Below are 72,089 nucleotides of genomic sequence, written 5' to 3'. Positions count from 1 at the left end.
GGTGAAGTTCTCTCAAGCACTCACATGTATGGCTTCATATTACCTTCAGAAACATACTATGACCTTAGATATCACATTTCTCATCATAGAGGCTCAGAGACACTAAATATTTTTCCAGGCTATACAACTAATATGTTGTGAGTTAGGATTCAAACAATATTTAATTTCATACTTATTTTTACTATTTTATACTATTCTTTCCTCCAGTGCCATTCAGTTTGCCCTACAATTAAGTCCTAGGAATTCTATATCTTTCTCACTGTTAAAATTGAAATCTGATAATGTTAAGGATAGTTGGGAAAATGTACTTCCTTAGGACTTAAAAACTGGTCAGTTCTTATAGGTTGTGAATTTTAAATCTCAGTTCTTTTGGGATTTCAGTTCATTTAAAGCTGACTTTCTATTTTTGAAGAAAAAATATATAATGATAACATGCACACATGTGGTTTTTTCACAAAATATATTTTTAAAGGAGTTTATGTTAAAATTGAAAGAGCTTGTTGGGCAATAAATAAATTTTTGCAAGGTAATATTTGGAAGCATTAAAAATCAGAAATTAAGGACATAGGTGCTGGAAAAAGTTTCAATATATTCTGCAAACCTTAAATCACATCTGGATTTGCCCAGCATTGTCAGCAGAATTTTTATTTAAGCCTGGTTTATCCAACAGATTTTGTCAAATTAAAGGGCTAAATCACAGGCCTTAGAATTAACATTAGAGAAACTACTTCTAAACTGGGGAAGGCAAGCAGAGTTCATGTGAGGCACTATTTGATTTGAATATGGATTAATCAGCAATTTATATTAGTGAACACAAAGCTAACATTTATTATTTAAACACATAGGAATAATTGTGTGAATACAACTACGTAGCATGATGGGCAATTGGGCTATTGCATGAATAATATATTAGTTAGTGAGCATTTAGTTTTATTTATCATTCAAGCTTAGGAGTCCTGGTCTGCTTCTCTGGGCCTAGCCTGCAGCTGGCACCCATCCATAACTGTCCCCGTGTCAAAAAGAAGCGTGTCCAGGCTGCAGGATGGAGCCTGTGTTTGTTTAAGAAAGAGCCTGATGATATCACGTCCGCCTTGCCAACTCCAGGAGGCTCAGGAACCCGTGAAAGAGCGCAGCCTCCCAGCCGAGTTAATGCAGACCTACTGCAAGGATTTCCGTTCAGGTCTAATTTCAAGGTGAACCAGGTTGGAGAATTCAAGGAGAGACTATAGATTTTTCGTTTCCCACATTGGTTGATTAGCTCTGTACCTGGTATTTGATTAATGTCTGAGAGCTCTAATTAGTTATGGCTAATCAGGTTCACATACACCAGCATATTGATTCCTGTCTCCAGAAAACTAATCTAATTGCGCTCCTTAGGAAATGACTGGCATATTGAGATGATGGCCCATCTGTATGTCAGAAAGTCTGCTCCATTATGGCAGCTTTGGAATGGTGTTGGGGGTGGGGGGTTGGGGGTGGAAGGAATGGAGGCCAGTCTAGAAACTGCCATCCAGTGGTGTTAGGAAAAAACCTCCTATTTTATCTCTTCGATACTGCTTTGATCCCCAAAGCAGAAGAGCCACAAATACTCAGGATGAAAATTTCTTTTTAACTTCTTCCTCAGAGAAGGAAAATGAGTGTAAGAATCAAATGCGTCATTTAGACGACAGAAGGGAGGAAGAAGAGCAGGGACTTTGCTAACAGCTCCTGGTTTTTGAAACAGTTAACTGTTGATCCGTGCCTGCCTTTCTGCCCTTCTCAAAGTAACGGCACTTATTCTACAGTAACTAAGGCCCCTCCTCTCCTCCCTTTGGTGGCTCCCTAGTTTTCAGGAATTGTAATGAAACATATATCCCCCAAATAATATTAACAGTATTGTTACAGCACCTAAAATGCACACAAACAAGATAGTTGATCTTACTAGGTTTTATTTTCTTTTATAAAATTTGCAAACAGATTTTCAACGGCACGTTAAATAAAGAATAACATCTAGTAAAGATGGTTTGCTTTGTTGCTCTAAACATGGCCCGATTTTCCTCCCCCAAATATCAAAATCTAAAATCTAATCATTTGAAATTTTTCTGTGGGAAAGCCCAAAGGGGCCGTAATCCAGCCGCAGCAGCATAATTCTCTGATAGCCGTGTCTGCCTAGTGCCACCCTGGAGCGAGTATTACCCGCTGCTACCCTGGCGCCATCGTTCAGACTAACATCTATTCCTCTGAGAACACTTATCACACTGTTTGCAATTATTTGTTTATCTATCTGTCTCCCCTCCTAGGTTGAAAAGACCTGGAGGGCAGAGGCTCTATCTGATTCACTGGTGAAAAGACTGACTGTCTTCGATGCTTGTTGCCAAGTGGTAAGGTCACCTTTTTATTAACACTATGGATTGCATAAGTAGTTAAGAGCCCTGTCTCATTGGCAGCAGCCTTCCCCCACTTCCTGATGTCCCCTGGCCTCTGCAGTGCTCTCAGAGCATCTCAAGGTGTCCCATGTTCATGGTGCTCAGTTCAGGTGAGTCTGTGATGCTCCCTCTGGCTCACCTTCATCAGGGTCTTCCCTGAGTTCCCACTGTTGTCTTCCAGCAGGTTCAGAACCACCCACTGTTACAGCCTGGGGGTTACAGTGGTAATGCTTTCCTCCACTAAACAGAGGACATTATGGCATAAGTGAGGGGGAAAATCGTACAAAATGGAAATAAAATTCAAGAGTCAGTTGGGAGCTAGGCCTGCAGACATAGCAAGTAGTTTGATTTTTAGTCCAAATGCAGCAGGAAATATTACTCAAACAGAGTCACCATTTGATAAAATTTGTGTAAAAGATTACTCTGCTGAAAAACTAGTGGAGTAGTTCAGCAATATGTTAAGCAGAGACACCGGAAGGAGATTACCACGATAGCCTCTGAGGCTGGTGGAAAACAGTGGGTGTGCCTTGGAGATAACACTGATGCAACTTCATGAGCAGTTATGAACATGGAAGAATAGGGAAGAATTCTATGTGAATCCCACCTTTCAGTTGAACAAATGAGTGGGCGAAGGCGCTGATTCCTTAGAAAGGGAAAATTGGTGAAGAAATAGGTTTGGAGCCAAATCAAGTCTTCTTTTTAGATGTCAAATTTGAGATGTCTATTGGGTATCCAAGTGGCCATGTCAAGAAGGTAGTGGCTATGCAAGTTTTAAGTTTAATGAAAAGGTCTAGAGATATAAATTTAGGAGCCAGCAAAATACAGATAGAGGTAGAGGAGATAGAGACAGAGATAGAGATAGAGATGATAGAGATAGAGATTGGGATAGAAATAGAGATAAAGATAGAAATAGAGATAGAGAAAGAGATAGAAATAGACAGAGATAGAGAGAGATAGAGAGATAGAAATAAAGATAGAAATAGAGATTGAGATAGACTACAGAAGAGAGAAGGCCGCAACCAAGCTCTGAAATAATTGAACTTGAATGGACAATAAGGACTGGAAAAGAAATCTGGACAGGAGCATGTACTTATGGAGAAGGTGACCCAAACGGAGTGGTATTTTAGAACTTGGGAGAGAATTTCAAGAGGGAAGACATAGTCGAGTGGAATGTGAGAAACTTGCATGAGAAAACAGAGAAATGTTCCTTGTTTTCCTCTTCAACCCAGCTTGAGGCTACTTCCAAGGCTCTGATTTCATATTCTAAGGTAGTGGATTGGCCCTAACAGGGTTAGCACATTGGAAATTCATCCCCCATTGATGAATTTCCCAAGGTGTTTTTTCTTTGGTTTTAAATAACATAGTGTGCAGGACGCCCACATCCTAGTACAGCCTGAACTACAAAGAGACCTTCCCTCTTTTATCCTAATGTTAGGATCATGCCTGAATGTCCTCTGTTCTCAAGAGAAACAAAGATTTTCTGGCACAGGGTATGCTAGAACCATAGAGAGAAAAAGCATATTCCAGCTGTTCAATCTCTAAAAAAAAATAAAAAGAACAACAACAAAAGAAGAAAGTCAACAAAAGCTTTGGCTCAACGATAGGTAAAAATTTACAATTACAGAAGGCTTTTGTTCTCATTCTGAAACATGGTATTATTCTCATTTCCCAGCTTTCGCTCTGAATAATGAGTGTGTGTTTGCTTTGATTTTGGTAATTAAAGAGTCCACCCAGGTTGTTTATTCCAAACATGGGAACAATCAGACCCAAAGGTGACTGGATCCCTGTCTCTAGCTCTTTTGCTGAGTTCGAAATGACAGTTTTTGCAGCTTCAAGCCATGTTGTTTCCTAGGATAGTGCCTGGAGTCTAGTATGTAATCAGTTGCTATTTGTTGAATGAATGGGTGAACAAGGAGGCCAAGTGATGAAGTGGGAAAAAACACTTGATTTAATTAGAAGATCTGGATTCTTGGGAAGGTCATTTATACTCTCTGCACCTGAACGTTCTCAACGTGCCTCCTTAAAACCCAGAAGTTTTAAAGTGATGTGTCGAAAGGCACAGTTCAACAGTCAGAAATAATTAAACCAAATCCTATTAATTTCTCACATCTCTCAAATGATTTTTAAGGGCGATGTAAATACACTGTCCATAAAATACATTAAAACCCTCTTCCGTCCCACGCTGCAGCGGCTCCAGTGTCTGTCTCCTTCACCGCCTCCTCTCGCAAGAACGTCTCTTCCCCCCTAACTGTAGCTGCCGGAACTTTCTTTCATTCCATCTAGTCCATCCTCAGCACTTCAGGTTGTGCCTTTTTCTGGAAAGAATGCTACATCATTAGAAGAGGAAAGAAAGACTGATATTTATTGGACTTGCACATAGCGGGTTAGTCTTGGCAGTCTGGAAGAGAAGGTTAGTCCTGGACCACTCCCAAGTTAATCGTTTTTGCACCATCACATGTGCAAAATGCCTACTCCCTGGGATTGTTGGGAGCATTAAATGAGACCCATATGTGCCACTGTAAACCTCCCACACTACCCGGTGTCATTGACCTATGCTCCACAAGTGTTATTTAGTACCCTAAATACAAATTCTTTGATTTCATTCTCTCAAAAGAGATTTTATTTTTATAATAAATGTGCACCTGCTTTCTTTTTTAAAAAACAACTTTCTTTTTAAAAAAGTAATACTCCATTATTTTATCCTTTTTAAAAAAGATTTTATTTATTTATTTTTTTAGAGAGGAAACATCAGTGCGTGAGATGCATTGATCAATTGCCTCTCTCATACTTCCAACCTGGGATCCAGCCTGCAACTCAGGCGTGTTCCCTGACTGGGAATCAAACTGGTGAACTTTCAGTTTGCAGGATGGCACTCAATCAACTGAGCCACACCAGCCAGGGCTGAAAATAAATTTCTTAACAAGGTAAAAGCAAATTGACATCTTCTTAGCAAAAGAGCCAATGCAAGAGTCTAGGAAAAGTTTTAGATGCATTATTAAGAAGTTTTTCGGTGTCAGCCATGTGCATAGCACAGTTTAGAGTAATGAAAAATCTGTGCTTTTACCACACATTTAAAAATAATTTTAGCTACCATGTGAATTTATTGAGTATACATAGTACCTTTAACAAGCAATTGATTTAAAGGGGCCAGAGTCAGAATTGTTTCTTAAGTAAAATTCAATGATAAAAATCTGAGAATGCTATTCTTTACATTAAAAAAGGTATTTTAAAAAATAAAATCACTGATTTCTTAAGTATTGTTGATTCTCATAATAGACAGAGCAGAAAATCTGTTCAATTCTGTATTAGTTCTCTATTTTGGCACAACAAATTAGTCTAAAATCTGGTTAAAACAACAGACATTGGTTTAGTCATAGTTTGTGTGGGTCAGGTATATAGGAGCAGTTAAGCTGGATAGTCCTGGCTTAAATTCTCCTATTGCAATCAGACTACCAACTGGGGTTTCTATCATCTGAAGGCTTGACTGGGGCCAGGAGTCTGCATTCAGGACAGCTCATTCTCATATGGCTGCTATCAGGAGGCCTCAGTTGCTTACGGTGTGGACCCCTCAGGGCTGCTTGAGGGTCTTCATGACATGGCAGCTGGCTTCTCCCAGATGGAGTGATCTGAGAGAGAGTGAGGGAGAAGCCATGCTGCCTTTTATGTTCTAACCTTGGAGGTCATGCCCTGTCACTTCTACACATTCTATTTGCTAGAAGTAAGTTGCTAAGCGCAGCTCACAATGAAGGGAAGGACAATTAGACTCCACTTTTTTTGATAACATGAGTATCAAAGAAATTTGTGGAAACATGGTATAATGAGTACAAGTTATCTAGCATAAATTGCATTTTTAGTATTTATGTTCCAAGCAAAATATATTTTTCACAATAGGGATCTCTATTTATATTATTGGGTTCTCAGAACACAGTACATAAATCTTTTTATTGATTAGGAAGAAATTGAGTTCAGAAGCATAAGTAGCTTCTTTCAGGTATAAACAAGTTAGTGTCCAAATTTAGACTTGGATCTAGATTTTCTGATACATGAGGTCTGTCTGGAAAAAATCCAACCATTGTTAATGTAATGAAAATGGCTTGCGTGACATTGATGTAACCCCACAGCCAAGGAGAGTGAACTGGAATGCATATGCACAAACTATGACAACTTTATCATACTAGCCATTGAGTGAGCATGTGTACTGTGTGGCCATCATATTCAAAATGACTGAGCCAGTAGAGCAATGAATCTACATCAAATTTTGCATTAAGCATCAACATCTCTCTGTGGAAACTACCCAGATGACTCAGAAGGCCACAGCTATGGGCAACTGGTGATTGACAGCTTCATTATGACAGTGTGCCCACTCATGCATCATGTCTCTCATGCAGAATTTCTTGGCAAAACATCAAATCACCCAGGCGATTCAGCCCCTCTATAGCCCAGATTTGGCGCTCTATGACTTCTGGCTTTTTCTAAAACTAAAGTCACCCTTGGAAGGGGGGAGATTTGAAACCATCAATGAGATTCAGGATAATATGATGGGGCAGCTGATGGTGATTGGGAGAACCCTGTGAGATCCCAAGGTGACTACTTTGAAGGGGACTTAGGCATGATTGTCCTGTGTACAATATTTCTTGTATCTTGTATCTTCTTCAATAAATGTTTCTATTTTTCATAGTACATGACTGAATACCTTCTGGACAGACCTGGTATAATTCTGTATGCAGTCATCTCACATCTAAATAATGATAGTAAAAACAGGACTCCTTTGCTATACTGTAACTGGCTTTTCCAAATTTTGTCTACTTACATGATCTCAAACATCTGGGTTTAAATTGGAAACATCTCGTTAAAAATCCAAATGTTTCCAAATATAGTTTTTAAAAAGCTACTCAAACTCTTTGGTAAATAAGTAATTCTACATACTGAATGGTTATTTTGTTAAAGACTTAACTCTCCAATGTGTGTTATTTTATGTGGAAAGTTTCTAATGTAATCAAATGTTAAATTGGAAGTTTGGACTGAGGCAGCAAGACATCACAGATAGCACCTAGCAAGGTGAGGTGTGAGACAAGGCACTGAGATGCAAAGAATGAAAGAAAATGTCTAGAAACGATTTTCACAACTTCTGTGCCCCTCTCCCAGGGTCCCCTCACCCATATCAGTCTGTGGGGAAATAAGGAGGGCTTTTGATTAAAGTAATCAAGCAGAGAGGAGTTTCGGTGGGTTCACTTAAGGTCGTTAAATGTCCTCTCAGGCAGAAGAAACAAGGAATGGTCCCTGGCTCCTGACTGTAAGACATGACCTAAGAAAACTAGAAAAATCATGGAGGGGTTGAACAAAAAAGAAAAAAATAAGAGAAAAAATTGTGGACACAGATAACAGTGTGGTGATTGCCAGGGACAAAGCGGGTGGGAGGAGGAGAAAGAGGGTAAAAGGGAGGTAAATGGTCATGGAAGGAGACTTGACTTAGGGTGGGGAACGCACGGTGCAGTGTACAGATGATGTGCTGTGAAACTGACCTGAAATCTGTATAATTTTGTTCACCAGTGTCACCCCTATAAATTCAATAACAAGGAAAAAAAAATCATGGATATTTTCTAAAGTTTTCTCCAGGAAGAGTAAAATAGTAATCCCAGAGAACAGGTTCAAAGGGGTAGTGAAAAGTAAAAATAAAGAAGCTTTTATGATTGATTAGCCTGTTTAAAATATATCATAGGCATTTCCTACCTTTTAAACAGTGCATGGTGAGTCATTTAAAAAGGGTTAATTTACCTTTAATATTATCATGGGCAATGCAATAATGAAAAAACTTGAGCTCATATACAATGCTATTTTAAAAAATAATCAATATAGTGATATCCCCAAGGTTCATGGTGATATATGAGGTAGTCGCTTTAAAGTCACCATTCTTATAAATTTATTTCCAATTTTCCTGCCACTTTATTTGGTTTCTGTATTTTTAGTTGTTACTTCTCACTTTTTCTGCACGCCTTTCTATTTTATTTTCTTTCTCCTTTTAATTGATAGTTAGTTGTTGGGGAGATAAACTTGTTGGAATTGTGAATTAAATAAAATTAAATAAGACCATGATCTTGTCTCTGCTTGTTCACCAAAGTTCTACAGAGAAGGTTGATGGGAAACTGGCTATGGATACAGAGTTTTTATTTAACTTATTAGGTACACCACAGAGACAAGTACACATTAGGTAGTCACTGGTATTAAGTATTTGTTGAAGAAATTTGTCTTTATTTTTAACAGGATTTTTCTCTACATGGTTTTTATTAGTTAATTGATACATCAAGTGCATGTTGCATGCCTACAATGTGTTGGATGCTGAACGTGCACCACTTAATGCTAACATGCATCGAGCTATTTATTCAACTGCTTTTATTCAATTTCCTGTGCTTAATCATAAACATTGTTTCTTGTAATTCAGACCCCAGATAGATTTTCCATGATATTTATTTATTTATTTGAGAGAGATTGATTTATTTTTCCACTTATTTATGCATTCATTGGTTGCTTCTTTGGCATATTGGCATATCAAATCCTCAATCTTGGCATATTGGGACGGTGCTCTAACCAACTGAGCTACTCGAGCAGGGCTGGATTTTTCACGTCTTTTAAGAAAGGCCAATCTCTTATGCCATTTAAACAGATGAAGAAGCAATGGATTAAGTACCAGATAGAGAAGGCATTCTAATCCCACAAATGGCAGAGAATTTGCCGGGTGGCCTATTAGTAATAAAACTGAACATTTTAATGTAAAGTTTTAATTGTCCCCATTGTTTTAATAACTATCTTCATATTGCACTGTCACAACAAATTTCTGAATGAGGTAAAACAACAACTCTGAACTCTAATGTTACAAGTGAGGCTAGGGATCCTACTGGCTGAAAGCTAGTGGCCCAGTTGGGGCTAGAGCTCATCTTTATTCTCTGAAATCCAGTCTTTTCTCTTAAATCAGTCCTTTCAACATCACTCCTTAGTGCCTTAATTTCTGCTTATGTAGTATTGGGTTGATGTTGATGCAGTGAAATTAAGTATTTGGAGATGTGACTGGACATCCTTACAGCCAATGGTTTCCCTCAGAACTTGAAATGTATCATCAGTGCCTCTGTTTTGCAGTCAATGCATTTCTGACTTTCTGTTCTGCTTAATAAAAGAGTTGAGATACCAGGAGTGGAACTGGAGTTCAAGACTGACTTCTGTGCATTGAGTCCTTGGCAGCAAACCTCTGCCCTTCACATGCCAGGAAGCTGAGGAAAAGCCCTCAGCGGCCAAAGACTCCATGCTTTGGGAGGAGTTAATCCTCACCTCTGGGTCCTTATAGGTATCTCTGCTGAGGCAACAGGGAAGGACAGATGCTGGCTCCTAACTCCCCTGGCTTCCGAAGTCCTGGCTTCCACAGCAGAGTAAAGCCACAGGGAAAAGAGAATTTGCCAAATAAACGGTGGTCTATCCAGACAAACATTATTCAGGGCTAAAAAGAAAGAAGCTATCAAGCTACGAAAAGACATGGAGGAAACTTCACTGCATATTACTAAAGCAAAAGAAACCTATCTGAAAAGGCTACGTACTATAGAATTCCAACTTTCTGACATTCTGGAGAAGGCAGAACGATGGAGCCAGTGAAAAGACGAGTAGTTGCCAGGAGCTGGGGGTAGAGGGATGGATATGTGAAGCTCAGAGGAGTTTTAGGGCAGCAAAAACACTCTGTATGACACCACAGTGGTGGTTGCATGCCATCATACTTTGTCTAAACCCATGGAATGTACAACACCAAGAATAAACTGCCATGTAAACTATAGACATGCAGACTATGGTGACACCGATGTGTCAGTGCCAGTCCGTCAGTTTTAACAAATGCATCATTCAGGGGGATGTTGTTAATGGGGAAGGCTGTATAGGTGTGGGAGCAAGGGATAGATGGCAAGTCTCTGTACTTTCCTCTTAATTTTCCTGTGAACCTAAAATTGCTATAAAAATGCAAAGTCTTTACAAAGAAAAAAAGAGTCTGCCTGCTGTAGTGGTGTCTCATTTTCAGAAGCTCAGATTCCACCTAGGGAGCTGTCGGGCTCCCCTTTCTGGTCAGCACAGGAAGTCAATGATGAGCAAGCCATCGAGGCTGGAACGCATTTTGGGTTGGCAGCCAACTCCTGCATTTTCCTCATTGCACATATTGTGTTGGGACAATGGTCTGATCAAATGTTTCCTAATTTTATTGTGGACTTTCTCTCTAATGAATTCTTTTCTCCAAGCGCTAAATAAAGAAGCTGCTAAAAACGTGACACGCCACAGATGGGTCACCCACATCTGGGCTTTTCATTTTAGAGGCTGGTAGGGGTGGGGAGGATAGTAAAGCAAGGCGTAGCTGGCTTTTCTTATCAAAGGGGTGGGGGGCAGGGTAAAGAGATGAGGGAGTAAGACTGAATCATCCACCATTGTTATTGAATGACAGACATATCCATTGGGACTAATTATGATAATGATACTAGTCCATAACTGACTCAGAGATTGAGTGCCCCTCTCTTTGCCAAGTTCTGAAATTTGGGCACCTGTATTGCACCTATGAAGTTTGTATTTACCAAAGAAACCATGTACAGATGGATATTTGCATGTGAAAACTGGGTAATTGTGTGTGTGTGTGTGTGATCACGAGCTTCTGTGCACAATTATCAGCCTCTCCTTGACATGTTGGGAGCAGTTTCTGGTCTTTGGAAAATAAGCCTGCAAATTGCTGGTGCAGATTTGAGGTCTGTGCATGTATGAGATATAGATCCACATTTCAGAGAGTAGCTCTGATGTGTTGTTATGCATGTGTTGGCCAGGACTGTGACTTAGAAAGAGTTTGGACTGGACCATCGAATGGAACTGGATTCAAATGCCAGCTTCACTGCAGCATTAACCAAGGTGAGTTAGTGGGAAAGAGCGGAGTTTGTTTGAGAAGTTGCAAATAACTGAGTATGCTTGAGTATTGGGTCTGAGTGGTATTGTAGCAGATTCATGTAAGTCCTTAAGGAAACTAATAGTTGGAGGAGTGAAGTTAAATTTGTGTGAAGTAGAATTTGAACTAGGACTGTCCCTTTGAACTGTCCTGTGCGCTGCTTTCTCCCAGGAGTGCTCAGTGGGCACTTGGTGCAGATAGATGGGGTCCAAAGGACAAAGATGTCAATCTGTCCAGTGTTCTTCCCCTCAAGATTTTCCCTCTTTTGCATATGATCCACAATGGGTCCCAAGGAGAAGAAATCTTTAAGCCCAGCATTAGACACATGTGCACAATTTTCACAGCTACTAATTCTTGTGGTCAGTATTGAGGATCATAAGGCCACAAGAGCCAGATGGAGTATATCAATCTCCTACCTCGTATTTGACTGTGCCTTTGTCTGACAACATTGCCTGAAGTGCTCCCGTGTTTCTCTTCTGTGTTATGTGTTATACACTTTTTTCAAATGCAGATCAAAGTGTACCTTTTCCTGAAAAAAACTACCCCATAAGAGAGGTACTATTCCTATCCACATTATATGGATGAGGAACTGGGCCACACAGAGGTTTAAGACTGATCAAAGATTGTAGAACCAGCAAGTGACAGAGCAGCAATGTGAATACTGGCAGCCTGCCTCCAAAAACCAGTGCTTCTAACCATCCCACCATGCACCTGCTCAATTAGAATAGTCTCCCTTTTCTATTTATAAAACAAGCTCTAAGGCCCCTTGGTAGTTTTAGACCACTCGGCCATCCTGACAAGCTCAACCCCTTGGTAGTTTTAAAGCCTGTGGTGGAGCTAGACACTCAATGCACTAGTGAATTTTTCACAAAGAAGATGAAGAGTTTGTTCTGGCCCTGGATGGATCACTACCAGCCTTACATTGAAGGTGCATTTCGACAGTTGTATAACCTTACTAGAGAAATTCGGTCAACAACTGGAAGGGATGGGGGAATGTGGGCCTTGCGGATTGTTATCAGCTGGATGCAGACAATGTACCAGGCCAAAGCAGTTCTGGGTGGAGGAGCAGTAAAGCCCAAGGAAAAAGTGACATTATTCATGCTGTGTTGTAAGAGATGTTGCAGACCCACATATTCTTCTGCTAATTTTGCTGCAACTCCAAGACGTATTTTCTATTGTAGCTCTGGGGTTTTTCCTAAAATCCTACTTGGTTTCCCATGGTCTCTTTTCTTGCTCTGCAGCACACTCCAGGAAGTCAATCCATTTCTCTCACCTTTGGAAGCTGCCACCATCCTTTAGAGTTTGTTTCCTTAATACCTTCCAAAGACAGACATAAAGGGCCTTTTTATTTTTAAGGTTTCAACTGATGATGACAAAGGGAAAATAGGATATCAGAGAAATAACAAAGATGGAGAAGCAGTATATAGTTCAGCACCTTACAAAGTCTTTATTGTCTCGATCCCTTGGATATACCTTTAAGCTCCACCTGGGATCATGAATGGGAGCCTCCAAGGTACCTGGTCTTTTCTGAAGGTTGAGCTCACCGAATCTTCTCATAGTCTTTGGATTTCTCCCTTAGTGACCTTATAGGGACCATTTTCTTCATGTGATTCATTCCCAGCCCGAATATGCAGCCTATCTCTTGGTGTCCAGTAGGTATTTGACTTTTCTGAAGACCTCTAGAGGAAGTTACACTGACTGGGTTAATTGACTGTTGTCTCCCTGGGTCTTTCCCTGTACTCACATGAGGCCCCTATGGGCAGGAGCCATTTTTCTGCTCTCTTGACTCCCTGTTGGCTGATGGGTTCATTGCCCAGAGCCTGTGCTTATTGTCTACATAAACAATGTCTGCATAGTTTATGGCTTGACTTGGGGCTTTACTATCGAAAGGCACCTAATTCTCTGATAACAAATTTACACGTTTATCTTTATCATGAGACCTTTAAGGAGTTGTATTTTCTTTTAATTTAAAAGCCATATGGTAGTTCTATGCTAGCAAAATACAGGAGTAGACAAATAGGTTAAGCCTGCCTGGTCAGAGTGAATGTCTGCTTAGAAGTGGCTTATTAGGATTTGCTGTCTTGAGTAAGGAAATAAGGAATTCCTGGGGTCAAAGGAAAACCCAAAGGTCAAAGGGGAGGAGCCACAGGAAGAGAACATAGTAATGTTACTATTTTTACATAATTCTATGTACTTGATGATTTGGTGTCAGAAAAGCAGTGAGACACAGCTGGGAAGAGGCAAGGAAGAAGAAAGTAGGGTCAGAAGATTGAGGGAAGGAGTAGCTAGGTTGGAGGGGCAAGGTTAGGGACCAAGCCCTAACCCCACAGGAATGACAGCATTTCATGAGGCAAGAAAAAGGGGGAAGTGATTAAAATATGACCACATACCAAAAGGGTGTCAAGTGAAAGCCAAGAGCCGTGTGAAGAAAATAAGGAATATCAGTCCCAAGATTTGCTCTTCTTTCAGTATGGGTGGCCTTTCCTGTTTTCTTGTCTGCACTTCCTCAAGCAGTTGTGAATGATGAGGCCACCCAATAAAGACAATAAGTCCCCGAAACCTCATTATTGTTACAACCCTTTCCAGCTAAGAGATTTCTTGACAACATGGGGCAGAGGGCTGTAGAAATCATTCCCAGCAGACCACCACGAGCTTCTCCTGGAAGAAGCTGCATTGGAAAGATACAAGACTTAGAGCAGATTATGATAATAATCATCATCATTTGGCAATCATGGAGGATTGCACATATAACACTAAAACTCTTATGGTGCTGATGATTTATTTTATGGGAAATTGGCATTGATTCAGAAGACAGTGATTCTGAGCATTCTGCAGTCAATTCTAAAACTGTAATTTCAACAATTTAACATACATGCCCACTAAAAATTATGTCAAGACTATAGTAAATGAAATAATAATAACAATAATAATAATATTATAATTTGAATGTGAATTTATTATCTGCTCAGCACAGGGTCTTTAGTCCATAAAGTACATTGACATTGTCTATTGTACAGATGATTACATGGTAATGCAATACAATGAGCCACTTTGTAGGTTTCTCATTAGTATCATGAGATGTCCATTAAGTATATGTAAGACCAGTTAAGTGTTTGTCCAGTGTGGTTTTGCTTAAAAAGGTCTATATTTTGAGTTGGTCTGTTTCTGCCTCATTAGGACCAACATCTTCCCCAGGGTCCTTCCTTGAGGAATTCTGATATGTCGTCTCCTGGTCCTCTCCTTAGTCAGTCTCCTTCATTTTAACATGGAGGCCCTATCCCTTACTTCAAGCTCTAAATTGGTCTTCATGTTGCTTTGGGTGCCTTGTACCTCATAACCTGTTTTGGATGTGTGCTCCAGCTCTGAATGGCTGCCAGATTCTTTTTCCTGAGTAGCACCACCTAGAATCCCTGGACCTTCAACTCAGAATGCTGCCTCTCAGTTCTCTTCTTATCCAATCAAAAAGCTGGGTGCTTACTTCTCTCTGAGCAAGATGATCTCTAACATTGGATCCTGCGGGGAGGTCCATAGAAGTTGCTTTTTAGAAATTTTACTTTATAATATTGTGATATGTATATAGTTTAAAATTCAACAAAACTCTTACTAGCATTAATAGGATTCAACCCCACCCTCCATTTCCAATTCTTGATACCTCGAAGCAAACATTTTCCAATCTTTCAGATGTTTCTTCTTTTATACTTTGTTATATGTTTATGTCTCTATAATCTGATTTTCAGCTTCTATACAACTTATTGACTTTCTTCTATGAAAAAATAATTATCTCTTTGCACTTACAACAAACATCCACACTCACAAACAATACAATCTCTCTCTGTTCTCTAGTTTTCCTAATTTCATTATGTATCAGTTATCTACTGTTGCATAACAAATTACTGTAGAAGTTACTGCCACCCTATAATAAGCATTTATTATCCCACAGGCTTTATGGGTCAGGAATTTGGGGATCTGGAGCCAAATTTGGGGATCTGATTTCAAGGCCATTCATATGGATAATCCCTCTGTGTTGGTTGGTAGCCAGATACCTCATTCTTCTCTACTTGGGCCTTTCTATGGGTTGCTTGAGCATCCTCATGACATGACAAGCAGCTTTCCCAAAAATGAGTGCTCCAGAGAAGTGTAAGCCAAAGGTCTAATGTCTTTTGTGAGCTAGCTCCAGAAGCCATGTGCCATCACCTCTAATTCCTTCTATTCGTTAAAAGTGAACCACTAAGGGAAGACAATTATAAAGAGAAGGAAGGTCAAATAATTTGTGGATATATTTTAAGATCACGTCAAATTCTTCAAAAATTTTGAATAAATAATACAGGGGTAGGCAAAAGTAGGTTTACAGTTGTGAGTATGTGAAACAGAGTTTATTCTTTAAAGAGGTTTTTTTTTAAAATATTTATTTATTTATCTTTAGAGGGGAAGGGAAGGAGAGAGGAAGAGAAACATCAATATATGGTTGCTTTTGGTGCATCCCCTGCTGGGAACTGGCCCCTGCCGGGAACTGGCCTGCAACCGGCCTGCAACCCAGGCATGTGCCCTGACTGGGAATCGAACCGCGATCGTCTGGTTCGCAGCCCGAGCTCAATCCACTGAGCTACACCAGTCAGGGCCACAGAGTTTATTCTTGTATTGTTCTTTATTAATTGTTCAATTATTTTCCATATGAACTACTGTAAATCTACTTATGCTGAACCCATGTATTCTTTGATTATATTATTGTGACTTTTGTATTAGTCTCATATTTTTGCTGTAATGAAGTACCACAAACTTAGTGGTTTCAAACAATACAGATTTATTTTCTTACCGTTCTAGAAGTCAGAAGTCTGAAAAGTCTGAAATCGGACCTTCTGAGCTGCAGTCAAGGTGTTGTCAGAATTGTGTTTCTTCTGGAGGCCCTAAAGAAGATGTCCCTGCCTTTTTCAGCTTTTAGATGCACCTGTAGTCCTCAGCTTGTAGGCTCTTTTCATTTAGAAAGCCTGCAGTGACGGGTGGAATCTTTTCTCATGTTTTATCACTTTGACTTCCACTTCCCTCACATCTCCTCTGATTCGGTCCTTCTGCCCTGCTCTCTCACTTGTGATTACACTGGACCCAGCCAAATCCTCCAAGATAATCTCCCCATTTCAGGATTAATTTAATCTCATCTGCAAGTCCCTTTAGTCATGCAGATAACGTTCACAGGTTCCAAAGGCTAGGACATAAACATCTTTGGTGGCCCATTATTCTCCCTAATCCAACTATGTCAATAGTGCTCTCTGTATTATACTATAATGTGTGTTATAATAAATCACAATTGTAGTTCCTTTCTGTACGATTTTAATTTTCTTTGGAGAAAATAACCACCACTTTTCTCCCATCTGCTTATTAAAAATATATTATCATTAATTTACCCCTAAGCTGTTTGATGGACAGCTGATAATCTTCTCTTAATTCCTAATCACTCCAATTCTTTTAGCTTTATCTTTCTTTTCTTGTCACCGTTCTTGAAGAGCACTCTGTCTTCTCCAATTTGAAATTTTGCTCATTTTAGACACAGCACAGCTGTTTTCTAGGGCATTCGCTTCACTGTCATCCTAAGATTTTCTTCTGTTTTGTTCCCAGAATCTTGTGTTCCTTTCCTTATTTGGTTTTTTCCCCCCATTTTACTGAACCATCTCTCTCAGTGGCCTCCTGAGCAAGAGTACACATGGGGGTGCTAAAAGCTCTCCAATGATCATTCCAGGATACTGTGTCCTGGAGACTGGCATTTATGGAGAATTCATCAGTAGGCTCCTGGTCTTCTGTCTTCCAGTTGACTTTGGTCCATGGAAATTATGAAAGTTGAGTGGGAGGAAAAGGAAGTAGTATTTACTCCCTAGTCTATTCTTGTTGATCTGTGAGCTGGTTGTGACCACGGCTGCTGTCAGGTGGTTGACTCCTATAGCTGCAGCTGTCTCTGCAGGTTCAGGAGTAATTCCTCCCTTTGTGCCTTCAGCACTTAGCTTGGTAACAGCTCCTTGCTCTTGCCAGCTTCTGTAGTTACAGTACCATTCCCGGTAGGATTCCCTTAACCCCAAGCATACATTTGTAAATAGCTACACTACCTTCAGTCTCAGTGAGCCTTCTGCACACTGACTGAAACAAGTACATTTTTGGTCCGTTTTTGAAAATGTCTTTGTTCTACCCACACTTTTGGGTAGAGAATTTTTTGGTTGAAGTTCATTTTTCCTTAGCACTTTAGGGACGTTCTGCCTTTCAGCGTTCAGTGTCACTTTGGATGACACAAGTGTGATCTTGATTTCTGACCCTTTGCATATGACTTGGTTTTGCTCTCAGGAACACCTGAGGGCCTTCTCTTTATCCCTGGTACTCAAAACTGTTGTGATGAAGTGCCTCGATGCACGTTTTATTTTGTCTTATTTATAGTGCTGTCCATTCAGCGCCCCTTTCAATCTGGAGAGTTCTTGACAGTCTCATTATGTTGCTTCTCTGATCATTTTCTCCCTGCCTTTTGGTTTTCTCTCTCTCTTTTGAACTTTTTCCGTTGAAAGACAAATCTCATGGACAGATCATTAATTCTCTTAAGTTTCCTCTTCTATTTTCAACTCTTTTTTGTTTGGTGTTTCAAGCGACTTTACCATCTAATCCATTTCATTTTTTATTTGCTTATCATAGTTTTACACTCTCAGTTTCTTTTCATGAAGGCAACATATGTAATAGTGCCTGCTTTTGCCTTTTCATGGTTGGGAATTTCCTCATTCAGAATTGCCATTTTATCTTTAAGGATAAGACACCAAATTTGTGACTGCACGCTCTGTTTGCATGAGTGGGGCTTATTTGACTGTTGGATTTCCTCTGGGTGATTTCTCTGCCAGTCTCTGCAGGTCTTTCCTCTCCACATGGTCAGTCTCCTCAGTGCAGCATGCTTTAGTTCACTACTGTTCAATAGACCCTGTGGTGATGGAAGCGTCCAAAATGGTAGCCACTAGTCACATGTGGCTATCGGGTACTAACAATATGGCTACTGCGACTGAAAAAAGTAAAGTTTTAATTTTACTTAATTTAAACTTAAATAGCTATCATAGCAAACAGCTCCACTCTAATTTTTTACCTTGCTGCCAATCTTCTCCCATTCAAGGTGGAGGAAAACGGGGGCCTCTCATGTTCAGAGTGTAGTCTTTCACCTGAATTTCCTTTTTGCAATAAAGCTCTCATTGTGCCTTTACCTATTTGGAGTCCAAAATCTATCCTGTTTAACCTCTCTAAACTTCCAGTTTTTTGAGGCAGCAGGAAAGGATAATCACCTGAAGTTGGGTTCAGAGTTTGGGAATGTAGGTGCTCCTTACAAAGAAATACCTAAGTCTTTCCAGGATTCTTTAGGGAGAATTGGGTATTTTTTGTGGCCTGCTCTGCGGAAGGCTTAAGTGTTAGCTTTCCATGGGTCTGCAGAGTCCTCTGCAATCTACCTTCCAGCTCGCAGCTTTTGTTGACATCCATTATGTGCTGTCATCTTCTCTCTAAGTCTCTTTGTTCATGTGGGTTGGAGCCACATTTTATTTCTTGCCTGCATTTTAGTGAGGTTTCAACAGGGAGAGAAGAATGGGTGTGTCAACACCTCCATACTGGCAGCTGATTACTTGGTCCAGCGTTTCTGCCAAAGGCATGGGGTTGTTTATTTTTGCTACAGATTTTTTTTTGATGTTGTAAAATGGAGCTATTGTACTAGTTGCCATTACATTATTTGCTTTAGCAAGTTGTGTGCTATCTGGTGAGATAGCCAGAGTGTGTTGTTTTATTTTTATGGCACTATCCTCAGACTTCATCTAGTGGCTCTAACAAGACAGTCTAGGGTGTTTGTTTAACAGAAACATCTCAGTCTCACTTGTCTGCTCATACAAGTGAAACCATGCTTATAAAAAGACTCTTTCTAACTGCAGAAAACTGAATTGCTTCCAAGATTCTTTTCTCAATTATTTTTTTCCCCTGAGAATCCCTAGGGATGTTCACAGGTGTCCAGAAATCAGTTCTGGTCATTTATGAACTTATTGCTGGCCAAGCCAAGACTACACAATAGCTCCAGACAGGAAATTTTCACTAGGGTGTCATTCTGCAGTTAGAACCTTTCTACCATGGCAGGTGCAGAGGGTGGTGACATTGTTGGTGAAAACGAGCTCACCTTCATTCTCTCCTAAAGGCAGAGAAACTGGAGCATCTCTCTTAGCCCCCAAATTAGTCACCCTCGAGAGGTGAGAGACAAGTTCCAAGTGAAAGCACTTGTGACTGGAAGTTCTCGGATCTTTCTGTGTTAGGACTTACCTGGCACCCTGGTGTAGCTGAGCTTTGACTTTCCAGGTGAAGCCCTGACAGACCTGTAGGGATGGGGCTCCGACCAGGCAGTGGCCCCTACATGCTCTCCGTAGATGTTTATCAACCTGTTTAGATAATATCTCCACAGTAAGATAGAATACTTCCTTCCCAAATTCTACATTATGTCATCAGGAATTGTGCAGCAAAACTGCCTAGACTGGCTATAGTCTGGCTCTATCAACTCATACAATACTTAGGCCTCCATCCCAGCACTTACCTTCCTCTCACTTTTCACTGAGTTCCCTCTCTGAGACCCTGTACTCTCTAACCAGCTTCAAACTGGGACTGCTACTGATGATCAGACATGCTTCTATATTCTAGAAACTCAAGTGATATGAGAGTCCCACCGACATTGTCCACCATGGAGCTCCTTAATAGTTCCTACATGGATATCTAAGTATGAATAGACTCAGGGAAGACTCCCTCACTCCCAGTCCCTCTGTCGCAATGCCACCAGCCAGCCATGTCCACTGGTGAGTTCCACTGAGTAAGTGGAGGGTAATTTTATCTAAGTCAATGGTCTCCAAAGTGAGCTTCATGAGATGATATGATAATTAAAAAATAAAATTTATATTTATTATTTTTTAATATTTTATTTATTTATCTTTAGAGGGGAAGGGAAGGAGAGAAGGAGAGAAATATCAATGTATGGTTGCCTCTCATGCATCCCCTGCCGGGAACCGGGAACTGGCCTGCAACTCAGGCATGTGCCCTGACTGGGAATTGAACCGGGATCATGTAGTTCGCAGGCCCGCACTCAATACACTGAGCCATAGCAGCCAGAGCTATATTTATTTTTAATGTTATGTTTAAAATTTTTTCTGCATGCAGATGTAAATAAACATACATAAATGTTATGTGTATGTACCCCACTGGGAAAAACCTGGTCAAAGGTTTTTCCCGGTGGGGTACAGTTTTATTAAAGTAGGCAGACCAGTAGTGTTCACAATATGGACTTGGAGGACTCAGAAGTCTCCCAGATACTTCATTATGTTAGTGTACTTAATAATTTACATTTGAAGGTCACTGTGATACAGTTTTGTGTGGATATTATGCTGTTTACCCTTTCTTATTTATTAATAGGGTGGCAAAACTATTTTGCATTCAACTTTCAGAAAATTTACACAATGTTTGCCTACCAAGAATTTTAGGTATGTAAACAACATTAAAATTTAAAACATAGCATTTAAACTTATGTGATTTTTACTGTTGGTACCTAAATCTCACTGCCTGCACTGAGATAAATTTTCAGTATTTTTTCAACTTGTGAAACAACTGTTTCCTTTATGTTTCTTTACATTTACTGTGTGGTTAATTCTTTTCAGTTTCAGAAAGCCTACATGTTTATCATTTCCTCTTTGAATTAGACCTTCAAAAAATTGGGACAACCCTGACAAATGAACCCATTCATCACAGTAAACTGAACTCCATCCACATTGAGGTCCACTTACGTACTGCTGAGAGGAGGTTCCCAACTTACCAGACTCTGGGGCTAGCTTACTGAGGTAGAATCTTGTGAGGTCACTCTCAAGCGTGCAAGAACTGACTAAGTAGCCCTGGCTGGTGTAGCTCAGTGGACTGAGCGCGGGCCTGCGAACCAGGCAATCGCGGTTTGATTCCCAGTTCAGGGCACATGCTTGGGTTGCAGGCCAGTTTCCTGCAGGGGCCAGTTCCCTGCAGGGGATGCACCAGAAGCAACCATACATTGATGTTTCCTTCCTCTCTCCTTCCCTTCCCCTCTAAGAAGATAAAAAAACAAAATATTAAAAAAATAATAAAATGAGTTTAAAAAAAAGAACTGATTAAGTAGAACAAACACTGAGCCACAGTATCAATATGACAAAAGAATGTGTGGAAAGAATGGGAAGGGCTTGACTTTGTTAGTTACATAATACCTTAAAGTCAATGACTTATGTGCCATCAAGGACTAAATTCAGGGTTTCTTCTGTCTAGAAGTGGTGTGTTTTATTTCTTACCAGCCTCCAAGAGAGCCCCCCAGAATCCCCACATCCTGAGACTTAGACCTTGTGTTGCCCCTTCCACACTGGACTGCAGGTGATCTGTGTGGGCAAGACAGGATGTGACAAAAGTGATAGCATGCCACATCCAAGATTAGGTTCTAAAAGACACGGTGAATTTTGTCTTGTTCTTCCTCATTTTTTTTTTCTCTTAGGCCATCCATTCCAGGGGAACCAGGCAGCCATGTCAAGAGTAGCCATGTGTCAAAGCTGTGCTAACTACAGGTATATGCAGGTAAGACACATGCCCTCTTTTTAAAATAATTCAGTCTCATGGGAGAGGCAAAATGTTCTCAAGCACATGCAGTGCACTCTACTAGATACGATAGCACTGGAATGGGCTAACCATCCACAGAGTCATAGGGAAGCTATGTTTCAGCTCTGCTTTTCTGGAGAATTGCCTTTTAAATGGGAAAAGAAGATCATAGATACCCTTCAGGCAAATGAAGAAATGGGAGGAAGAAGGGGTCCTTTCAAGCAGATACCTGGGTAGGTATATAAAGGCAGGGAATTGGGTTCAATGAATATTTATTGTGAATAAAAGAAGTTATCAAAACTCTCCATCATGGCCCCCTTTGAAAAAAATAAAAGATGTATGAGAGAAAAATGTCTGCCGTCCGAATTCATGTATGTTACCAAGACTTGAAGCCATGAGCTCACCTGAAACTTAGACTGATGCTGTTCAATATGGTGGCCACTAGATACATGTAGCCATCTGTTCTTGAAGTGTAGCTAGTCCTAGTTGAATGTGATGTAAATATAAAGTACACACCCAAACATGAAAACTCAACTCTAAAAAAGGCAAAGTATTCAATGAATTACTTTTTATATTGCTTGCCTGTTGAAATGATAGTTTGGATAACTTGGGTTACATAGAATGCATTATAAAATTGACTTCACATTTCTTTTCATGTTTTTCAAAGGTGGTACCAAGTTGACATTTCTCTGTGTGGTCTTTGTGGCTCCTATGACCTCCCTTTTGGACAGCACTGGTTTTAAAACTGCTTTTGCAATAACCTAAGAGAAGCTCTGACATCAGCACTGTGGATGAGAAAGAAGGACTGGGTTCAGGAGATGCCGAGATCAGCAGATGTACTCTCCCTACATTCACTCTGCGCTCATAAGGTCTAGTGTGAGGCCTGGGGAAAGCTTATCTGGAGACACGGTGGTTTCAAGGCTCAAAATCCAGAGGTTTTTGTGTGGGCTGAGCAGCCCCATGACATGTGGTGTTGACATGCATTCTTGGAGAATAGTGTGTGATAATGCTTTAATTATCTGCATCTGAAGCTTTTTAGTTCAGAATGCTCTGGAGCATCTGTTTCTCTTTTGCTTCCAATATTATAGCATGGATGGGAGGGGGAGAGAAAAAGTCTGTCTTCTTTGGAGGAGTTGAGTATCTTCCTGGACATAGTCCACTTACTCTTCCGGAATTTCTGAGATTCTAGCAAGTAGAGTTCTGAACTCTATAGAGTTCAGATGCTTGCTAGGTAACTTCTGGGGTAACCCATACCTTTTTGACTTCTGAGAGACTAGAACTGGGTTTTACTGGGCTGGCAGAGACAATAGTGTCTTCCTAGGCCTAAAGAGTCTACCCACCGGCCCATACCTCAGAACTGACAAGGTTAAGTGATGGAGGTCACCTGGACCCTCAATAATGCTCTGCAATGAGCATAAATTGATTCTATCCCAATTTCTGGCACAGTTTGCTATGGAACCTTGCCAAAGTATCTCTCTGTGTCTTTATATTCTTATCGGTTAACCAGTTTCCGGATCTGAATAGCCAGAGTGCTGTGCAGATTTACTTCACAACATTTTTTAAGTGCAGTATCAATAAGAACATTATGCTTTTTCAGGTAGAGAGCACTTTGAAGGAGAATAATCCATGGTATTCCAGGACCCCTCTGTGAAACTGAAATATTAATAGAAGAGGACAGTGTTTAATTCTGGGGATGTTGCAAGGGGTAGAAGTGAACTCCACGTCACAAGATCTCTCTCGTCCCCTGCAGCTCATTCCAGACAGTTAAGGAATACGTGGTCAGTCCTAGTTCCACACAGCGTATCCAGGAGCGTGATCTCTCCTACTGTGAAGACATATGCAGAGTTTTAGGGAATAACTGTTGTAGGCTGTTAGGGCTGCCATAACAAAGTATCTCTTCTTGGGTGGCTTAAACATCAGGGCTGTATTGCCTCACAGTTCTGGAAGCTGGAAGACTGAAATCAAGGTGTAGACAGGATTGGTCCTTGTGAGGGCCATAAGATGAATCTGTTCCATGCCTCCTCCCTAGTTCTGGGTGGTTTGGTGTCCCAGCAATGGCCCAGATCTCTGCCTTCATCTTCACATGAGACTCTCCCTTTGGGCACATGCCTGTGTCCAAATTTTCCCTTTTTAGGAAACACCAATCATGTTTGATTTGGGCCCATCCTAATGACCTCCTTTTAACTTGGTTGCCTGATGAAGACTACCCATCTCCGAATAAGGTCATGTTCTGAGATACTAGAGTTAGGACTTCCACATGTGAACTTTCAGGGAAGACAATTCAACCCATAATAAACTCTATTCAAGGTTAGTATTGATTTTTTTTGCCTTGTTATTTTTATGTACCCATAGTGGGTTTGATTAACTTCCCTTTGTTGAAGGATGAGTGTGAACTGACCTTACTTTTCTATAACTGCTACCATTTCTGTTCTCTTAGTCCCTTCTGGTCTGTGCCCCGCTTCCTTAAGCACATTTTACTTTGATTCCTCAACATTTTGTTTATTAAAATGGCCTCAATTGGACTTTGTTTTTGGTGGTATGATAAGTATGGTAGATTCCTTACAGAATTCCCCACAGTGAAACAACTAAAATATTGATTTTTAAAAAGAAACATCCTTTTAAATCCACTACTGAGCTGGAATGAAAGAAATAAATCATCAGAGTTTTCTTCTTTTTTTAAACATTTTTATTTATTGTATTTTTCGACAGAGGGGTAGGGAGGGAGAAAGAAAAGAAGAGAAACATCAGTGTGTGGCTGCCTCTCATGTGTCCCTTAGTGGGGACCTGGCCCAAAACTCAGGCGTGTGCCCAGACTGGGAATCCAACTGGTGACCCTATTGTTCACAGGCCGACACTCAACCATTGAGCCGCACCAGCCAGGGCAGAGTTTTCTTCTTAAATAAATTTTTTTATTTTAGAATAATTTTAGGTTTACAGAAATTTGTAAAAATAGTAGAGTTCCAGTTTCAGTTTTCCCTAAAATTATCAACTTACATCCCTATGGTTTATTTGTCAAAACTAAGATAATAACATAGGTTCGTTACTATGGGCTAAACTTCAGGCTTTATACAGAGTTCACCAGTTTTTCCCATCCCATAATCCAGCCCAGGGTACCAAAATGCATTTAGTTGTCATGCCACTCCCTGCTTCTACCCCAACTTATGAAGCGTGGAGCCCAGGGAGCTACAGGCCCCATTATATTAATTTAAAATAATCTTCACTGATTAGGGACAAAGAAAGGGACAACTAGAAAATGTGTCTGTCACAAACCTAGGGTAGAGAAAAAAAATTTGTCATGAGATCTGTAATGAAAAGCCAACCTTTACATCAATTTTCAGTCTAAATTCACACTATCTGTGTGGGCTGAAAACACTTCACACATAAAAATGTAATTTAACACCTGGCTGGTGTAGCTCAGTGAATTGAGCGTGGGCCTGCGAACCACACGATCACGGTTCGATTCCCAGTCAGGGCACATGCCTGGGTTGCAGGCCAGTTCCCAGGAGGGGACTCACGAGAGGCAACCATACATTGATATTTCTCTCCTTCCCTTCCCCTCTAATGATAAATAAATAAAATCTTTAATAAAAAAAAATTAAAATGTAATTTAACAAAATCTTGGGTTAAAATCACCACTAGGTGATTATATTATATTCAGTATATTCAGTCAGTATTATATTTAGTGTTGATTGGTATTTATTTAGTATTATATTTAATATTTGTATAGTATAACACATAGTCTATATGTATATTATTTCTGTAGCATAAATAGTCTAAAAATAAAAAGTATATAACAAGTGAAATTCTTAAAAATCAATGATCAAAGAGGCTGAAGAAATTGAGAAGCTTAATCCAGAAGATTGACCCTGACAAATCACTCAGTCTGTGCTCCTGTGAGACAAAGATGTGGAAAATATGAAAGAAAGGTTAAGAGAAAATAAGAACAAAATGAGAAAGCCGGCCAGGACTGTCTAAGAGCATCTTCTCTGCTAACGGAAATGCTCTCAGTAGCCACATGTGGCGAGTGACTGCTCTATTGGACCCCACAGGTCTAACCGTGTTGCAGTCAGTGCGCCAGAAGAAGGTGGTCAGATGGTGAACAAGTACATGCAACCAGATAATGGCTGAGGATTTTCCCTTACTGAGAGACACCAATATTTATTCTAGAAATTTCCCCCAAATTTAAGCAAGATAAATAAAAAGAAATATGTACCATGGTCCATCATAGGCAAAATGCGGGGTAGCAAAGGAAAAAAAGGCTCGTACAGAGCAAGCAGACAGTGGGAAAAGCCAGATAATCCACAAGGGAATGCTCGTTAGACTGATGTCTGCTCCGCTCAGCACTGGTGAAGACTGCTGGACAAAGGAACATCTTCCTCAGTGTGTTCAGAGGACGCCTGTCGATTCACAGCACTTTCTCCAGTGAAACCACCTTTTAAGGATGAGGATAAAATAAAGACATTACAGACAAACCATATCTGACAGGGTTTGCCAAGGAAAGACCTCCACCAAAGGAAATTCTGAAAGATTATTTTTGGCAGAAGGAAAATTATTACAGGTAAGAGGTCCAAGACCCAAGTAGGAATGATGAACAAAGATGCTGATAAGTCTAAATAAAGACTTTTAAACCATGAAATGATGTCTAGTTTCTGTGAGAAATTAGATTAACTAAATTAAAATATCACAGAACAACAGCATATAAGATGGGAGAGGCTTGATGAGAGAGAGCGAGAGATACAAGACCATTATCTTATTGGAGCTGAGAAACAGACCACCACTTTTAAATTTCAAACATCTATAGACTAAAAGGAAAATAGAAAAAGGAAACAATAATAACCCATCCAAGGGATACAGAATACTTGAACAGCACAATTAGCAACTTTGATCAAATAGACCTACTTAAAACACGGTACCTCTCTGTAGGAGAAAATACTTTGGGATATTACTGCAGATTGCTTCAGTGTTAGGCTCCAGAAATGGATTACAAAAGCCTACTCACCCTTAATGTGCTCTCAGGAAAAATACATGTAGAAATAATATACTGAATAAAATCTAGAAAAAAAAATTCATTTGGAAATTAAATATATATACCTAACATATATACATAATTCAAAAAAAAGCTTATGGATCAAGGAAAACACACCAATGAAAAATTTAAAATATCTAAGACTGAATAATGAACACATCGTAAATCAAAACTTGGGAATGCAATTAAACCAACACTTGAAAAGTTAATGTTTACATTAGAAAAGCAGGAAGGATCAAAACTATGGAACTAACCATCAAACTTAAAACGTAAGAAAAAGAACAGCAGAATGAAACTGCCAAAACAGTAGGAAAAAACCCAAAAGTCTATTAATATGACATGGTTATTATCCTCCTTTATTCAACCAATACTTACTGGGCACTTGGTACATAATAGGAAACCACAAAGTCCCTTAACCCTCAAGGATCTCTTTTGATGGGAAACCAGATAGTACATCAAAAAAAACGAATGAGTGAATGAATGAATGAATGAATGAATAGCATAATTTCAAGTAGCAAGAAGTACATCAAAGCTGAAGAACAGACAGCAGAGGAAAGCAATAAAGGGTGAGTTAGAGGTGGGGAGTTGGTTGTGGCTATTTTAGACTTCAGGATTTCTTCCAAGAATAGGAACTCATGTAGCCATTAGGAAATGGAAAAACCTTATATCCTAAATAGTAGAATAATGGTGGGCTTCTAGCCTGATGCCTCTGCATGTGACCCTTTGTGGTTGGGCCAGGGCTGTAGGGAGGGAAGTTGCCAATATGGGCAACAGAAGGAGACAGGTAGATGGTAGGACTCAGGCTCCAGAAACTCTTTCAGAGCCCCTCTCCCTGATTCTCTCTCTGCTGTCCACCCATGTCCTCATGTTGCCCCTGGCTGTACTGACTCCTTGGCCACTTCCCCCCACCAGCCTTTTTTGGAAGCCTTTCACACTCTGACTGTTGCCCCTCCACCTGCTTCTGTCAGCCTGTGTCCGGCTTCTCCAGGAGCCTTGTGGAATGTATGGAATAGCAAAAGAGTAGTCGTAGCATTTGGTTCTGAGTCCAGCTTTGTGATATTGGCTAAGTCACCTGCTAGGTCTCTTTCCCCTCATCTATCAAACATGTCAATCAGTTCATGATTTGCAGGAGCCCTTCTAGTGCTGTGAGCCCACAATGCTGGAAATTTAACGGGTGCTAAGAAAAACCTGAAAATGCAGCAATGTGGGGAAATGCGTACCCAGAGCACATTTACATATTTAACAATGTGTTTCTACACCTCAGCCTAGAGAAATGGAGCCCCATCAGCCTTTCAGGTAAAATGAGGAAGATAGGAGAGGAAAAGGTGTTGCTGCCTTTTTGTGTAACCCGATGGTCTCCCCAGAGAGAAGAAGCCACAGCATGACTGCAACAGGAAAGATCAGCAAAGACTTCACACAGAAGGTGGCATTTGAGTAGGGTTTTGAAGGACACTAGGACTTTTATAGGGGAAAGGACTTGTAGAATAAGGGAGTGATGTAATCAACACCAAGGAGGTAGGGAAGTGGGCAGCACACATGCCCCATGCATCCCTGGGCAGGGCAAGCAGCAGGCAGGCAGCAGTCGAGAGTTGCCTGTAGGAAGTGTTTAATAATAGCAGCCCTTGTTTTCATGCCAGGCACTGCTGTGTGATTTACATTCTTTTAAAAATTCAATCTTCAAACTAGTTCTATGAGGTTGGGTACTACCATCATCCCATTTTACAGATGATAAAACTGAGACATAAAATGATCTCTAAAGTGGTAAAGCTGGGATTTGAATGCAGGTCTAATTATAACTGACACCAGAATTAGAGAATTCAACAGAGCCAACAGGTATGAAAGAGCCAAAAGAGCAAGCTAGGAATTTGGGGCAGAGTCAGCAGATGTGAAGAAATGCTGGGTCTGTGTATGATGTGACCAGTGAAGTCATGAGTTGGCCGACTTTGGCAGTTTGGTGCCTGTTTTGGAGTGAAAATGTTTATAATGGAAGTTCTGCTTGACAGATGATGGCTCTGGAGGGAATCATGAAGGAAGACAAGTATGTACTCTGCATATTCTAAATGCAGTTACTGGGTAGAGAAGAATGGTGCCAGGCTTGTCATTCTGCCTTTCGGGCAGGCAGCCAAGGTCTGTGCAGTGGTAAGCCACTTTCTGAGAGATCAAACACGCACACATATACTCATACTCCTTAATTTGTAGCATTAGCTGACTTCATAGTGTAACTCTTCCCCATAGCTTATTTCAAGGTACCAGTATGATGTTACTAAATGTGACAGGTGCACAGTCACCTGAGAACCTCTGAAAGCAGGTCAGCACTCCCCAGGGCTATGTCATAGGTCTGGGTGAGGTGGTGGAGTTGTGGGCTCTACAGTGCATTGCTGTTCACCCCTGTATCTTCTTATCCGATGGAATGCGTCTTTTCTTTCATGGAAGAATTTACTGCGGGCACAGGAGATGTGAAGCTGACCCTGGATGGATAGTTCAGTTGGTTCGAGTGTCGTCCCCGTATGCCAAGGTTGTGTGTTCAATCCCTGGTCAGGGCACATACAAGAATCGACCAATGAATACATAAGTGAAACCACAAATCAATGCCCGCCCTTTCTCTCTTTCTCTTTCCCTCCCTCCCTCTCTCTCAAATCAATAAATAAAAATAAATTATAAAAGAAGATGTGAGACTGTAAAAAAAGCAAAAGTGAGATGCTCAAGAAATAAAAGTTGACATGAATGAGAGAATGAACAAATGACACTGCCTCTGAGAAGATCAAGCTCTCTCTCAATGTGTAGCTGTGCCAAATCTGGCATTTCCTTCCACAGTTTAAGGATGTGCCTCCAGGAACTTGGAAGAAAGTAAATTCCCTAGAGGTCAAGAGCACAGTCCTGGATGGAGACTGCCTTGGTCCAAGTACAAGTCTACCACTAAGCACAGAGTCTACCACTTAATTGTTTATGTGACCTCAGACAAGTGCCTTAAACCATTCTCGCCTCAGTGTCCTCATCTACAAAGTGGGAATAAAGTGCTCACATCACAGGGCTGTTATTAGGGTTAAACTATCATCTGTAAAGCCCTTAGAATGGTGCCAGGCACATAGTGACTCTCAAATCATTGTTTTCATCATCGTCATTTGTGATTATTACTCTCATTTGTTGTTTTTCTTTTTTTCTATGTAAGTGAAAGCTGTAATTAGCTCACACAAGTTACAGTTTATTGTCATGTGTGCCTGACTTAAAAATACCCCAGGTTTAAAATAACTTCTTAAGTTGAATATTCCTTAAATATAACTTCTCCTTTCTGAGGCTCAGAGTTGGCCATCATAGCTCGGTGTTCTAAGCATTTGATATGAGTGCTTGGGCAGTGAATGAGTGATTAACATTTTAGCACAGAGCATTAAGTTCAGCATGATTTAATAAATGTGCAGACATGCCCGTATCTTGTGGTAGTGGGGGTCTAGGGGATAATCTGGATAAATTAAATATACTAATAATCTCCAGGCCTTATTTGGCCTGTACTTCACTGTCTTACTCCTGATAGGCTTATGAGTTTTCCTAACCTAGAACAGCAGACAGATGGTGTAATAACTGGAGGACCCCATCCAGTAGGGTCCTCCCTTCACCCCACTGCTGAGCGTTTTGGAACTGCTCGAACAAGCAGCAGGCAGCTGGGAGATTTCCCATCTGGGACAGAAAGTCATTGCACAATTGAAGGTTAACTTACTTCTGATGAAAACCCTGCTTTATTACCAAGATACCTGGAGAACACTCTCACATAAGAAAAACATGTAGCAGGGTCCTGTTCAAATTAGTCAGTGTGTTTATGACACCCAGAGACCTGGTGATATCAGAAAAGGCAAGTGCCATTTTTCTGGATTAGATGGAGCCAAATACACCTGATCAGTTTCTGACATTTTCACAAGCTGGTAGGGGTGTAATAGCGTGGGGTGGTGTAGGTAGGTAGAGTCATCTCCTTACTCTGTCTCAAAGGCCCTACAATCAGGCTTCAAACTTAGGCTCATTTGTTCAACAAAAGGTTTGTTGAGCCAGAGAGTTTCAGGCATTGAGGACAGTGTAATGGATAAGACAGACAAGATGCCTGCCTTCACAGATGTTACATTCTAGAAGAAGAGACCAGAACGAGTAACATCAATATAGAACATGACCTCAGGTGGTGAATTAACGAAAAAAAGGAAAGCGAAACACAAGGGAGAGAAAGGAGATATGGAGAACTGTTTACATGTGATGGTGTGGGAAGGCCTGAAATCTGGATGAAGACCTGTGTGAGTGAGGAAACAGACCACCTGACGAGCTGTATAAGAGAGAATAACAAGTGTGAGGGCTCTGAGGCACAAAGAAGCTCAGTATGCCGAAGGCATAATGCAAAGGCAGCAAGGCTGGAGCCGGTGAATGAGCAGAGAAAAGCTGGTGCTTTAGACAAAGGGACTGGAGCTGCAGGCAGGGCCCAGAACATGCTGGGTATGGGAGGCCAGGGGAGGCAGTCTAGATTATCTTCTAAGTGTGAGTGACAGTTTTGGGGCATGATGAGTTCTGATACATCTTTTAGGAAACTCCCTCTGGCTACTGTGTAGAGAATAAGACTAGAGAAGGACAAAGTGAGATAAGTTATTTGGTTGTTTTAAGTGTACCTGGGATTTGTTTTAATTAGATTTGGTAAGATACACAGGCACAGAAATGACTGTCTTGGGGAAAGAAGTTCATATTCACAGTTTTTTTAAAAACAAGAGGCCCAGCCTAACATGCAGGGACACATGGGGAAATACCGAGGTTGGTCAGAAGGAAGACGAAAGGGGGAAAATGTAGGCATAGCATTCTTTGTGGTTTTCACAGGAAGAAGTGGGAAAGGCAAGTGAGCAGACTTAGGACTGGCTGCTTTGAAAAATTAGGGTAGATGGAGCATGGACCACAAGTGGAAGGACATAATAAAAGATGTAGTTGAGAATTTGAGATTCAGGTTGGTTAATTTGCATTTGGAAAGTGTGGTTGCCTGTGAGTTGCTTACTATCTCTAGAAATTGGCTCATCCTGAGAGGAGAAGTCCCTCCAGAGTCAGCAAGCCCCCAGACGTTAAAGCATCTGAATGCAGAAAATAAGAGATATGGTTAACACAGTGGGAAATGATGATTTTGAAAGACCTTGCCAGGAAAGAGGCAAGTGAACAATAACATAGAATAATAAGGCATTGTTTTCCAAGGAATGAGACAGATTCATGTCTGTAGGAGAAATATGTATTCCTACACTTGAATTCTTGGTGTTCAGAAGATGCTTTGATGTTTTTGCAGTGATAGGTGTATTTTATTCAGAGTCTTTCTAGAGAACATGGCCAGAGTCCAGTCAGTGGAGAGAAATCAAGGTGTAGGTAAAATCAACTTTTCATTCCTCACTATGTGCCCCCATAAGAACTCCCGTTTCCATTTCCTTCCAACCTGTTTTCAGCAAAGAGCCAGCAGGCACCCCAACTCTCAATGGAAGAATCTACTGACAGCCAGCTGAAGCTTCAGGCAGCAGAATCTTCCACCTGCAAGAAGAAACTGGACTCTGTTAATGTAAGGTTGCAGGGTCTCTGAGGAGAAGGGCTTTAAGAGCATGCTGTGAGCAAGACTAAAGGAGATAGGAGATGTGGGGAAGAAGGAGATGTCCATGTGGGCTCTCTAAGGAGGGTGAGAGAGTGAGCATTTGTTCCACTGTGTGGTATAAGATAGAGAAGCTAAGAAAAGGTAAAGTTTCTATCTCCACCCAGCCCCAATTCTGAGATACTAACTTAAACTATAACTTTAAACTTATACTTTGATCTTTAATCAAAGATCAACTTAAACCTCCATTGGCATTCACTCTGTGCTTAGTCTGGGCCACACTGGCACAGTGGAATTGGGAAAGGGATAGCCCCTTTTCCAAAGTCATCTAGTAGTCAATGAACTGGCCCACGTTGGATTGCTGGATGAAGAGCACAAGACTTTGTTCTGGTTTTCTACCTAACCCCCACCCTCACTCTAGCTAGAAATACTCACCTTTTCACAGCAACAGAAGTGTGCTTAATGTGCTATACAAGTCTATTCTTTATTTTTAGTCATTATATATCAGGATCTAAATGTCCCCCAAGGCCATCCAGTTTTATTTGATGCCTGATTTTCATGTACATCATCTATTGTAGTGAGAACCCAGCTTCTGGCCCAATATAGCCAGTGATGGGGAACTGGGCTTCCAGAGGGAGCTGGTTCCATGTTCAAATAGCTTATTGCTAAAATTTGGTTCTGAATACGAAGCCTTTCAACCTTCTGAAAGCTTCCAGTGTAATCGCTATGGAACTGACACGGTAAGTTTATTTCCCTTTGTATAAGACAGCCTTTCAATTATTTGAAGACAGGACTCATCCCTCTATGGCTTCTCTTAATAAGCAAGACGATTCCTGATTTTTTTTTTTGACAGCTTGGTTGTATGTTTCTTTTCACCTTACTGGTGATTCGTCCTGAAATATATCCCAGATTTTATGCCTCACTTTTGACATATGGAACCCAGAAATGACTGCAAAACTTCCAGGTGTGATTGGGGCAGCACAGAGCACCGGGTATTCGTGCCCCTCTTCACTAGAGATTCTTCACTTATATTAAAATTGTAGGTGGTCACTTTCAGGTGTTTTTGAAACCATATTTTTTTTAACTGGCATTAAATTAATTGATTACTAGGACTCCAAAGGCTCTTAAAAAATATCCTCTGCCTTCATGTTGAATTTCTCCTCTATGTGTACGGTAAGATCTTAGGACTCAAGTGCTGGCCAATTAACCTTCTTAAATCTAATTATTTGGGGGTTTTACTTATCACTCAGTCCATCAAAATCTTTTTAGACTCTGATTCTTTTGTTAAATATCTACATCATCAACCTAATCTATGCATCCTGTAAAAGTGATGAGTATGTCCTTTGAATATTCATGTAAGCCACTGGTAAAAACATTGAGCACACACAGAGCTATGAACTATTTCTTTGGCAGATTACCAGGATTCTAGGAAGCCCTCACTAGATATGACATAGATCCAGTAATGAGTATTCTTTGAAGATAACTTCTGAATAGTTAATAACCCACTAAAATGTTCTAGCATCCAACTCTTTTTTCTCTATCTTAACCACAAATATGTCATTAGAGATATTGCCAATTGTTTTGCCGAAGTCCAAATGCCTGAATGGAATTGTGTGTACACTGTCTTTATCAGCTACCCCCCACTGAGGTTTGCAAATGGGCTGGACTTGCACTTCAGAACCCATGCTGGGTCCTATAATCACTTCTTTGTCATTTGGGTGCCTATTATAACATTGCTTTAGTAATACACTCTGGAATCTTGTCTGAGATCCCTATCAAGCTCAATCATCCATAGTTTACAGAATCCATTTTCTATCCATTTCAGAAAATTTGAAAGATATTTACTCATTTCTAGCCTTCTAAGCTCTCTTGTCTTCTTTCCAAGTAGCATGCCTATTCTGTTTCTCTGCTCTGCAGCTAGTACCAAATATAGCTGAAAAAATATTTTGTTTTGTTGTTTTATTGGTTTGCCGGCCTTATGTCATTTTGATAAAATTTTGTCACTTTCTTTTTTTAAATATTTTATTTATTTATTTTTAGAGGGGAAGGGAAGGAGAAAGAGTGGGAGAGAAACTTCAACGTGTGGTTGCCTCTCATGTGTCCTCTACTGGGGACCTGGCCCACAACCCAGGCCTGTGCTCTGACTGGGAATTGAACTGGTGACCCTTTACTTCACAGGCCTATGCTCAATCCACTGAGCTACATTGGCCAGGGCTATGTCTGTGTCACTTTCTTACACCGTTATTTCGTTTATGTGCTTCTTCCTACCCTGTCTTTTAAAATCTAAGCTTCCACAGCAGTGGTTTGCAACCATGATTGGGTATTGGTATCGCTTGGGCAGTTTTTTTAAAATGACTCGTGCTGGAGCCTGGCTGAGTTGCTCAGCAGGTTGGAGAATCATCTCCATACACCAAAAAGTTGGGGGTTCAGTTCCAGTTCAGGTCACATACCTAGGTTGCGGGTTTGATCCCTGATCGGGGTGTGTACAGGAGGCAACTGATCTGTTTCTCTCTCACTTCCATGTTTCTCTCTCCTTCTCTTCCTCTCTTTCTAATAATCAGTAAACATATTCTCGGATAAGAATTTTAAAAAGTGTCTCATGCTGTTTCTCACACTACACAAATAGAATCAAAATTTCAGAGAGTGATAGAAGCATTTGTATTTTTTCGAAGTCCCCTAATGGACAGCCAGTGTTGGAAGTAAAATGGAGTGACATATTAATTTTGTTTGTTTCTGTTTTTACTTGCTGGTTTTAGTTATTTTTTATATTTGCCTTCTTTTTATCATTTACCTGGCCTATAGCTGCATTGTGAGATTTAAATGTTGGAGGAATTTCTGAGCCATTTTGAGTACAATGAACCTTCCTTTTTCATGCTGCAGAGTTATGCTTTTTTTTACCTTTGAATTTTCATCTCTGAATTATGCTATCTTCATGTCCTCTGGCTCACACTATGTGAGCTCAGTGACCTTTTTTCTAAGACCTCTTTCTCATCCTCTTTGATAAACATTATTCTAGCAGGTCAGAATTAAACCTAGGGAAGTAGTTTTTCCATTTGTGTGCTTGTCTTTTTAGGAACTTAGCAACACAACTTTTAATGTTGCTAAATGGGGCTTCTAGCAGATGTTTATATAGTTGAAATCCCCCATCATGGCCAAATATGCCAATATGGCATTTTAAAAAAACTGTGTTAGGAATCCATCATCCTTTTTATTCACCTGGCCCAGGAGCCCAGTACGTATATTAAAAGATTCACACACAAAAATTGATTTTCAGAACAACTTGAAGAGTTGTAAAAATACAAATTTGAAGATCCAATCCCTGAATTTATGATGTAGTTGGGGCTCAAGAAATTGCATCTTAAAGGTTTCCTAACCAATTCTGATGATTGGATAGATTTAAGATACACTGAATTGTTTCACAACAATATCCCCTCTATTTCTGTCCCTGTATCTCTGCTCATCAGCATGCATCCATCTTCAGGTTCATGGATTTCCACAAAGATGTCTGTCTTCTTGACATAGCATTCTCGTCAATCTTTTTTTGAACAGGCCTATTTGTCTTGAGTAGAGCATATGCTTCCATCAACATATTTCAATTTTGTGTCTCTTCTTCCCAAGCTTGGTGAGACAAGTTCATGTTTATTGCCCTATGCTGTAAGAATTTCTTTTAAATTATCTCCAATTCATTTTTTATGCTCTGCTGACTGGCATAAAGTAAGACTTCTAAGATTATAACAATTTTTTCAGTCTCCCACCCCTACTCAATTGTTTCTACTTAAAAAATAACCAGATACTTTAATTTTTTTCTGTGCTGTATCTTCTAATTTTTTCAGCAATTGGTTTTACAGATTTATTTGGACATTTTTACTTCTTCTCATCTATAGTTAATGTTTAAGCATTCTTTTTCCCCTTTCAGTTCTCTTTCCCTTTAAAATCTTTTTATTGTGAAAATGCTAAAAATAAAATTACAAAGTAGAGAGGATAATACAATGAACCTTCATGTATATTACTTGGCTTCAGTGGCACGTCAGTTGATTCCTTCAGTGGCACGTCAGTTGATTCCTTCAGTGGCACATCAGTTGATTCCTTTGGGAAGCAGGTGTTGAGATGGAGTCAGAAGAGTGAAAGTCTGATTGGGAAGTTATACCCATGGGAGAAAATGGTTCTGGTTCTTGCAGCAAGTTATGGGGATTTATCTTCCCAGTACTGAATCCCTCGACTCAGGGTCCTGGTTTGATGCTGGGACTTCTCACTCCCCAGATATCCTTCCAAAATTTGTATCCACCACAAGTGGATGTGGGACCAGCCTGGTCTGCATCTCTACCTGTCTTATCGATCTGGGTGGATGTGTTTCTTTAATTCTGTAGTTGTCAGACTTACATTCAATTTCATTTGTGAAAATTCTGAGTGATGGTTGCTCTATAGCTTATTTTTTATTTCAATGTGGTTGTGTGGGGAGGCAAGCCATGTTTACCTATGCTGCCATCTTGACTGGAAGTCCCGCTCCATTCATCCTTTGTGAACACATAGTCTAAACTGCATAATATTGCCTGCCTTCACTGGACCTCTCCTGGTACCATCTCTGGGAAGCAGATGCTGAGTGAAGTTAGAATGCAATACATCTGTGAAAGGGAAATAGGGAAAGCAGGAGTTGGTACAGAAGCTATCAGACTCCCACGCCCATCTGATAGAGTCTCTGCCAGCCCAACGGAGAGCTTTGGAGTAAAGATTGTCCATAATAAAAGTCACAGCTAAGTTTAAATAGATAACCCCTTGAATCACAGTCTTGCTCAGCATTGGCTGGGGCCACCTCGAAGAGAGCACCCAGAAGGGAAGAGCATGGCCTTGGCTCAAAAGCTGAGGTGGACCTAAAATAGTTAACGTCTGAAGGCTGTCTCTAACCTCCCTCTTTGCAGCTAGGCCAAGCGTTCCTTTGTAGTGGTAATCAGCATATCTCTCTGTCTTCCTTAAAAATATTGTAAACATTTTGCCAATCCTGAATTATTAAAACACTTGATTGGGCCAGCGAGGCTCTGGAAAAATTCTTTCTCATTTTCATAAAGTGCGCTCTATCTTCAGCCAAGATGCCATTATTTTGGTATCTTAAACCATGGCCCAGCAATCTAGATCTTGCCCACATTGCGACCCGCAGAGCCAACGGATCAGCTCTTCAGTTGCCCCCTCCCATCCTAAAGCCTAGCTACTGATGTGAAGGAGCAATGAAAATACTACCTGGGCTTCTAAGTCCTTCAGTTCTTATTTCAAATTTCATAACCCTTAAAATATATTCCTGGTCACTTTAAATGACATTAAATATATCCCTAGGAATAGTAGAGATAGATGTGCTTTTTAAATATAATAAATCTTGGAGGGCTTTTGGTCATCCAACATACTTGATCCAAGAAATTCAGTCATGGCCACTCTACTAGAAATTTGCTCCATTCCTCAAGAGACTTTCGGTCCCATAGCATGCCCTTTTTGCCTTAAGCCATCAGGGAATTCCCTTTCATTATCAAGGATTGGTCAGACTCTTCATCATTTCACTTTTTTTTTCTGTATGTTTGGGTCTCACCTTCACTAGACAGTCTCATATCACCTACAGAGCTCTAAGGATAACAATTTTCTTTGCTCAGGCATTTTCCTGTTATGTTACATGTCTTTAATCTCTTTCTCTTGACTCCAGTTTTCATTTCCCCCCCACATTTTAAATGGTTTTCTTTTGCATTATTCCTTGCATTTTTTCCAAAAGTACCCGTAATATGTAGCATACAATGAGAAAGTTCCTGCATCCTCCCCCTGGTCCTCAATTGTGAATAGTGGTTTGCATTTGCAATGAATGCTGCTTCCCCTTGCAAACAGCTTCCATGCAGTGCAGGTCACAGGGAGACTTCTTGCTGGCTTCCACTTCTCCTGTTAGGATTGAGAGTCCAAAGGGAAGAAAACCCACCCATTCCATACCCTGGAAAATCTTGCTCTCAGGGCTACTTTTTACAACCATCCCATCATCCATACTCTCGCTATTGCTCTGGTCAGAGAAAATCACTTGGTAATTCTGCATCATCAAATTACCACCAATTATAAATGTTTGCTTAATGTTCATTGAATTGTCAATCATTAATACCACTCTGCTACAGCTACCAGATTGCAAAATGCCGAGGACCCAGAGGGAAAATCTCTAAGGGTTTTAGTGACTCCATCACCTTCTCTCATATGCTGCCTCTGCTGCAGTGTCACATTTAATCTGTCTCCCTGGGCTGAGGCCAGCAAGAACAATTCTTCTAAATTGACTCTCTGCACATGCAAAATGGGATCAACATTTTTGTCTGAGTTAAACAATCAATTCTTAGAAAAAAGTGAAACAATCAGTTTTGACTCTTTTTCTTCCCACTTAATTGTTGAGCTGAATTGACTGATCAAATAGCGACAGATTCTAAAGTAATGAAAACTACCTTTGGCATCTAGTCACATAATGCAGGGAGCTCTTCTCCGGGAGTCCTGACAGATTCTTTATTGTCCTGCCTAGTCTACAGGATATCTGAATACTTCCAGTGATGGGAAAAGCCTACTGACACTCCACTGAGTCCATTTATTAATAATTCATCTGGGACAGGTTGTCCTGGACTTGATATGGAGGTGTTTAATGGACACACACCTTAGTTTTATTAAAAAGTGTTCCCTTCAGCTTAGTCTCCTAGAACAGAGTCCAGAAACTATAATTTCACACCTATCTGAGGCATTTCCTCCTGGGTCCACAATTTTGCTCTGGAGGACTCCTCCTAGTGCCCCATAGCCACCCTGACCCATATCTCAATGGTCCCTGGAAGCTTTTCACTGTTTCCCAGAACCACCTGGACTCCATGCGCGTAAGGGCCTGTTGAGCATCACCAAGCGCTCTCTACACCTAAAATATTCCTGTGAAGATGGAGGCCCGAGTAGTGACACTATCCTCATGTTAATGAGGGGGGTCATGGGACTCTATGACATGATGGCATCATTGTACCACCATCACCAGCAACCACAGAGAGGCTTACCTTACTGTTTCATTCATCCACTTATTCATCCTCTGTCTTAGCATACAAGGCAATGTACATGATGCTTACGATAAGATAAAAAATTAAAGTGGTTATAAAAAAAGATGAGACCAAAATTGAAACAGGTTAAAGGCTAAGAAAAAATATATATATTACAAAGCCTTATACTTTTGCTTATAATTTAATCACAGGTTTCTTTCTAAAGCTTTCTTGTAAGATGCTCTGTTGGTAATTAGCAGGGCCCATGAAAGTTAATGAGTACTTATTGCATACTAAGTGTTTGCTAGGCATCATGTTTGCAATGAATGACATTTGAGTTATGAGTCAATTACAAAAACAAAGGTTTCTATTTTTCAACCATTCTATTGGCAACAGTGAAGAAGAATGGTAACACCTGGAGGGAGTGTGGGAACAGGCACTCTCAGGCTCAGCTGGTAGGACCGGGAAAGCACTGCCTCCTCACATCAGAAGCTCAAATGCCTTTCAGCCCAGGGAGTTCGTTTCTAAAAGGGGATCCTGAACAAGTTCTGGACAAGTGTACAAAGATATATGTCAAATAATATTTATTGATGTCTTGTTTTTAATAGTGAAAATTAAAAACAATCTAAATGGATGTGCCGAGTAGAAAACTAGTCAGTAACTTAAAATGAAACGTGGCTATGTCTACACTGCCCTGGGCAAACATCCATGATACACACCTTTTTTTAAAGGTGGACAGATTATGTATAGGAGAATCACTTTTTCACAAAAAGGAAAAATATGTAAAAATATGTAAAAAATATGCTTCTAAAAAGTTAATAGTGGCCATTTCCAGATGGTGGGATCTTAAAATAATTTTGTTTTTTTTCTTTGTACTTTTCAGTATTGTCCTAATGATTTTACAAAGAGAATCTACATTACTTTTATTATCAGAAACAAAAAGAAAATGTTTCTGGCTCTGAGGTGATAGAATTCATCCAGCTGAGCCTTCTTATTTTTTAGGTGAGGAAATGGTGGTCCAGAGAGCCGATAATAAGTCTTTTATTAAATTTCTTTTTTTTGCCCTGACGGATGTAGTGAGGTTGGGCCTTGTCCCACCAAGTGAAATGTGGGGGGTTCCATTCTTGGTCAGGGCTCATGGGTGGGTTGTGGGTTTTGTCTTGCTTGGGGTGCATACGAGCATATGAGAAGTGACCTATTGATGTTTCTCTCACATTGATGTTTATCCCCCTCTCTTTCCCCTCTCTCTAAAAATAAATAAATATTTTTTTTAAAAAACAGGGTCATTGTAATAAAGCAGAACACACCCATGACCAGCAATAGATTTTATTTTATTTTGTTTTATTTATCTTTAGAGGGGAAAGGAAGGAGAGAGGGAGAAAAATATCAACGTATGGTTGCCTCTCGTGCATCCCCTGCTGGGAACTGGCCTGCAACCCAGGCACATGCCCTGACTGGGAATCGAACCATGATCCTTTGGTTCGAAGGCCTGTGCTCAATCCACTGAGCTACACCAACCAGGGCTTAAATGAAATCTTTCTAAAAATACAAATAATTTCTTTAAAAAAAATTTTAATCAGCAAGTGATAGGGCAATTTTATTGATTAATTGACTGATTGTTCCCTTGCCTAATACTACTTGGCAGTATATGGTTAGGTTTGTTCTGGGCTTTCGATTCTATTCCATTGGTCTGTGTATCTGTTTTATACCAGTACCATAAGAAGCAAAGGATGGCAACAGTAAATCTATAGTGTAAAAATACTGTAAATGCACAATGGGGAGATGCGTAGTGGGTCATACAATAAGGGTATCAGCCTTCCTATGGAGGTCTGGAGAAGGACTGAGCATTAGTACTTGCCCCATTTAGTTCGAGGAGCTGACTCCAATTCAAACCGACAAGGCCTGGCTCTGATGGCACTCAAGAACGAGGGAGGCAAGTCTGTGACTTATAGGGCACTCACTTTGTGCCAGGAGCTTCACACACCTTGTTCACTTGAGTCTCAAAAAGCCCTGTGGGATGAAAACCCCGTTGTTCCTCATTGACAGATGAAACCCTGAGTCAGAAAGGATTGACTCGCCCCCGGCCACATGCCTTGTGAGTAACAGAGCCAGGGTTTAAGTCTAGAACATTATAGCAAGTGGGACTCCTTGATTCCCTAGTGCATAGGGAGCCATCGCTCTTTTAGGGAGGGAGGACGTGGAAGCCTAGAGGTGGAAGAAGAGAACAGAGTTCCCAAAGAAGTGAGGGAAGAGAAAGGATACGGAATTGGGACTTGGTTAGTTTAAAGTAAACTAGGGATTGTGCAGCAGGGCCAGCCCTGCCCTATCTAACCGTCTGCCTGAGGGCAAAATAAGAGAGCTAAAGGTCTTGTCATGGTGGAACACCACAGTGACTATTACAGGAGTGAGAGTAAATATACTTACCCACTGGTAGGGCACAAACACCAATTAATCAGAAGGGTCAGCTGCCCAGAGCCAGAGTAGGCTCCACCTGCCCTGGGGTGGGGGGCTTCAGTCTCAGAACCAGGTGAGATCTTCCAGGTCCTGAGGTAGGGTGGCACCTGGAGCTGGGGCCCTGAGGATGGCACTGGGGATGGAGATGGGGGTGAGGAACAGCATCCATTGGCCAAATGCCACAAGTATATTTCAACATTTTTACAACTGTACCCAGGCCTACCTGTTAATACTACTTTAATGACAGCTAAGCCCAAGGTAAAGTATAAAAAATAAAAGCCAACAAATCAGCATTTCTTGGGTGAAACTGGGCTTGAAATCTTGTCATTTAACCCACAGGGTACTATAAAGCTATATGGACCAACCTTCAAAACGGGGAAAATGTTTTCTTTTAGAAACAGATCACATGGTCTGGCATCCACAATTCCCATCTGGCGATAGTTATGTGGAGCTGAGTAGAAGCTCCCTCCTGTATACAGGGCAGGCTTCTCGGGGTGACCCGTGATGGCCAAGCATGGGTGGCCTTTCAGCTTACACAACCATCTCACTGTAGAAATAATTTCTCCTTGTCTATGTCTTTCAAGGTAGAAAACAAAAGAAAGATAAGAGCAGGCTATCTCAGGAAACAGGGGGACAGCATGAGGTCTGTCCAAAAAAAGTCCAACCATTATTAATATAACAAGGACAATTTGCACAACACTGATATAACCTGGCAGCCAAGGAGAGTGGACTGGAATGCGCATGTGCGAACAATGATGACTTCACTGTACTAGTCAGTGGGGGTGGTAGACGCTGCTCAGTGGGCATGTGTACTCTGTGGCCATCACATTCAAAATGTCTGAGCAAGTAGAGCAATGAATCTGCATCAAATTTTGCATTAAGCTTAAACATTCCTATAAGGAAACTATTTGGATGATTCAGAAGGTCACAACTATGGGCAACTGGTGCTTGGCAGCTTCATTACAACAATGTGGTTGCTCATACATCACATCTCATGCAGGGTTTCTTCAAAAAACATCTTATCACCCGAGTGATTCGGCCCTGCTACAGCCCAGATTTGGCTTTTCCCAACTAAAATATCCTTTGAAAGGGAAGAGATTTCAGACTGTCAATGAGATTTAGGAAAATATGACAAGGCAGCTGATGGCCATTGGGAGAACTGGGTAAGGTCCCAACGTGCCTACTCTGAAGGAGACTGAGGCATGGTTGTCCTATGTACAATGTTTCTTATATCTTGTATCTTCTTCAATAAGTGCTTCTATTTTTCATAGTACATAACGGGATACTTTCTGGACAGACTCATATTTCTTTATAGAATAGAAAACATTTCCTACTCATTTTTAATATTACAAATTTGTGCCTGTGCCAAAACAACAGACTTATCCTACTTATTTACCTGTTCCCTGCCTGGCTTCTGTGGGTGTTGAGTTTGTGACCTGTCATAGACTAAGTTCCAGATTGTACTCTCGATGCCCACTCTGCAGCCCAGTGTGGAGAAAGCTAGAGATGTGAATCTGCGTTTTAACGCCATGATTCTCATGCAGGGGGGCCAGGTATCACACTTGAGCAGGGTTGGCTAACTCTTTCTGTAAAGGGCCAGAGAGTAAATATTTGAAGCTTTGGGGACCGTATCCTCTTGGTGACTATGCAACTCTGCCGTTCTAGTTAGGGACCCACCATAGCTGGTACGTAAATGAACCTGGCTGGGATCCAGTAACACTTTATTTACACAGTGAGATCCAAGCAGGCAAGTTTGGCCCCTGGGTTGTAAGTTTGCCTACACTTTCAGAGGATAAATTAAGATAGCTTGTGAGTGTGCTAGGTCCTTGGTGGTACCTTAGCCTGTTTCCTCCCAGTGCAGGACCTGAGACAAAGACTGCCATGCCTGGTGGGTGGTTTATTCAGCAATGGATCTCAGGAGACAGGGCTGAATGAAGCAGGGCCCTAAAAGGGAGAAAGGAGATTCCATACAAAGAGTGTCATTGATTTGGCCACCACTGGGGCAACTGGCTGCTTACTTTTCAGGACTCTCTGAGAAGCCTGATGGAACATATCTCAAAACTACACACTCATGAGATGTCCATTTACCGGACAGCTCATATCCTCCATAGGCTAAGTTTTGCCTCGTAAGTTTTCAACTGTCCTGGATTTCTGTGAGCACTTGGAGGTGGAGAGTGAGCTCTGCACGTGTCCTGGAGTTAAAGAAGCCCGGGGCTGAGAAGCGTGGGGTACACGCCTCATGTGAAGCACAATGAGGTTGTGCTGGCAGGAAACCTCCACAGATGGGTCATTACTGAGGGAGTGACTGGGACTAAGAGGTGAGGCCGAAAGGATATGAAGCAGCAAACAAGCAGGGTTTGATTCAGTCACCATTCATTTACCCTGAATTTTAATTCATTTAGTTATTTCAATTAATTATCGGTATTCTGGTTTATTATTCTCAGTGGGGGACCTAACAGGATAGCGATGGTGCCTTGTCATGCCTGGAAACGGTGCCAACCTTTGAGGCCACATGGAAATCTCAGCTGTAGAGCTGTCCACTTCTAAGGGTAGCAGAGCACTAGTTTTGATTAAAATATGTAGATATTTCCTGTTTTTTAAATTCTATTGTAGTATTCATTTACATAAATATTTATGAAGCATTAATCACCCCAACAATCCTGTTTATCAGTTACTGTCGCTTGCATTCTACAGATAAAGCTGGAGCACAGAAGAGTAAAATAGCTTGCCCAATCTAACAAATATTTCTTGACACTTTATGTGCTAGATTCTTTAGTTACTCACTGGCAGAGAAGACTTTAGATCCAGACCTTCCGATTCATGTTCCTTGTTTTCTCTAGTACAGATTTTGAAGGAAATGGAGAAACCATTCACTCAAACTTTCACCCAGTAAAACAATTTTTCTTGGTGCACCCCTTGTTTTGAAAAAAAAGATAACTTTCCTGCCAGCTTATTTTTTCTTTAAAATGTATTTGTGTCCATTTACCTTCTTTATCAACCTTGATTAGGACTCATCTGGACATAGGAGAAGGTGTTGCAGTCTAAAGGGAGAACCACCCACCTAGTCATTTGCATGGCATGTGTGGGGCCCTTAAAATGAGGCCACTATGTGGACAAGGAGCCTGGGAAGCAGAGAAGAGGGTAAAGGAGGGTGTTGGCAGTGAGCAGAGCTACGTAATGGCCTCAGAAGGCCAGACGTCCTAAGATAACGGTTGTCTCTGTTAAGGGCATGCCACCTCTTTTGGAAGTCACCTCTGTTGAACTTGGAGCAGTCCCTGAGAAGAGAGTTCTACTGGAGTCACTCCACTTGGGTCCTCTGAGCCACACTGAAAATTAGATGGGGCAGCAAAAGGGCAGCTCCTGGGGACCAGTATCTGTGCGCACATTAATGCCGACCTTGTTGGAATAACTTGCACTCTTCAGCGTTCGCAGCTGTGGAGTCCCCAGGGAGTTGTCTGGCTACATGTGATTTTACATATCTGACAGCTAAATCAGAGATCCAAATGCCAAATCCGGCGCTCAGGAACATTATGTGGATTTGTGACTCTCCCAAGGGGACGCTGGATCCATAAAGCAATGAATGGATTACAATGAGGCATAAATATAGCATTTTCATCTGACATACAATCCCGCTCTTTTATTTCTCGCATTGTTATGTGAAGGAAATCTATACCCTCTCTTTCAGGTCTGTTCTCAGAAATTACAATTATTTAAAAAAAAGAGCTTTAAGAAAAAAAATGCTCTTAATGCATCAGGAATGAACTAAGAATGAAATATGGTAAGTATGATTACTCCACTGAGGTAACTCGCCATACAAGGTAAACTCCAGGATCACACACATTGTCAGGAAGCAGCAGCTTCAGGCCAGTGTGTCAGCTCCCTCACCAACTAGCTGCGTGAATTTGAGAAAATCACTTCATCTCTGTGGCCTCAGTTTCCTCATTTGCCCAGTGGACTCCAAAGTTGTGGGCACACATGCCCATGGGGTGGGCAAAATGACCCACTGTGTGGTCCAGGAGGGACATCATAGAATTTTCTTTGAACTTCAAAAATTTCTAATTACAAACATGTTTTTCCAAGGCACATTATATATTATTAGCACAGTAGTACACATCTATTGTTTATAAATGAATAAATATTCATATACTGAAAGGGTAGATTGAAAGTGCTTTACTGGTAGAAGTATGTGGACAGAAAGTTTGGAGGCCACTGACTTGACCCATCCCGGTCATTCCACTGATGACAGGAAGGCCCCTGTGGACCTCATAGTCCCTGATTCTGTGTATTTGAGAAGCATCCTCAGTTGTTTTCCTTAGATTCTCCAGTGAGGCTGAGTGTATCAGCTGTCCAAGAAAAAACATGTGTGCCCATTTGTGCTGGGCTGCAAATGTATTGGTTCCAAAACCACAAGATGCAGTTAATGGGCCCCTCCAAGCTATGTCTTGCACAGTCAAGCACAGAACTGCTCTGTACTGCAAATCATTTTAATCCCTTATATTTGCTTCTACTGTAGAGTTCACAAATCAATATCAAAAGTAATTTTATATGTCTGTACTGAGGGAAACAAGACAGGAATTATTTTCTTATTTTATACGTGAGGAAAGAGATTCAGAAGGCCTAAGGACTTCCCCACGGCCACCAAGCTAGTATGTGACAGGTCCACTGCCAAAGTCCTGGTTCTGCCATAAGGACTCCAGGACTCTTTGCACTTATAACCAAGGGCAAATGTGCTGCCTGGATCCCAGGGAGAATTAGGTGACAGTGCGTGAGCGGACTGATGTGAAGGCAACCCCCAGCTATTTAAATAACAACGCAGAGCTCAGGGCCCACTGTTGGCAGATCAATAGCATCATTCTCGTGTACACAAGACCTCACATTATTCAGGGAGGCCTGGCGGAGAGAGGAAAGCAGATGCAGGGGTTCCTCATGCCACCAGCTGTCATGGCTTGCTCTGCTGCAGTTTCTGACAAGTGCTGTTGTGAGTCTTTCTACACGGTTGCAGGGAACAGCTTGATAGGAACAGGAGCAAACAGCTTTGTTCACAGAGGTGCGAGGGAACAGAAAACCCATATACTTAAAGGAATGTAATTTTAAGAAGGCCTTCTGTCCAGCCAGGTGTGTCAGCACTAGAGGATGCCAGGTATGGCCACAGCCCTGAACTGGGCACCCTGTGCCCTGCGAGGAAGTGAGACCTGAAACCCAGGAGAGAAGTGTTTCCATTGCTCTTCTTCACTCAAGCACATGACAATGACCAGCAGAATCACTTTACCCTTTTCACCCTAAAGGGGCATCTTTGTGGTAAGACATGTAATATGTTTTGCTAACCATTGATGGTGTGATGGTTGTGTCAAAATTATGGTGGTTATCTGTCTATTTCTTCCTCTAGATTGCAAACCCCTTAAGGGCAGAGAGGTTTATTCCTATATCCCTAGAAATTAGAGTCTAATCCATAGAGATATGCAGTATTTGTCTATACTGACTGAATAGATTGTAATCTTCATGTTGGCTGTCCATCTGTGAAACCTCTTTTTGCCAGGCATTAATTAGCCTTACTGCAGGACTAAAAACCTCCTAAAATTCACCATAAAGAATTGCTTTAATTAATACTTGACATGCATGTCACCAGTAAAGCATTACGATCATAATACGTAAGGAAGGTTTACAAATTGACAGAAAAAAAAAGGCAAATAATTCAAGTGAGAAATAGATGGATCAACATGTGAACTGGAAATTCACAAAGAAGGCAATTTATATAGTCCATATACAAAAAAAGCTCTCCTTACAAGTAATTGTGGAAATGCAAGTTTAAAACTCTGAGATGCTATTTTATTCCCTTCAGAGTAACCAGCATTTACAAAATCTGACCATCGCACTTGTAGGCCATGCGGTGCATCGGGGGGGTGTCTTGCACGTGGGCGTGAGTGTAAGCTGGCACAACTACTTGGAAGAGTGCTTTTGGCATCAACAGGGAAAATTGAAATTGTACAAACCCAGTAGCAGTTTTGCTCCTAAGATATATCTCAGCGGTCTTCCTCGACCATTTATGAAGAAAATTAAACCCTAATGTCCAGAGGCATCATTGTATGAAATGAATTAACTTTTCATTTATGCATCTATTTTGAATGGTGCTAGCTATATACCTTCAGTGGGAACTTGAGAAAAGAGTTATTTTAATTATCCTCTCTGTTCCGTGGCTCAGAAAAGGAACCCGGGTTGAGGAAGCCTGTCTACTTGGCAGGTGCAAAAGAAGATGTGAAGAGTGTCAGGAAAGCATTATTTGTAAATACAGATTTTTTTCAAAACGACTTAAATGTCCATCAAGAAGAGAAAAATATCAGCCCTGGCTGGTGTGGCTCAGTGGATTAAGCGCCGGCTGCAAACCAAAGGGTTGCTAGTTCGATTCCCAGTCAGGGTACATGCCTGGGTTGCAGGCCAGGTCCCCAGTCAGGGGCACAGGAGGGACAACCACACATTGATGTTTCTCTCCTTCTTTCTCCTTCTCTTTCCCTCTCTCTAAAAAATGAGTAAATAAAATCTTTTTAAAAAGAGAGAAAAATATCATAGTATATTCCTGCAAGGAAATACTGTATCATCAGTATAAAAAAAACAGGTGATCTAAAATCACAAGTATTAATTAGAGCAAATATAAAAAATCCTCATGTAAAATCTAATTGCAATAAAATACATGTAGTATGATTGTATTTATATGAAATTTAAAAATAAGCAACATACCATTATATTTTGCTCATATATACTTATATACATAATAAAAGTTTTAAAAAACTGTACGGCAGTGATAAACTCCAGAGTCAGAAGAACAACTACCATTTGTATTATTCCTTATAGTATATTATTGTATCATAATATAGAATTATATATTGAATATACTGTATTTTACATAATACATAACATAATATATAATATAAACATGTGATATACAGATACATATTATTAATATATTATATTACTCTTTGTTTTATTTCCTTTTTTCCTAGTGGAGAGCATGAACACAGTCTTCACTACTACAAATCATGTAGTCGAGTTTCCCACATCTGGGGAAATGGCAGGGGTCAGCGCACCATAGTGCGATGGATAGGCCTTGCCCCGGGAAAGAAAGCCCACTTCAGATCATGGTATCTCTCCTACTAGGTAAGTATATTTCCTATACTTTTGATGTATGTAAGTAGATGATTTTAATAATGCACTGTGTTAAAATACAAGTGAAATAAATACTAATCCCCTCCTCCCAGTCCATCTGCATGAAAATCTTTAATTTTTTAAAAAATTTATTGATTTAGAGAGAGAGAGATTGCTTTTTTGTTCCACTTGTTTATGCATTCATTGGTTTATTCTTGTATGTTCCCTGACTGGGGCTCAAGCCCGCAACCTCTGTGTATCACGACAATGCTCTAAGCGACCCAGCCAGGGCTGCGCATAAACAGTTATGATCAATGACTCTTCTTTCAGCAGACAGAGAAAGTTTTTCTTAAAATTATTTTTAAGAATCTGACCATTTCATTTCTCATTTCAAAAACGTGAAAACGTATGGTGGTTTTTGAGTACTGCTTGACAAAGTCTAAATTCCACAGCATGGCATTCAAAGCTCTCCCCAGGCTGGCTCCAGACCACTATAGAAGGAGCTCTCCAATCTCTCGTCTTCAAGTCCTTTACATTCCATTCAGATTGGAGTGTTTGCCGTGTTCCAGATAGACCCCCATACTTTCCATTTCATGCTTTTGCCAATTACATTTTTACTTCCCGAGAACTCATTTCCTCATTCTTGCAATTTGATGCTATGTACCAAGGCCCCAACAATATGCCTACTCCTTCACATAGCAATTCTCGTACAAGAAAAATAATTCAGGACGTGTACAAAGATTTAGCTTAAGAATGTTTACAGTAGCATTGTCTCCAATGTTAAAATATTTAAAATAACCTTGCACAAGGAAGGTTTAAATAAATCTATTTCACATGGGACACAGCACTTAAAAGTGAAGACTCTGGAGCCAAAAGGCAGACTACCCAGGTCAGGTCACAATTCTAGAACATTCTGGCACACTCCAGCTTTCGGATCTTAGCCTTTCTGTGCCTACATATTTGAACCTGTGGAATAAAAACCAGTACCTCCATTACAGAGTTGTTAGAACAACTAAATATGTTAATATTTGTTAAAGCACTTAAACGTCATCTGTCATGTCATAAATTTGCTTATAAATAGCTAGTTCTGGACATATCTCATCCACAAACTCCTGAAGCAAAAGAGCATTCCAGTATACTCTGTTGTCCTAAACCTACGGATGGTGCTTCATGTTTAAACCTAGTGTGGTACTTAGCACAGGTAAGGGTTTAAGACATGTGTGTTGAATGTTAGAATCAATACCATTCTAGGTGAGTGTGTTTTAATTTTAGATTCTAAAGTATTGAATACATTTGAGGTGTCAAATAGAAGAACCTAGGAGTTGGAAAGTTAGTCTTACAAAGACAATAAATAGGAATAGACTATGACAGAAAACCAAGCCACTCTAGAAGGAGTATGGAGCAGTGGACAAAAAGAAATACGTGGGTTCTGAAATCACCAACTCTGAGTGTGCCATGCACAATTTCCTGACCTCCAGGCCAGGTTTTTTCTTCTGGCAAAGGACAATAATACCCACCCATATAAGAATGTAGAAATAACAGTAATATTGTGTTACTATGTGCCAGGCACTAATCTAATTTCTTCTCCGATTATCTTATTTGATCTCACAATTTGGGGTTCCATGGGATATTGTTGTGGGTTTCATTGTTCTCCGAAAAAGATGTATTGAAGTCCTAGCCCCAGGTAACTGTGACTTTGACTGCTTTTGGAAATCAGGTTATTGCAGATATAACCAAGTTAAGATGAGATCAGGCTGGAGCAGAGTGGGCCCTTAATTCAACGTGACTTGTGTCCTCACAAGAAGAAGAGATTAAGACATGGACACAAAGAGAATAACATGTGAGGACAGGGGAGGATTGAGTGATGTGTCTGTAAGATAAGAAACACCAAGAATTGATGGTGAACACCAGAAGCTGAACAGGACAGGAAGGATCTTCCCCAAGAGCACAGGTGGCAAACACAAGGCCCGCTGGCTGAATCTGGCCCTCCACCTTGTTTTATCTGGCCCTGCACCCTGTTTCTACCCAGCAGCAACACCGAGCTCCTTGCCCCTAGTTAAGGAGTAGTTACATTTACACTGTCCTAAAGTTACATTTGGCCCTTTGAAGGCAACTGTAAGGCTGATGTGGCCCCTGGTGAACATGAGTCTGACACCCCTGCCCTAGAGCCTTCAGAGTCAGGGGATGGCCCTGCTGACAGCTTGATCTCAGACTTCTAACCTACAGAACTGTGAGAGAATAAATCTCTGTGGTTTTAAGTCACCAAATTTTAAATCACAAAATTTGTGGAAACTTGGTGTAGCAGCCTTAAGAAACTGATACAGGCACCATTCTGACAGATGTAGACACTGAGGCACAGAATAAGTAAGACACCTGACCGAGCCCTCAGGATTTGAAACAGGGCTGACTCCAGAGTCTGTGCCCTTAATTATTAGATGATATTCAGCTGGGTTCTGGGTAACTATTTCTGAGGGGGTGTGCATGAAAGTTTTTATTCTCAACTTTTACATTTTGATGTACTGCACAGTATTCCATTCCTAAGAGGCATTATTCTGTGTCATGGTTATCTGAAGTTTTTGTCCTCATTAGCTCAGCTGAGTCTATGTTCAAATCATGCAGTTTTCACAAGCTTCACATAGCAAGGCCCCCAAGCCCAGCTGGGTACAGACGGCTGGTAATGACGTTCTTCCTCCGTGGTTCCTGGGGAGAATGTTCAAACAGAGTATGCTTCCCAGACCACAGCAGAAGCACGCTGCTAGATGCAGGACATTTTATAGCCACTCTTGGCTTCTCCACAGGCTTAGAGAGAGAACAAGGAAGTGAGTAAAGGAAATCTGAATTACCCCCAAATTCCATTTTGCCCAAAAGCTTTACCTTCCTCTTCCATCAAAATGATTTTTTTAAAATTGTGAATACTAGAAATATTTTCAGATTTGAAAATTGTTTTTGTTTATTCTATTCTTTCTCCCCCTTTCCCTCTGCCTGAGAAATGCAGAGAAATGAATGCCTGAGAAAGAAGACTAGATGAGCTGAGACCATCCAAGACTGGATTTCTAGTTCTGGTCTAACCAAGGCTTCGTTTAATTAGCCCTACCTTATAGAACACAAGTTTACTGAGTAGCCACTGTCTACTTCCCCCTTTCTTTTTACCCTGTGACCTGCAGCTGTACCAAGAGCCTCCCCATCCTGCTTCCCCAGAGACTGTGTAGCAATACAATCCATGCAGGAGTGCTGGCGCTTGGTTTTCAGATGCAGGGCAAAGAAAAACCCATTCATTGACTTCAGTGGGCTCCAGGCTGCAGCAGGTTGTTATTCAAGTTGAAAAAAGCTTCCGTCCCTGAGGGAAAACTCCTCTGTCCTGGCAACCATGACCCTGACTCAGAGTGTAAGCTGAGCCCAGGCACACCTGGACATCTGACAGATGAGCCAGGCACAAAAAAAGCCTCTGCTGACAAGCTTATCGGACAGCAGACACCTGCTGAGGGGCCCACACCTTTTTTTCCAGAGGGCCTACGCTGCAGTCTTGATCCAACAGGTCTGTGCACACGGTCAAAGGGAGATTACCTGGAGATTCACAAAGGAGCTGGATTATGCCAAGCCCGAACATCACACTTGGAAGGAAATAGAGTGGCCCATTTATAACACAGGCTCTGTTCGATGGAATTCGTTGTACGGCTCTCACCGATTTTGTTCCAAATCAAATTCTTCTTTGTCTTGGTGAGATAAGGGTGAAGGCAAAGACAATTTTAGCTTCACTAAGCCTACTAAGTGCCTGCGTAGGAGTAGGAGCTTTCAATTTAACATCCTGTTTAATCCTCCTGAAAACCCATGTGATGGAAGTGGGTTACTGTTATCCTGATTTCATAGACAGGAGAGGGTAAGTCACTTTGTGGGACTGCATAATTAATTAGGGGCCAGATAGGATTTGAAAATAATTCTTCCAAGGTTTTATGCCCACTACCAGCTACTCCTGAGCAGAACAACTGCAGAACCCAAGGCCCTGGGGTTTGGGGCAATTCATTCTGTTTTGGGTCCCTCATTAGTGGGCTCGTGTTGTTATGCATTGACTTCATGGAGAGCTGAACAGCAGGCGTGTGTGATCCTGTTATCCAGAGCTCCAGGCAGATGTGCAGAACGGCCTGGGCTGACCTGAGTAGACACAGACAGGGTTGTCCTCAGACTCTGTGCTAGCAGGAACTACAGGCCAATGGTCCCACTGTATCGATTTAGAGGCACATCCGTTTATACTTTAAAACAGTGGTCCTCAGTTGAGGGCAGTTTGGTCACCCAGGAGACATTCAGCAATCTGGACATCTGGAAACATTTTTGATTGTCAGAACTGGGAGTGGGTGTGCTACTGGCATCTAGTGGGTGCTGCTGAGCATGTCCGAATGCCCCGGCAGCACCACAGGAAAGAGCAATCTAGAACAATATGTCAGTAGTGCTAAGGTTCATTCTGCTTTGAAATCCCATCTTCACCGCATATGTGAAGTTCTTAGTACAGTGGCTGGCATGTCACCATCAACAAATGTGAGCTTATTTATCATCAAGCATTACTATGTGATGCTGAATCTGTGATCCTTAGTAGCTGACCCCTGGGGCCCTCATGAGGGAAGTGAGGAGGGACTGGATGTACTCTTCTCTCAGTGGCTGCACCGGTCACTAGAGCCAGCCTGCACCAGAATCTGGCCACCTAGCTGCTCCACTAACACCGGTTCTCTCTTAGTGTATATAACTTCTCATAAACCGGTACATCCAGGAAAGGGGTTTTCTTGCTTTTCAGGGAGGACATGGCATGTGACTGGCAGTGGGTGGCAGGAAATGGCCTCTGGGAAAAAACTATCTATTGAGTCTGAACTTCAAGACTTGGGTGGGCACGGGGTTTGGGGCCTCCAAAGGCAGCGTTGCCAAGGGAAAAGAACACAATTTGGGGGGCTACAACTGGCTTTTGAACCGCAGCTCAACCCCTTCTGAGAGCTACCATTTCCTAAAGTATAAAGCAAGAGTACTAATTTTTGCTTTCAAGAGAGAATTCATTGAAATAACGAATGTAGTGCTGAACACAGCAGGTGGCATAATAGACACTGAAATCGTCCCATGATTAGGAAAAGATTAGGACAGGCTGGCCTTGGAGAATTGCCTGAGGTATGCCCTATTTGTTATAATAGTGAGATGTATGCTATCGGGAGGACTTCACCCACCTTTTCGCTGGTCCCCACACACCCAGGCACCTGCCTGTGCAGTTTGAATGGTACCATGAGTTGTGATGGACTCTCCAGGGCCGCCTGGGAGTTCTCAGAGGCAGAGTTGAGCCAGTCCTTGCTGAGGTATGTCTTGGAGGTTAAAAAAAATACCTAGAGGGCCTACGGGACTGTATGGAAGAATGCAGGCCACGGCCCTGTTCTCCTGCCACCTGGCCAGGGAGGCAGCTACTGTGCATAAGATGGTGTGGGACTCTCAGTTGCACCCACATACTAGCTGTGTGACTCTGGATGAATCACTTACTGTTTGAACCTCAGTGTCTTACCCTCCAAGGTGGGTCATAAAATGGGGCATGGTACAGTATGAGGAGTAGATGATGGTGATGATTCATAATCAATATGAATATAAATGGCTATAGTGGAAACTTGATAAAAGTTAATGTGTTTGTTTTTGTTTTACATTTTTTCACTTTTATTGTATTGATGTTGCTATTACAGTTGTCCCAGTTTTTCCCCATGTACCCCCCTCCACCCAGCACCTTGCACTCTTTCAGGTGGTCCCCACACCACCATTCACGTCCATGGGTCATGCGTAGTTTCTTTGGCTACTCTATTTCCTCTACTATATTTTACATCCCCCTGGCTATTCTGTACCTACCTATTTGTACTTCTTAATTCTCTCACCTCTTCTCCCATCCCCCATACCACTCTCTGATGTGACAACCATCAAAATGCTCTCTGTATCCATGGTTCTGTCTCTGTTCTTTCTGTTTGCTTAGTTTGTTTTTTAGAGTCAACTGTTGATAGATATGTATTTATTGCCATTTTATTGTTCATAATTTTGATCTTATTTTTCTTAAATGAGTCCCTTTAACATTTGATGTAATGGTTTGGTGATGATGAACTACTTTAGTTTTTAGTTTTTTCTTCTCTGGGAAGCTCTTTATCTGCCCTTTCATTCTAAATGATAGCCTTGTGGGTAGAGCAATCTTGGCTGTAGGTCCCTGCTTTTAATGACTTTGAATATTTCTGCCAATCCCTTCTAGCCTGCAAAGTTTCTTTTGAGGAATAAGCTGACAGTCTTGTGGGAATTCCCCTGTAGATAACTAATTGCTTTTCTCCTGCTGATTTTAAGACTTTCTCTTTGTCTTGAACCATTAGCATTTTAATTATGATGTGTCTTGGCATGGTCCTCTTTGCATCCATCTTGTTTGGGACTCTGTGCTTCGTGCACTTGAATGTATTTTTCTTTCACCAAATTAAGGAAGTTTTCTTCCATTATTTTTTCACCCAGACTTCCAATTTCTTGCCTTTTCTACTCTCCTTCTGGTACTTCTTGGATCACTTAAATGTTGTCCCAGAGGCTACTTAAGCTGTCCTCATTTTTTTTGGATTCTTTTTCTTTCTTGTTGTTCTGATTGGTTGTTGTTTGCTTTCTTATGTTCCAAATCATCGATTTTATTCTCATCTTCATCCACTCTACTGTTGTTTCCCTGTAAATTGTTCTTTATTTTAATTAGTGTATACTTTGTTTCTGACTGGATTTCTTTATGCAGTGGAGGTCTTCACTAAGTTCCTTGAGCATCCTGATAACCAGTGTTTTGAACTCTACATCTGATAGATTGCTTATCTCCATTTTCTTTAGTTCTTTTCCTGGAGCTTTGATCTATTCTTTCATTTGGGCCACATTTCTTTATCTCTTTATTTTGGCAGCCTCCCTGTGTTTGTTTCTATGTGTTAGGTAGAGCTGGTATGACTCCTATTCTTAGTAGCGTGGCCTAATATAGTTGGTGTCCTATAGGTTCCTGTGGCACAGTCTCTCCTATCACCTAAGCTGGGCACGTGAGGTGCGCCCTTTCTGTGGGCTGAGTACACCCTCCTGTAGTTGAGCCTTGATTACTGTTAGCAGATCAATGGGAGGGATTTGCCCAGGCCAGTTAGCTGCAAAAACTGGCTGTTTCTGCTGACCACCAACCTCTGCCCTCTGTGGAGGATCCGCTGTGCAGGGGTAGTGCAATGGTGCTCTGACATGGTCTGTAGCTATTAACTGGTTGCGCTGACTCTGAGATTTCCTGGGTGGCATAGGCCAAGGTCAGCCCCAACCTGTGTTCTGCCCAGGGCCACCCTGCCTAAGCTATAAAGCAATCTGACATGGCTGCTACTAGTGCTGGGCTTGGAGATTCCCAGGCAAAGCTAAGCTGTGAATCTAGGCTGGTTGCTGCTAGTGTTGGGTCTGGGGCACTTAGCAAGAGGTATGGGGCCTGGGAGCTCACTGAGGCTGGCTGTTGCTTGTTTGAGAAGATTTAGGAAGTTGTGAAGCTTGAGCCAAGACCAGCCATTCATAAGGAAAAGAGGCAAGGGTGGGCCCCTAATTTGGGCGCCGCAGGGCCTTCAGGGATCTCCAGGGTGGGGCAAAGAGTGTTAGCCAGGTGATAGAGTCTCAGATATGGTACCTGACTGCTAGCTCTGTTACTCTGTTGGGGAGGGTTCAGAAAAGTGACAATGGCTTCTGGCTGCCCTTTGCCTGGGAAAAAGCTGCCCCATTGCTTTCACCTTGATGCCAGACACTTCAGTTTCTCACTGTACCCTGCTGATGCCTTTTAAGCTGCTACCACAGTACTGGAGCTCAGAGGGAGTGAGTCTGAGTAAGCCCATGTGTTGGGGTTCTTTAAGAGGAACTGCTTAGGGATTCAGCATTTTGTTCCACTAACTCAACCCCTGCTGGTTTTTGTAGCCAGGAGTGGTGGGGATTTACCTTCCTGGCACTGAACCCAGAGCTGGGTGGTCTGGTGTGGGGCTGAGACTCCTCGCTCTCAACATAACCCTAATTTTTATCCACCCCATGTGGATGTGTGACCATCCTTCTCTGTGTCTCTGCTCCTCCTACTAGTCTGGATGGAAATTGTTAAATTCTGTAGTCGTCAGACTTTTATGCAGCTCGATTTCTGATGGTTCTGAGCGATGATTGTTCTACATTTTATTTGTAATTTTGATGTGGTTGTGCAGAGAGGTGAGCAGTATTTACCTATGTTTTATATTTTCTTAAGGAATGAATAAATTCCTCATGTAACTAATGATCTGCCTTAATGGTTTTACTTAACCTGACTAAATATTTTCCTGTCCCCCATACTCATGGATGTGATCCTTCTGTCCACATAGGCTAGCCACCTGCCTTTGTCTCTATATATCCATTTTCACTGCAATCTGTAGTGGGTGACTCAAGGTCACCTTTCTCTTTCCATCACAGTTCTCTCCCTCTGTACCATAGCTCCAGTCTCATTCTTTTTGGTCACTGCATCTTTCCTAACAGCCTTTCTCACGATCACCCGGGGACCAGAGAATGACTGTTTTGCCAAGTGGAACCACCACACCTCTTGTGGCATCCATGAAGAGCCAAGATGTAGAATCTATGGACTTCCTGCTTTGTTTAGAATGTTTGTGTCTGGGAATATCTATTAAACAGAGGGAGTTAATGTTCCTCAGTTACCTACTGTATACTTTAACTATTCTTTGCCCAGATCTCAACTCATATTTTTTTTTGCTATAAAATATAGTTGACCCCCCCCAAAAAAACATATAGTTGACCCTTGAACAACACAGGTTTGAATTATGCAGGTTCACTTATATGTGGATGTTTCTCAATAAGTACCTGTACTGTTTTCAGTTGTGGTTGAGAGTCCACTGTGTGTATGTAGAGGACTGAATGTGTGCATTGATTCACACCATTTTATACAGGGGACACCCTGCTATTCAAGGGGTGTCTTGGAACTAATCCCCAGTGGATCCTGAGTGAAAAGTATGTTTGCAGGGAGTTAAAATTTATACATGCACTTTCAACTCTGCAAAGAGTTGGCACCTATAAACCCACATTGTTCAAGAGTCAACATACCATCTATTCAATAGAATTAAATGTGCCTACATAGTTCTTTTCTCCTCTAAGCCTCAGGGGCCATGTGAGATTTGCCTTGAATCTCCAGATTTTAACAAAGAGTCAGAAATAGGGTAGATAAACTTATCAAACATGGATTAACAAATAAGCAATATGTAGTTTTTTGTGATAAACTTTCCTTCCCTCTCCCCCACCAAGTTCGCTATCTCAAGAAGTTCTATGAAAATCACTGAAGACGTGGACAGGTGGACATTCAGACTTCCTCACGGCATTTCTGGGAATCTGTGAGATCTATAGTCCCCTCAACAGAGTGCTGATCACAGGAACACCTGGCTATTTTCACAATAGGGAGGGAATTGGGCCTTATTTTTCTTCTCTTCTCCTTAGTATTCCCCAGCAAATAGGTGCTCTGCCTTCAATAGGTGCATTTATTTTCACTAGCTAATCTATAGGCTTTTATCCAAATGAAATGTCCCACAATGCCTCTGACTCCAAAAACTTGTTACAATTACCTTGCCCATATTTTCCAGTCCCTCATCTATTTTATTGAGAACTGCATGCTGGCTTCAATTACTCTTCAGCTGGTTTTGTTTATTTGTACTTTGTTTCATTTTACTTTTTGCTTTTATTTTGAAGAGCATTCTTCCTGAGTGAGTACAAATTCCCAGAAGACATTCACTGAACCTCTGTCTTCTTCAGAGTAGAACACAGGCCTGGGCAAACAGCAGGTGCTCCATCAAGTGTTGCTGAGTCCAGCAGAATTAAACAAACCCCTGCCTTTCTAGTCCATCTTCCTCCAAGCTGGACCTAGTGACTAAGGCCAGAATGTAGCAAAACAGTCCTGAGTGGGGATTTTTAAAAAGGAAAAAATGCAGGTGAATTGAAAAGTAGAAGAGGATGGCAGGAATAGGATGAGAACGCCAAGACTGACGACCACTCCACCTGCTCCTTCAGCTCCCAATGAAAAGAAACCAAAGCCATCAGATTCACCTCAATTGCTCTTCAGGCCTGAAATGGCTCCCTCCCCCAGGACTGGAGGAAAATTCAATTAAAGGTTCCATCTGCGAGGCAGCAGCTGAAGAGGAATGACTGTTTGGAGGCACACATTTTCATCAAAAGGAGCCCCTGTCCTTTTAGTCCACCCCTCCTGCCTGCACCCCTCCCCCTCTTGCTTATTAGGCCTAGCCCTTACCTCACAACCACAATTCTCTCCAATTAGGCCAGCTCAGAGAAGCAGCTTTCATCCACTCCTTTCAGATGCATGTACGGTAAAGACTTGGTATATCCCACAGACACCGGCCTTGCTGGAAGAGAGCAAGAAAACCCACACAAAAAGCCCTCAGAGGTTGGGGATTGCAAGCCTCTGGCCCAATTATTCCCATTGCATCAGCTGGCCTAGCAGCCAGGCTGCTGCTGGGCATGAGTTCTGCAGGCTCCTCCAACCCAAAAGGCAGATGCCATCAAAGAAAAAAAAAGTAAAAGTCACGACCAGGCAACCTTTCTGGCCTTCAGAGAGAAGGAAAGAGAAAGGCAGAAGGGAGGATTAAATTGAGCCTTCACCCTCCTGGGCCTTCTCACACATAGGGTGACCTCCCTGTGTTAACATTTCTTTTGGATAATGGAGTGGGCCACACTGCTGGCTGCTGGGATGGTGAGCAAGTGAGAAACCCACCATCCTCTGGCTAAGTCTGCTCTGCCAAGATTCGCTGCGGCTATCTGAACGTGAAAAATGGTTCTTCCAGGGACTTAGTGCCTCTTTCTTCACCCCACATTCCCCTCAAAGTAAGCAACACTCATGAGAGCGTCTGTGCAGCAAGGCTGAGCACAGACCCTACGGAGTATCCTGTTGTCCTAAAAGGACTCCTTGTTTGCCCTCTGATCTTCTCAGATTTCTTTCCTGCTTCTTTCTGCAACCTTGTGGTTATTTTTGAGTAGAGAACATAGGGAAAAGGACAGCTGACTGCCTTCCACTATCAACTCAAGTGAGAGGAAGTAGAATCATCTGCTATGAGAGTCAACTTAGTAATGCAGACCCTACATGAGGCTGAGTGCTAAGAATCCTAATATGTGGCTGCAGGATGGCACCTGTTTCCTAGGGCTGCCTCAGACTGGGGATTTAGACAGCGGCAAAGTATTTTCTCACAGTTCTAGAGGCTAGAAGCCTGAGATTAGGGTGTCAGCAGGGTCAGTTTCTTCCGAAGCTTCTCTCTTTGGCTTATAGATGGCCATTTTCTCTTCTATCTTCACACAATCCTCTTTCTGTGAGTGTTTGTGTTCTCATCTCCTCCTCATGTAAGAACACCGCTCATATAAGATCAGGGCCCACCCTACTGACTTTATTTTTAACTTAATTATGTTTTTAAACACCCTATCTCTAAATATGGTCACATTCTGAGGAACTAGGAATTAGGTTTCCAACATAAGAATGTGGGGGGAAGGGGCACAATTTAGCCCATGACAGGATGCCTCAGTAGTGCTGCCTAAAAGTGAGCTTGTTATTAGTCAGCTTATTTCTTTCACCTCAGGACTTTGAGAACTTGGGGGCAATATCAACTTTAGAAAAGACTGAAACCTTTTCAGGAAAGGCCTTCAATAGGTGATCCTAGTGTATTCCTATTTTATTCAGTATAGAATAGAGTTGGAGGACCTATAATTATATATAAAATTGGATTCAAGAGATTCTATTATACGAACAGTATTAATACAATCAAGACAGAGTTTGGAAAACCTACTTTCTGTCCTGAGCTGGCTAACATGTCTCACACAATTTGTATATACAATGGAACCAGTGGCCTCGTCCTCCTTTCCAGGTCCTTGTCCCTCACGCCCACCAACCCCACCAGACCCCCGTCGCTCTTCAAATGTGGCTTTGTTCAACACTCCTTTCTCCAAGCCTCTGCCCATGTTGTTCCCTCTTCTTGAAATGTCCTTTGTCTCCTTAAACTGCAGAGTGTCATGGAAGGGAAAGAAGGAACAGATTAGTTTTATATGTTCTTCGACTTCTCTACTAGGAGAAATGGTGCTAGTATAAATTCAAGTCATTGGGTGCTGCTGATTCAATTTTCTTCCCCTGTCACTGTTCCCTCCTCCCTGCTCCCTGTCACAAATGACTCACTAGGTGATAGAAAGACACAAAGCTTCGTTACCCAACTATAGTGCATGTATTTTGCTTCACTGTGCCCTGGGCATAGCTCTTCTTGGGAGTCTGAGTAAAGCTCTTCTGCTCCCAACTTCTTTTAAGAGCCAAAACCTCACAAGCTCTAGATCAGATTTAGCACACTTGTCTAGTTGTCTGCTATACTTTCAGTAGAGGCTGGATTGGACAGACTTAAATCCTTTCATTTTACTGAGAGCATTGGTGGCCTGGTGGCCTAGTGTCCCAGGAAGTGCCTGGCCCATATTTCCACATTCGATCTGCTGTGTTTTGGGTGAGGAGCTTATGCAGACAGTCCTCTGATGACTGTGAGCTTCAGCCTCTTGCTCACCCTCCTCTTTCCACACCCTGGGCCTCAGGCTCCCTGGCAGTTGGTTCTTCCTGTGAGACAGGGCAGTCAGATGGCTAAATGGTACAGGCCATCTTTCAGATTGCATAGGTTCAACCTGATTCTGCACTTTTTGACTATATGACCTTATTTATTCACTTAACCTCCATGGACCTCAGTTACTAATCTGTAAAATGAGGGTAATGACAACTTCATGTAGGGACCTAGAATAGGACCTAGAATAGGACCTGGAATAAAGCATGTGCCCTACGTGTTCTTGTTGTTGTTAAAGGTAAAATATTGGGAACTCCTTGATCTCAAATGGTTGCCATGCCTTTGAATTGCAACAAATCATAATTGAAATGTTCAAGGAGAATGTCAGGAAAAAATCAGCTTTCAAAGCTCTCTAATGTCCTATTCTATTCATTTGCCTTCAAGCAAAACAAAGTCTGCATCCCTTTTCTCCCATGATACCAGCCAGCTACCTCCTGCTCTGCTTTCAGGACATACTGGCAGGCCCAGGTACAGCAGGAGGCCTGGCTGTGCTCCCCTGAGATTTAGGTTGGTTATTTGCTGAATTAGTCAGTCAGGAACCCTCTGGGAATTTGTGTGCATGTCTAATCTACGAAGTGACATTTGGTTGGAGAGGGAGGGTGGAGGGAAGAGTTCTGTTGCTGTGTGATTTGTACACAGGACCACCGGGGGAAAGAATGGCATCTGTCCTATACCACTATGCCTTGACTGATTCGGGGACTTGATGAGGAGAGGGGATGGAAGCTGAAGGGACTATTTTCATGTAAGACTTTATGCTTTGGGCCCAGAAAGAGCCAGAAGTTGGGAAGGAAACCCTTCTTGGTGCTTTTGCATAGACTTCATATTGCAATGGCAGCTCAAAGAGGAGCAGCTGTGAGAGTGTGAGGACACTGAAGCCTTGACATTGGTCCCTTGATGCTGGCCACAGTGTGGTGAGCGTAGGGACTATACAACAAGACATTTTGTGAGGCACAGTTGTGCAGAGCCCAGGAGGTGAGCAGAGCACACAGGCAGGTTTGTAAGAGACTCCCAGCCATATGTGGAGAGCAAGAAGGAATCTTGGATAAAAACCCTGTCAGGTCGGGCATTCCTGACTAAGAAGGTCAGAGTTTTGGTTAGCAAAACTTAACATGACATACTGGAACCTAGAAGCTTTGGAATCCTAAGGACACTTGAGTTACATGTGTTTGTGGTGACATAGTCTTCTCCCTCCAATCCCATGTTAGAAATATGTCCAGGATAGAGTGCCTGCTACGACTGAGTCTAGAATAAGAAGAAAGGAGGAAGGAAGAGCCAGCTGCTTACCTCATTACCCTGGGAATAAAATTCACAACTGTGTCTTTGTCTGTTTCTCTGTGACCCTGACCTTCAGCGTCCATTGCTCTACTCTTTCTCATTTTTCCTCCTCTTCTCTCTATAATTAGAACAGACATATCAAAGGTAAAGAGGAAGGACTCTCACCACCATTTAGGTTCAATGTTTTACCTCATCAAAATGAGACATGGCGCTCCTTTTCATTTACTTCCAACATTTTGGCTTATCTACAAAATGGCTTTAAAATGCTGTAGGTAATAAAATATACTAATAAATCAAAAACGGGATTGACCTATGGTTTTGTAAATCTTATATTCAGCTTACATCTCCCAATTCTGCCCTTAACTTTCATGTCATTCATTTCAGGAAACATACAGTGAGCACCTGCTGGATGCCAGGAGTTATGATAAGCTGGGCTTTTAACAAGCAGTTTACTTACCTAAGTTGAGTTTCCCCATCATTAGCTGCCATCACAGTTGATCCAGCAGAGGCAGTAATATATAAAATATAACACACAGAGAGGTTGGGATAACATTTATAAAATATAGAGGAAAAAATAAGCATGTAAAAAAGAAACCTGGATTATCTGTGATAAGTTCATGGGCCTTGAGTTAGTGAGATTGTGAGAGTGAACTACATATCTTTTTAATTAATGCATAACTTCCATATAGTGAAGGGTACAGATCTTAATGGCAGAATGCTGTGAGTTTTGACAAATGACAGACCCATGTAACCCACATCCGTATCAAGCTATAGAACCCCTCTGTTACCCCAGAAATTTTTGTGTGCCCCTTCTCAATGAATATCCCCCCTGTTTACTTTTAAGATTTCTAAAATGTCTTTATATTTAAATCAAGAAATATCCTGGACAATTACAGTAGACCTAAGGCATTATGTTTTTGTGTGATCATTTTTAGTGTGTACAGCAATTACTTTGGACATTCTGAAGGAGAGTGTAACTAAGTGCTGGCAGACTCTTTTCTTAGGAAGGGAATTCATAAAATTGACTTACTGGGGACTTAGAAGGACACCATTTTCCTCTTCTTGGGTTCATTCAGCAAAAATCCCTGAGCTGAATATTTTTATAAAGAAGTAAATGTACTCCAGCACTGCTGCATGCTGGCCCTGGAGCCTGCTCCTCTCTTCCATGTGGAAAAGGTGGAAAGTTAACGGACTGCTATTGGGAGCCATCTCTCCATGGCTCTCTTACATTTCTTCAAGTCTTACAAACAGAGATAGTCGCAGATTTTATTCTACGCCATCGCATATCAGACAGCCTTAGAAAAAGAGATAGTATTTCATTCCAAAACAAAGGACAGATCTGTCTAGTACAATAGAGACCATGTTGCCCTGGCTGATGAGGCTCAGGTGGTTGGTTGTCATCCTGTAAAATGAGAGGTCACTGGTTCGATTCCTGGTCAGGACACATGCCTAGGCTGCAGGCTCAGAGGCAACCAATCAATGTTTCTCACGTCGGTGCCTCTCTCTCTCTCTCTTGAATAAGAATAAAATAAACCTTTAAAAAATAATAAAGACAATGTCTTTCTTCAGGGCAGAGGGCGGGTGGTTGGCAGCCTATTATAACAGATCTGGGTTTTCTAAGTTGAAGTTCCTCTTGTGCAATGCAACCCACTGTGTGCGCAGGCACCCCCTGGCCTTCTGCACATTACCCTGTGGGACCGGGCTCAGGGAACTGGAACAAGACAATGATGATCGTCTGGATACCGATAGTGTTGTGAGAAAAGGAAACTGATCTTTGTCTAACTCAGGGTCTCATGTCTTTTTCTAGCATCCAGGAAGCCGTTGTAGATTACCTGGTTAGCTTGCAGGTAGAGTGAAACCTCAGACTCCTTGCAGTTCCTGACCACTACAAGCCAAAACTGTGTGTTTGGTATGTTCCGTTCTAGGTAAATCATACCTCTGTTCTAATGGTTGGCCAGAAAGGATGGCTCATGGGCTTAGAACATTCACTCAGAGTTTAAGTCTCAGCACAGGTGAGCACGTTCTTCCTTCTAAAGCAGAATGAAACCGAGCATTTGGCTGCAGAGATAAGAAATACATGGCCTGTGTGAGTGATTAGCTAATCATGTTCTGCCTTCCCCAGTCTGTTTTGCCCACTGCCATCCTGCCTTCTGTGAGCTGATTGCACCTGACACCACCCTTAGTGTGTTCTCCATTCACTAGGTCCCCCTGGGAAGGCAGGGCAGCGAACTGTGAGCATTGGAGAAGTACTGCACTGAGACCATGAATTGAATGTTTATTCTGTACTACAGTATTTGTAGCTTTATTGCTTTATATACTTGTGAGCATAATACACCATGACTGCAAAAAACTAAGATTTAAAAAATTATTATAAATAATGTAGAATATTTATAATCACTCCTCACATGAAGCACTTTTAACATTTTAGTCACACCTTTCCAGGCATTTTCCTGTGCATGTACCTGTTGTGTTTTTCTTCTTGGTTTGTTTTCTTCTTTTTCTTTTTCTTTTTCCCTAAACAGAACCTCCTGTTTTAAAACAATATTGGTTGTAAATATTTTTCCATCTCAACAGTTAAAACATATAACACCATTTTTAATAATTGAATAATATTAATGTATTCTTATTTATTTAACCAGTGTTTTTTCAGTGGATATGTAAGTTGTTCATCATTTTTCACTATTATAAACAATGCTTTTATGACTTTCTCTCTCTGTCTTTAACTATTATCTATCTTCTATCTAGCTATCTATCTCTATTCACACTAGTTTGAGATTCTCCTCAGGATTAATTCACAGGGGTGGAAGATAACTCCCAGAACACAAGCAGCCTACAGAGTCCTTACCATCACCAAGATGACAAAGTAGGCATCATGTTTTCCCCTGTGACCCTCAACCCTTTCATACATGTTGTCATTTTTTGTTAAAATGTTAGAATTTTGGCCCTTTAAGACTGCACAATGCAATCACTTTAGTTCGCTGTCACTAGTACAAGACTATAACAGCAAGAGAAGAGTTAAGGAATGAAGGTTGAACTTGTGTGTTTAGGCAATGTTTGTACTTAATCTGTACTCAAGGTATATTACTAAAATCATAGAACATATTTTTTGTTAATGGTAGTAGACTAAAGTCATGCATATAGCATGTCCTCCCTCATTAAAATTATAAAAATTATGTTTGAAGAGAATAAAGCCACACAAACATTGGGAGACAGAAAAGGGTATGCTCAAACAGGAAGTACATAGGGTTGGATCCAAGTTTCTCAAACTCAGCACTATTGACAAATTTGGACTAGATAATTCTTTGTTGTGGAGCGTGTCCTGTGTATCGTAGGATGTTTATTAGCATGCTTTTACTTACTTGGTACCAGTGACAACCACCCCCGCCCCACAAGTTGTGACAAATAAATCTCTCTAAACACTGCCAAATGCACCATGGGGGACAGACAAATTGCCCTGCGGTGAAGAATCTTTTGACTTAGTGGATTCAAAGAATTTAAGCCCAAAACACACACACAGGAGGAGGCTGCTTCAGAGGTAAGAGCCTTTTGGAAAATGTCAGAGTCAGATGTAGAAGGAGCAAGAGTGGGCTGTGGAGGTGACAGACAAAAGTTTAGTGACGTGAGAAGACCTGACTGTACAGTAAGTAGCTGGGACAGTCACAGTCTTCTCCCTCCTGCCCACAAAGACTGGCTAGCTTCGAGAGCTATGCCCCCAAACCAAAGCCCACAGGGGTACAATTTGAATACATTGAAGGATCTGGGAGGGAGAGTTTGTAGTTTAGATGTTGAGGTGGAGAGAGAAGCAGAGACTGAAATGTTTAAGACAGCAAGGAAGGGAAGAAAACAAAACGACAGCTTTGCTGAGGAAAATAAAGACCCCAACACAAAACCTTCTTTCCTAGGAAATGGTGAAGCCTCTAGCCTTTGTGCCAGCTCCCCGCCATGGACTGCTCACTCTCTCCACAATCCTGCAGTCAGGGCCAGAGCTTATTGAGGAAAGAAAGCTTGAATGGTTGCAGAAGAGATACAATTCAACTACTGATACTTCTGTACTTATGAACCCATTCATAAATAGGCACAATCAACAATATTTATCAGACATTTGATAAAACCAATGGGTAGAAAGAGAAGAAAGACAAACAAAAATCAGTACGAGTAAAAATATTTTCACCTATTAATAATCAGGTAAATGCAAATTAAACATCTCATTTTTACCTATTAGAGTGTCAAAAAATAAAAAGAATGATAACAGCCAGTGTTGGTAAAGCCGTGAGGAAGTGGAGACTCTCATATATTGTCAGTGAAAGAACAAAGCCCTTTAGAAAGTTAATTGGGAAATACCTATCAAAATTAAAAATATACAGGCTCTTTGACTCAGAAATTCTTCTTCTAAAAACTTTCCCACAACCCTGACTGGTGTGGCTCAATGTGTTGGGCATTGTCCAATTCTTGGTCAGAGCACATGCCTTGGTTGCTGGCCAGGTCCCCGGCCAAGTCCCTAGTTGTAGGGATGAGAGAGGCAGCTAATCGAGATTCTCTTGCACATCAATCTTTCTTTCCCCTTTCTCTCTCCCTTCCCCTTGCTCCAAAAATAAACAAATAAAATATTAAAAAGAAAAAACTTTCCTACAGAAATATCCATGTATACACTCAAAGATATACAAGATCTGTCCAGAATAATTCCAGCCATTGTTAATATAATGAGAATGGTTTGCCCAACATGATGTTACCTGGCAGCCAAGGAGAGTGGACTGGAGTGCACATGCGTGAACAGTGGACTTTACTGTACTAGTATGTGTGGGCCATAGACACTGCTGAATGCAATTGTGTACTGTGTGGCCATCACATTCAAAATGACTGAGTAAATAAAGCAACAAATCTGCATCAAATTTTGCATTAAGCTTAAATATTCCTCCACAGATACTATTCAGATGATTCAGAAGGCTGCAGCCATGGGCAATTGGTGATCGGCAGCTTTATCACGACAGTGTGCCTGCTCATGCATCACATCACCCGCAGAGTTTCTTAGCAAGACATCGAGTCACCCAGGTGACTCAGACCCCCTGTAGCCCAGATTTGGTACCCTGGGACTTCTGGCTTTTCCCCAAACTACAATTTCCTTTGAAAGGGAAGAGATTTCAGACTAATGATGAGATTCAGGAAAATATGAGAGGGCAGCTGATGGTGATTAGAACTGTGTGAGGTCTCAGAGTGCCTACTTTGAAGGGGACTGAAGTGTCATTCTATGTGTAGTGTTTTTTGTATCTTTTATGTTCTTCAATAAATGTCTCTTTTTCATAGGCCATGGCTGGATACTTTCTGGACAGACCTCATAAGTGCAAGGATGTTCAAGGAAGCACTACATATAACATAAAAAATTAGAGTGCAACTCAAGTAACTTTCACTAGGAGAATAACTATGACATAATGTTTATACAGAATATTATACAGCCCATTAGTAAGATGAAAAAGACTTAGATGTACTGATGAGGCAAGATGTCACTTAAGTGAAATGAGTAAAGCTTTGAACAATATGCATATTATGATGTCACTGATGACTGCACACTNTTAAAAAGAAAAAACTTTCCTACAGAAATATCCATGTATACACTCAAAGATATACAAGACCTGTCCAGAATAATTCCAGCCATTGTTAATATAATGAGAATGGTTTGCTCAACATGATGTTACCTGGCAGCCAAGGAGAGTGGACTGGAGCGCACATGCGTGAACAGTGGACTTTACTGTACTAGTATGTGTGGGCCATAGACACTGCTGAATGAGATTGTGTACTGTGTGGCCATCACATTCAAAATGACTGAGTAAGTAAAGCAACAAATCTGCATCAAATTTTGCATTAAGCTTGAATATTCCTCCACGGATACTATTCAGATGATTCAGAAGGCTGCAGCCATGGGCAACTGGTGATCGGCAGCTTTATCACGACAGTGTGCCTGCTCATGCATCACATCACACGCAGAGTTTCTTAGCAAGACATCAAGTCCCCCAGGTAACTCAGACCCCCTGTAGCCCAGATTTGGTACCCTAGGACTTCTGGCTTTTCCCCAAACTACAATTTCCTTTGAAAGGGAAGAGATTTCAGACTAATGATGAGATTCAGGAAAATACGAGAGGGCAGCTGATGGTGATTAGAAGAACTGTGTGCGGTCTCAGAGTGTCTACTTTGAAGGGGTCTAAAGTGTCATTCTATGTGTAGTGTTTTTTGTATCTTTTATCTTCCTCAATAAATGTCTCTTTTTCATAGGTCATGGCTGGATACTTTCTGGACAGACCTCGTAAGTGCAAGGATGTTCAAGGAAGCACTACATATAACATAAAAAATGTAAGTGCAACTCAAGTAACTTTCACTAGGGGAATAACTATGACATAATGTTTATACAGAATATTATACAGCCCATTAGTAAGATGAAAAAGACTTAGATGTACTGATGAGGCAAGATGTCACTTAAGTGAAATGAGTAAAGCTTTGAACAATATGCATATTATGATGTCACTGATGACTGCACACTGACGTGTGCTCATGCACACTCACATGGTGTATAAAACGCATGAGGTCTGGCAGGAGGAGTAAGAAAGAAGGGTCATTTTTGTAAGGGCCTCATGATACCTTGTAAGCTTGGGAACAACTTCTACAAAGGAAAGTAAATAAGGAATGTTAAATATGACAGAGTTCATAAAGATCCCATTCACTGCGTTTATTTGAGGTAAGGAAACTGAAGTCCCAACCTGAATCAAGAACGTCAGTGTTCTGGTTCCTAATCCTACATTCTTTCCATTTATTTTGTTACTTTTAAACTTCTAAGAGTTACAATTTTTCTTTTAAGCCATTTATCACAGCTGTTATCTTAATCGTAATTTTGCTTATTTAACAACCACAGTGGTTTATAATGTATTTACTTAATATATTTTATAAAATAAGCAAGCCCTTTGTATGAGATTTCAAGGATTATGAAAAAATTCTTACATAATTTGTTTCTCCATGCATAAAACTTTCACATGATTTTAAATCACAGATTCCCTGTATCAGATCAAACCATGCATTCATTTTGGCGATTAGTGTAAACATTCAGAGTGACAGAGAGAGACCAGGAGTACTGGGAGGAAAATGGGGACAGGGTCCTGTCCTAGAAGCTCTGAGGGAGATGCATGCTGTCCTCAAAGACTGCCTTCCAGCAAGGGTGAATGATGTGTGCACCTGAGAAGAAAATGCAAAGATTCTTATAAACCAAAGGATGACTAAAGGCAAACAAATATAATACTGTCTGAGAGTGTATGAGAAAAGGGTGGGAAATGTGGGTGTTCCATTTCAAGGGTTTAAGATATTTAGAATTGGCTTTCAGGCAGGTTAACTTTGAGAAAGACTTTGAAGGGATGGAAGCAACTTAGGTTGATAGATGCACTTCCTCTCCTGGAAAAATGTCAGCAATTTGAACAGGGTCTCAGATCAGATTTCGTTTGCCTCATCTTCACTTACTCAGTACGGTTGGTCCCAAGAACCTGGGAAATCTGAGCAGAGACAAACAGATGTAGAAAACTAGCAAATGGTCCTTTTTTCTCAGACATTGACTAACATTTTTTTAAGACTGAAAATGGACCCTCTTTGGCCTTGAACACAATTATTCAATATCTTAAAATAGATGCAATTTTACACAAGCACTTAGATTTTGACCACGATGTCTAATACTTATTTACTACCTTTGATCTAGCTTTAAAATGACATGTTTATTTTCAAATAGAAGCCATTCTGTTCAGGGTTTCATATAAATGAAGTTAAAATGTGCCCACACAAATGTGTATGTTTCATGTCATTTAGAGCTGGAAACTTTTCTAACAGAGGGTCAGTACAATCCACAGCTGTCAAAATATCACCAAAATGCTCCATGAGGAAATTATCATGCATATATAGGTGCTTTTAATTTTCTCCATTATTTTCTTTACATGACATGGAAGATACTTTCTCCAAAGGACCACGGCTTCTGGTTCCCTGCAGACGTGCTATTATTTGGGGTAAGGAATCTTGGCAATAGGTGCTCATTGCCCTCACAAGTGCATTCTGGGTTGGCAGGAGGGGAGGGAAAAGGTGACAGGGTGGAGGGACCAGCTAATAAGAAGGCCAGGCAGCAGCCCAACCCCCCCAATCAATAGGGATGCAGACACCTCCCAGGGCAGACAGCTTGGTGTCTGCTCTGCTTTCCCTTCCTCCCTGGTCATAGCCCATGGTTCTGGTCATGAGGGTCAGAGGAGAGAAGTTGTCCCTACGGAAGTGACTATGATGTGACCTTCAACTGTACAAGTGAAAAACATGGGCCTCCACCCCCATCCAGACAACATTTTTACCCCAGTGTGCACCCACCAGCCTTGCTTTTGTTGGGAGTTGTGTTAACTCTAGGCCAGCTCCACAGACCTGAGACCCAGTACAGCCACACAGAACTCTGTACTTGGGTTTCTTGTTCCGCTGTCTCCATCTTGAAACTCTCACTAATTCTTTAAATGAGGGGCCCTGCATTATCATCTTGTGGAAACTGGGTTCAGAAATTATACACCCAGTTCTGCCTCCACTCATGGATTCCTCACTCTGACTGGGGAATATGTGTGTTTGAAGCGTTCCGATGAAGGTTTTTGTCAGAGATTGCTCAGGCGATTAATGACAAAAAAAAAAAAGGCCTTGGTTTCCCCACTGCAACTCCCCTTCATGTCAAAGGAGAATTCTCCAGGCAGATCTTTCTGCACAATGTCCACCAACAAAAAGTATTTAACAGGAGCTTCAGAGGGAGGCCTGGAGGCCTACAGGAGCCTTGGTCTTTGGCCGTCCTTGGGTGGACACTGTCAAAACCCCCACATGGAAGCATGTAGCCATCTTGGAGCCTGCTAGACATCTTATTTCTAAAGTAGATGATTTCACCAAAGCTCATGATTTAATGGATTTTGCTTTAATAATTTCCAGGTTTATAAACTGAGATTTAAAATAAACAAACC

At 41.3% G+C, this 72,089-nt stretch overlaps 1 non-coding gene across 1 annotated transcript; it reads right to left on the bottom strand.

Moving 5' to 3' along the window:
* Positions 1-49,049: 49,049 nt before the first annotated feature.
* Positions 49,050-49,212, bottom strand: LOC118981277 (U1 spliceosomal RNA). Its single transcript, XR_005065315.1, has one exon. It is a non-coding gene; the product is annotated as a U1 spliceosomal RNA (small nuclear RNA).
* Positions 49,213-72,089: the final 22,877 nt, after the last annotated feature.

This window comes from Sturnira hondurensis, unplaced genomic scaffold, assembly GCF_014824575.4.
Source record: "Sturnira hondurensis isolate 20B ecotype Veracruz unplaced genomic scaffold, ASM1482457v3 Scaffold0023817, whole genome shotgun sequence".
NCBI classification, from domain to species: Eukaryota; Metazoa; Chordata; class Mammalia; order Chiroptera; family Phyllostomidae; genus Sturnira; species Sturnira hondurensis.
This window is presented reverse-complemented; position numbering and strand designations above follow the sequence as displayed.